This window comes from Strix uralensis, chromosome 1 (genome assembly GCF_047716275.1).
Source record: "Strix uralensis isolate ZFMK-TIS-50842 chromosome 1, bStrUra1, whole genome shotgun sequence".
Taxonomy (NCBI): domain Eukaryota; kingdom Metazoa; phylum Chordata; class Aves; order Strigiformes; family Strigidae; genus Strix; species Strix uralensis.
In genome coordinates this window covers 139,024,816-139,096,904 of record NC_133972.1, presented here as the reverse complement: position 1 = coordinate 139,096,904, position 72,089 = coordinate 139,024,816, and the positions used below count along the sequence as shown (strand labels likewise).

General features: G+C 37.8%; 1 protein-coding gene across 1 annotated transcript; it reads left to right on the top strand.

The window, feature by feature from the left end:
* Positions 1-18,470: 18,470 nt before the first annotated feature.
* TRPA1 (transient receptor potential cation channel subfamily A member 1) lies at positions 18,471-56,553 on the top strand. Its single transcript, XM_074893959.1, has 27 exons — positions 18,471-18,590; positions 21,229-21,391; positions 22,640-22,815; positions 24,582-24,689; positions 25,476-25,584; positions 25,930-26,075; positions 27,551-27,687; positions 30,915-30,963; positions 34,808-34,907; positions 35,816-35,916; positions 37,213-37,382; positions 37,471-37,635; positions 38,988-39,102; positions 40,372-40,538; positions 41,415-41,508; positions 42,155-42,214; positions 43,590-43,688; positions 44,527-44,597; positions 45,153-45,300; positions 48,070-48,159; positions 48,369-48,538; positions 50,194-50,323; positions 50,452-50,634; positions 51,590-51,658; positions 53,651-53,761; positions 54,285-54,382; positions 56,322-56,553. The coding sequence occupies exons 1-27, from the start codon at positions 18,471-18,473 to the stop codon at positions 56,551-56,553; spliced, it is 3,381 nt and encodes a 1,126-aa protein (XP_074750060.1).
* The last annotated feature ends 15,536 nt before the right edge of the window (positions 56,554-72,089 follow it).

The window sequence follows — 72,089 nt, the reverse complement described above, 5'->3', positions numbered from 1 at the left end:
CCTGACAAGATTCATCCCAGAGTCCTGAGAGAATCAGCTGATGTAGTTGCCAAGACATTCTCAATCATATTTGAAAAGTCATGGCAGCCAGGTGAAGTCCCCAGTGACTGGGAAAAGGGAAATATCATGCCCATTTTTAAAAAGGGTAAAAATGAGGATCCTGAGAACTACCCACTAGTCAGCCCTACCTCAGTGCCTGGTAAGATCATGGAACAGATCCTCTAGGAAGACCTGTTGAAACATGAGGAAGACACGGAGGTGATTAGAGACAGCCAACACGGCTTCACCAAAGGCAGATCATGCCTGACTAATCTAGTAGCCTTCTACAGTGGAGTGACTGCATCAGTGGAAAAGTGAAGATCTACGGATGTCATCTACCTAGACATGTGCAAGGTCTTCGATATGGTCTTATAAGGGAGTGTATAAGAAAGACAGAGAGAGACTTTTTACCAAGGTCTGTAGTGACAGGCCAAGGGGCAATAGTTTTAAACTGAAAGAAGGTAGATTTAGATTGGATATAAGGAGGAAATCTTTTACGATGAGGGTGGTGAAACACTGGAACAGGTTACCCAGAGAAGCTGTGCATGCCCCATCATTTAAAGTGTTCAAGGTCACGTTGGACAGGGCTTTAAATAACCTGATGTAGTGAAAGATGTCCCTGCCCATGGCAGAATGGGTTGGACTAGATGATCTTTAAAGGTCCCTTCCAATGCAAACCATTCTATGATTCTACCAATATGTAAAAGGGCACAAAGGGCACAAAGGCTTCTGGAGAAGATTAAAAAGGCAATATATTATGACAATACCACAGGCAAGAACTCTGATCCTATTTCAGCCAATCTATAATCATTTTCACCACCCGAGGATCTCCTTATCATATCTATATTATACCCTTCATTTGCATGACTAGATAATTCTGATACCCACTCTCATGGGCAGAATGGCCTCAATATAGAGCTAGTATCATTCTATTTTCATGCAAACAAACATGTGTGATGTCTTTAAGTGTCCTTTCTGGCCTCAAATTCAGTTATACCAAGGTTTCCTCACCTTTTTGCTGGGCATCACTGCTTGTGGTGGCAGCAACAAGAACCACCAGTGATGGCAGCAGCTGGGCTCCATGACGTGCTGCGTGCCATTTTCAAGTGGCTGGAGTGCTGCTAGTTCTACACATAACCATGATTTGTATTACATTATCTGACAACAGTACATCTCTTGGGCTACAACATGCACAGATTGTTGTTGTGTGCTTAAGTTAGGAGATGGGAACATACAGCAGCTGAATAAGTCTCTCGGGAGATGCCATGGATTTTAATGGATCCCTACAAGTTTCTCATGCAGGCAATTGTAGCTGACTCTTAGGCCAGTACAGCACAGATAAAGAGTGGGGAATGAAAGAAGTAATTGCAGAATCTACTGAAAACAGCTATTTTTGGCAAAACTAGCTCTCCGTCTATTTGATGGACATCACACATGTTTGTACCTCGGATCCTAAGAGCTGCCAACCAAAATCATTCTGTAGCCAGGACTCACAACATACACACTGAAGAAGTACACAGAATGATCAGCAAGCTGGGAACATCAATCACAGGTGAGGGATGTTTAAAACTCCCCTGGGGTTAAATATTTCAGGTCCAGGTGTCTTGGGGATCTTGTGATATGCCAATGTCTTGCACTAGGATTAGCCAGAGAAAACAATGAGAATCTTAAAAGCCTTCATAGCTTGAAGGTGCTGAATGACTTGTGTTTATCACCCTAAGGAGTCTCTGGAAGAGCAGACTGAACTCAGATCCTGTCAATGACAGGCATGTGTCCAAATCAACAGCTCGGTTTTACTATCTCAAGTAGCCTGTTTAAAGTTCTGATGTTTAGAAGAGTTCAGGCTTTAATGTGCTGTCCAGGACATAGTGACATGTGAGCCCGTGGAAAAGTTGTAAACCTGCACAGGACTTTCAGTTTCATAAACCTAAACCAGCCATGGGTATGTAATGCACTGTAGAGAAAATGTACTATGTTTTTAGCTTGAAAACAAAAATAAAACAGTTTTAGATAGACAAAACCCCACAGTTTTAGATAGAAGAAACCATTTTAAATAGTATAAGCCAGTAAAACCTTGCCTATTTCCCCCTGCTATGCCACACACACAATGGGCAAAGCATTACATGTTGATGCTGAGATCCTTAATTAGTCACTTAACTTTTTTATATAAATATATATAATTATATATTTTTGTATATCTTTCTAAACTAGAAACTGAGAATACTGCTATGTCAGAGGACAGTAAAAATCACTAACCTTAAAATACATTTGGCACAACACACAAAGACTCAGACTGGCTCTATTGTCCCTTTGCTCCTACTACCTGTTACATCCTACTGTGACCCGGATTGTAAGGCAGGTGAAGCAAGATCTGTAGGTCTGTTTTGTGCATAGGGCCAGGGAGCCATGTTTGTAACATCTGTATGCTACTCTGAACAAAGAGCAATTGCTTGTTGAATCTCGTTACACTAGAATGGAATAGTGCCTACACCGAAACACATATTGTACTTGCATTTTTTGGTGTCAGGTCTCCCTGGGCTCAAGAATCTACTCGTCAGTAGCCTGACCCAATCAATTCACAACTCATCTTACAATTACCTCATTTTATCTTGATTTTTTTCTGACATAGTGTGTTGCCATCTTCCCTAACATGCAGCAACACATTTGGTGGTGAAATTTCTCAACAGGTCTTTTTGTAGCCACAAGCTTTGGTCAGCTGTTGGGCTACCAAATCATAGCAGTGTTTCAGCTACAGTTTTCTGCTGTTTTCTTCTTACAAAATTAAACTCCCTTCCACCTGGATTGTATATTTCCCTCCTTTTCTTGAGGTTTTCTTCTTCTGCCTTTCTGGAGAACTTTAAGAACAGACTTTTTTATTTTCTTAGAAGATCTTATAATGCAGTTTGGAGCTGAGTACTGTCAGGTATACGCAGCTGTATAACATACTATACATCTCAGCCCCATTTTTTAAAGCAAAACTATGTAGCTAAACATACACTTGTAAATGCATATGTATAATTCTTTTGCTTTGGATGCTAAATCTTGAGTCATTTTAATCTCTGGTCAACACACATATGTCAATCCCTTTTTTGTTATCCAATTATAGTGAATATAGTTCTCATCATATGGTGAGAATTTCAGCCACCAGTTCTGACAGATCCAGCTTTGTTCTCTTCTGAACAAGTAACAGCCACTGAATGCATGTATTGACATCATATTGCACAAACTCAAGAGATTTTAAATGGATTTAAAATTGAAAGACTGAGTCCATTTGCTAGGGCAAATGGTACTGAGAGAGAATTTATTAGATTCACTTGGTAGATGGGCTGCCTGGACCTGTTTTTAAGGAATTCTTTCTAAGTGGTTATTTCACAACAACCAAGGTTTTACTCTTGATACTGGACTGCATAATTGAGGTTATTTTCTTCTGTTACTCTTACTACTTTCTAATTACCTCCCTTTATTTCCCCTTTTTCCTTCAGTTTGTCAAACCCATAAGCATCATCTATAATGACTATGCTGCTTTCACTAATAAAACATTCCACCAAGCTCAGGTTCATCTGCTTTATTGCCCCAAATTTGATAATTGGTTTAGATCCGTTCAATGTAAGTGGCATAAGCAAAGTGATGGCTTTGTGCGATTGCATGTCAGGTTTTCTCTTCTGTCATTAAAGTGAAGAAACAAACTGAACACTTCATCAGCTGTGATCTGCTTCTTATGTTGTTTCCAACAATATATTTTTTAATTTAGACTGAATAGAGAAGTAAACAAAGTCACAGTTTACCATGTTTGCAAGAACTCTATTAATATCCAAGCTAATATTTACAATCCTAACACAATCCATGTAATAAAGTTTCTACCACCATTATAAACACAAAAAAGGGTCCAAATGTAAATATTTAAACCACAGAGATCCTTATCCAGCCTAGGCTAGGGTTTATGGAGGTGGGAGCTGCAGACAGTATTTTAAGTCTTTTAGCCAGCTTCTGACACAGGGAAGGCATGACCTAACTCTGATGGAGAAGTTATACAGCCCATTTTTCCATCATCTGATGTCTCAGTTACCATGAGCCAGTTAAAAGGCTCACAACATATTCAGAATTTCAGTTTGTATATCCAAGACTCTTTTAGACACAGACATCTTACAAATCTTTCTAACACATTCCTATTTTTCAGTAGCTCTCAGTTGTATTTTCATTTTCCATGGCAAGATATTTTTGGCTGGAGTGACTGATTATCTTGGTGTAGTTTTAACAATACTTTTAGGAAAACAATTATTTTTCAAATGGCTTATGACTCTCAGTAAACAGAATGAGTCATATTAACGGATGTGGTATTGCCTGTTACCAGATGTAAGCATACTGCTATCTTGTGACTTCCTATGCAACCTAATTGATTGGCATATGGCTGTCATCCTATTTGTTGCTCTATTTAAGTAATGCAATCACTACGGTGACTCCAAACACACATTTGGTAGTCTAATGCAGTGGGCAAAGCTGACAAATGTTGTAAAAGGGTAAATCATTTCAGCGGGTCTATAAGAATTACGAACCACATTTATGGAGTATTTACTGCTATGGGGATCTTTGAGGTGTCCTAGTAGGAAATAAAGTAAATTGGCCACTGTCATAGATGCAAAAAATACCACAAAAGGTCAATACAGTTGGACTATTTGTAAAAAATGATATATACATACAAATCAATTTGTTTACTGTCAAAGAGGAAGAGACAGTATAGAAGCAGAATTGTTCTTTCCTTCCCCCCTGCCTGCATCCCCCTCCTTCCTGCCTTCTGCCTGCCTCCCTCTCCCTTGGCCTCCCAGCCCTTCTTACCCCCCTTTCTTCCCTGACATAATGTTTGGCTATTTTTCTTCTCATTGTAGAAATATCTGGGATTATACATATAAACTCAGGTTCTCTACGGAATTGTGAAAGACAGAAACTTAACTCCCTACTAGTTTTGTGTCATTGACATGTGATTCCATGGAGTTTCTGATAAAATGAAAAAGATTAATGATAGTTATTTCAGTAAACTATTTTATCTAAAAATCCAGTGTCATTTCAGCGACTGACTACTAGGATGCACTGTAACAGGACCTACTAATTTTTCCAGCAACTAAACAGTGAGTCTTGGCAAAATCTGAGGAGTTTTAATAAATATTTATTAATAATTACTTAATGTTAATACATGCTTTTTTCATTATAAGCATTCCCATAAAATCTGCAGGTTTTGATAATAGCAAATATAATAGCTAATAACATTGAAAATGGCACCTCCTTCTTTGTCTTAAGATAAAGAATAACTGAAGCTTTTCTGACGTTCTGTTTTCACATCATACTTCACCCAGATTAATGCATACATATATTTTGACATACAAGTTTCTGTATGTTCTTACGTCAAATTGAGCACATTTGTAAAGAAGACCAGATAAAATATGTTGATTAATATTTTTAATTCCTGAGTATACAGAATCTGTCTGAGACTCAATATAATATACTCGGGGAAAGCATACGAGCTTGTTAGACTTAAGAGGAAAAGAAATTTGTAATAGCTTATACTGTTTAGCACTGAATATAGGATATTAGGAAAAAACAACTGTTTGTCAAGTATTAAGACAGTTACAAAATTGAGGAATGAGTCCTAGTTACTTTAATCTCTTTAGTTTTGAAATCAAAGGGACACATTTTCCATTGAAAGAATCCCATTATGCCTTTCTGGGTTGGTGAAACTGCAAAAATACAGCAGACATACCTTTTATGTACCCAGTATTTGAGAATCCGGTGCGAGCAAATACTGGCTTGATGCCATCTCTCTTTCCCAGGGCAGTTGCAAAGCATGCTAATGTTCTTGCTGCTGAACCAGTAAGTCAAAGACTGGTACAGCCTGTGTATTACTGGAAAAATTTTGATGTTCTTCTAATATCTGCTGGAAATCACAGTCGAGGAGAAATGAAGGATTTTGAATTTGTTTGAAAGATATCTTCTGGTTTGGTAAGACTAGATGAGGTGATTCACAATGATTTGTATTGAAGTAGTTCTGCCAAAGTCTTAAAATTCTTTAAATTATATACTAATGCCTTAAATATACTGGATAATATACTTCACATTGCCATCCCATTGAAGACAGTCCTATCCATATTTATAAGAATTTTCACTAAGTAAAAATATCTAAGAAGCAAGGGTGTAATGCATTGTTTGCAATGTGACTTTAACTTTTTTATTTTAATTAAATGAAGTGATAATGAAACGATACATGAAAAAAAAAATCTGTCTTTTCATGAAAACCACACATTCATGGAGAATATAGAATAAGCTTGAACTTAATACAGGTCTTCTCTTTAAATATATATTCTACATTATTTTAGCAACATAAATCTTGCTTCTTGCTTTGAAATCTAGTGCAGTATCTCTGTTCCAGAGACCAGAAATGGAGTCATTAGGTAGAGAAAATGTTGAAGTAAAATCAACAAACTATCCAGGGTATATTCAGCTGGATGTATTTGGACAATATTTCTAATTTAAATCTTCTAATTGTGAACTTGCCAAATGGTTTCACCTTTTACAGTGCTGAGTACCTGGTGTGTTTTGACATTATGCATGATCTATGCATATGTTTTCTCATCTTCTGTTTATAATGAATTTCATTAAAGCACAACTTGCCTTCAAGAAAGAAAACACTTGAAGAGTATTTCACTAGTTTCTCAACTATTCTGCTCTCTCCCTTCCTCACAGTACCACCATACGAAGATACACTCTAAAAGCCCCTTCTCCTACCTCTCCATTTATTCCTTTTTTACTTTTTTTTCTTTTAATTAATCTCAGCTCTGGACTCACTAGATGTGATATCTAAAATCTTTGACTTTACCACTGCTAGACCTTCACACTTTCTCCATTCTATGGAAGGTATTTTTACTAAAATATCATTGTATTTATCTTTTCCTTTTATTTTTTCAACTTTCATTCCCTTTGCTTTCTCTGCTGCTTTTGATTCTGTAATACTATCTGACTTTTTTCTCTGCTGTGTTGTCCTTTTCTGCTTATCTCTGTATATACTATTACCAGTTGCCACATGACTTATGGAGCACTGCCCGTTTCCTCCCCAAACTCTCTCTGACTTGTATTACTCCTGCAACGGAATAATAAACTTTTCACAGGTAGTCTTCCTAATCCTTTAGTGTCAGTATTAAAAAATTAATTATTAAAATGAATAAATTATTTAGGTTTGGATCCTTGTGGTATTCAAGCATCTAATTCCCATGCATTTGATATGAGTTTATTTTAAATTTGGTACTCAATGACTTTTAGATACTAAAGAATGTTTTCAATACTTACGTGACAAGGTCTATAAAAGATGCTGCAACATTTATTTCCACACTGTATGCAGCCTAGACCCTCCTCTGGCTGACACAGTTGCATCCTTGAGGTCTTTCTTCATCATGTTATTCTGTCTCTTCCTTGCTTTTTCCTTAAGGGGGGTATCTAAGAGTTAGGGACCTAAATATCCTTGAAGAACAGGTCTTAGTGGTTCTCAGCCTTGCCATGGTTTAACTCACCTGGCAACTAAGCCCCACACAGCCGCTCGCTCACTCCTCTGTGGTGGGATGGGGGAGAGAATCAGAAGAGTAAAAGTGAGAAAATTTGTGGGTTGAGATAAAGACAGTTGAATAGGTAAAGCAAAAGCTGTGCACGCAAGCAAAGCAAAACAAGGAATTCATTCACTACTTCCCCTCGGCAAGCAGGTATTCAGCCATCTCCAGGAAAGCAGGGCTCCATCACACCTAACGGTTACTTGGGAAGACAAACGCCATCATTACGAATGTCCTCCCCTTCCTCCTTCTTCCCCCAGCTTTATTGCTGAGCATGACATTGTATGGTATGGGATATCCCTTTGGTCAGTTGGGGTCAGCTGTTCTGGCTGTGTCCCCTCCCAATTTCTTGTGCACCCCCAGCCAACTGGTTGGTGGGGTTGTGTGAGAAGAAGAAAAGGCCTTGACTCTGTAAGCACTGGTCAGCAGTAATTAAAACATCTCTGTATTATCAACACTGTTTTCAGCACAAATCCAAAACATAGCCTCATACTAGCTTCTATGAAGAAAATTAACTCTATCCCAGCCCTCTGGCACAGCTCTCATGCTTTACTTGTAAATCCCTACCCCCGGAGGGATACAAGAAAAAAAGTGCAATCAAGCCATCAGGAAAAGAGAGAAGGAGACATCTTTGGAACACTGCTAGTCTATGTTTGAGTAGTCAAAAGCATGACTTAACTCTCAGGGCAACAGAAAGGATTACAATGAGTTCATTAGTCCCATTAAATGTTCTGAAATTAGGTCCTAATGTACACCTGGAATTCTTGAAAGTGCTGTTACTTGTGTAGCTGCCAGTTTTAATATTTACAGAAGAAAAACCCTACAAATTGCTATTTGGAAGAAGTCAGAACAAACAGGAACTGATCCCAAGAGGCTTTTTTGGGATTTGGGGGAAGAAGATGAAAGAATAGCTTGGTTTGCCGAGTCTGGCAAAATTAAGGCTACAAAGGGCTACCATTGTCCTCTTCAAAGTAAATCAGAAGGATAGATACCATGGTGAGGAAGGAATTGCTTAAAGCAGAAGACAGTGTTAACCATGAGAAAATGGTCATCCCTAGATCATGAATAAATTTAGTTTGGAAATTACAGAAATGTTCCTAACTCTAAAGGCAGTAAGGTATTGGAGAAGCCTTCTAGCAGGAGAAATAGGGGCAAGAAATGTAACTGGCTTTAAGGTAGACTTTGTCACGAATAACATGGTGTGACAACTCAGGTTATCAGATGACTGAATTTAGTGACTGCAGAAATCCCTTTTTAAAAATGATTCATTTTGAAGTTTCCCCACAGAAAATGTCATGGTGATTTGAACTTCTGATTTTGAGGTTTTTTGACTGAGAACCACTATTCAGTATCCACAAAATTCCAACCATGTTCATATTCATGAATCAGTGCACTGTATTGTCTAGTTACCCACCGTAACAAAAGTCTGTGAACACAACACATTTCATGGTTTAGGCACTGTATGGTGACCCTGCAAAATAACTCAACACCAGTAAGCCCACAAAGACCAATCTTTCTCAGGTTCCATATTTTTAAAAGATAATCATGTTGTAAAGTTTCAACTATCATTTAGGCTATTTTTGTGTGTGCACCTACTTTGTATTTACTGAAACAGAGACTCCATATCCTGTGTGTGCCTGTACTTCGTATTTACTGAGAGACTCCATATCCAAAGACACAGATAAATAGAATTATGTAGTGATGGTAGACAACTTTTATAGGGAGAAATATCTAAGTTGCTTGATTGCTGAGAGGTTAGAAAGCTCTTCTTCATCTGTCTCCTTGAGTCACCAAGCTATCCTGGTCGTGAACAGAGCTACTATGGCTGAGTTACAATGCTTGGTGGGTTTCAGCAGGCTGGGGAAAGATGAACTGCAGAATCAGAAGCTCCATCCTTGTCAAATGTCAATTTAGGAGATTTTATCTAAATTTCTTTACCTAAAAATAGATTTAGATAAAACTTTAACTAAATTAGAATAAGTATTTTATCTAAATATCTTGGTGTTGTCCAGCTTTTACTTGATCAAAACGATAGAAAAGCTATGTGCCTCTCTGAACCACTTTGAAAATAAGTAAGGCTCATAGATTCTAAAGCAAGAAGATTAAATCACACAGAACTTAAATCTGTGATACTACTTTGAGTATGAGAGCTCCTTTCCCCAGATTGCACAATTATGTATTTTAGGATACGTGGTAAGATAATTTGATACGTGCTAGCACAGGGAAACATTGTTCTGTATCAAAATGCTGGCCACAGCAACTGTTCCAGCATCAGAGGACTGTGGAGTCTGACTTTCAGTCTAATGCAGGTGGGGCCAAAGCCATTTGAGAATTAGATCAAATGAACCGAGCAATTTTGTGGCACTTTTTGAAAATAAGGTGCAGAAAACAAAGTATGATTTATCCTTCAAAAAGAAAGCACATGCAACTCTTATGCTGCCCCATATTGCATTAGGTATTGATCACAGTCCACTACTTTTTATATGGCAATTCTAAATTTTGAAACATTTATTAGTAAAGTGAATCTTCATAAGTAGACAGTATTCCTCTTCAGTGATGTTTAGATTTTCCATTAAAAGCAATTAGTTCACTGCAAATAGGTAAACAAGTACCCTCCAGTGACTACCTAACAAAACTGAAACTACTCTAAGATATTGCATTAGAAAAAAAGTTCTGGTACGGACGGTACATTTGCATCCAGAAATGAAAATGGATGGGGTTGGATCAGACATATTAAAAAAAGAAAGCTTTGAGGATCAGTTCATGAGTATGGATGCTCCTCCCACACTGAGCAATGCATACCTACTGCTTTTAAATAAGTGTCTGTGTACACAGAGTGAGCCACCAGATGACATAACTGGTGGCTTCACACGTCACAAGAACTTACTGATATAAGCATCAGATAAGGATTCAAATAGTCATATCCTTGTGTTCTTTATATATGTGTTGCTTCAGAGAGAAATCACCTGCAAACTTCTTGAATGGTAAGCGTAATATAGTTTTCCTGTAGCTCAGATTCTGTCGCTCAAATTTTTGTTGGGCCTGTTTTTCTTTTGTTTTGAGGGAGCTTTCTGTGTTAAAAATAAAAGGTAGAATATTTAGAATTCATACTTAAATGTAAATACGGCATAATTTCAGCTAATTGAAGAACTGTATGATACATATCTTAGTGAATTTTAATAAAATCTACTTTTTCCAAGTAGGAAAATGCAGGTAATATACAAATAATATCACATCCTTTCATGTTCAGTATGACTTTACATTTCTTTGTATTGGCAAAATTTTTTCAGAATCTAGTTTTTCCTTTTGGCCACCAGACATTGTTTATTTTCCCCAGTAGATCCATATACTGGTAGATATTAACACTATTTCTAAGTAATGTTTGTAAAAATGAAATATTTAATTATATTTGTTTACACTAAAATAGAATATTATTACTGAGGGTCTGGTCATAGTTTCATATCTATTAAATATGAGACAGAAAATATATTTCAAACAAATACCCATATCTATTCCATCTAATGAGCATACAGAACTTAATATGAGTCAGTTAAACACAATGTCTGAATGAGTGATATGACTACCACCCTTCAGTGAGGACAGGAATGTCCAGGACTTGGGGAAATCAGGTCAAGAGTCAGCAAGTCTTAAAGACTAGCTAAAATATGCAATAATGTACTTAAAGTAATTTAATTAAGATATTTTGTCTTTTTCTTCTTTCCTGAATTATATTTGTTTAAACTAACTATTTTTAAAAGAAATTATATATTTCCATATTTTATAAATTCAGGTATGAAAGCATCATTTTCACTCAATTATATATGTAACCATTTTCAAGATAATAGTTTCTTTCATTTCAAGAGAAAATATATATATAGTTTAGTTGCACTATATAACATATTTTTTAATAATTCCAGTTTTTATCAAGTCTTTCTTTTCCTAACCTGATAGAAGTATAGTTTAGTATACCAAAAGTTCTGCTTCATGATTTCAGTGCAATGGCATGGGACAATTATTTGAGAAGAAATAAAAGTGATATGGACATCTTTCAAAATAAATTACTGATATTTGAAAGAAATGAAAACCTGAGGTGTAATATGACATAGATAACAGAAACTGCATTCTATTTTGAAAGATTAATATTTTGTTGCAGTTATACCAGTCTGTGATGATCCATAGAAAGCATATATTGAACATTTCCAGTGTTGGCTGCTTCTGTGGTATAGATTCAATTCTTTATTCCCAGTTACTTATACAAGAGGTTCAGGTTAACAACTGGAAAGGTAGGATCCATGTCTCTCATATATTAGAAATGATGGAAGTGCTTTCAGAAAATGCTTGTATATAAGAGAGAGTTAAGTGAATCCTTAGTTCAAAAATTGAAAGTACAGTCAGCAGAAGCCAAGGAGAAGACAGACTTTGGTGGATAATATGTACAGAAAGAAAATAATGTCAGGGAAAGAGAAGAAAGGATTAAGCAGCCTTGAAATATAAATAGAAGAGCCAAGGGAGAAGAACAGGCAAGAGAGGAGATAGTAGGAAACATAGAGATATGGTCATAAAAATAAGTTTAAAATGCCAACATGAAGACAATTGGAAATAATGTGCACTATTGTTTTACTAATGCTTCTTTTCCATGCTTGAGGTTGCCACCCTTCATTTTCTGTGCTTGCAAACTGGTGACAAAGGAAACATCCATGAGATTTTCCATCAGTGGTTCCCCAGAACAACTATGAGCATGAAAAAGTTTGAGCACTCTGGTTTAGCAGTGAGATACACACCACACTCTTTCAGGAAAATATCATCAGTATGTCCCCCATGAAAATGCTGACATGCATTTTTCCACATTTTTACCTGGTTTTATGATTCTAAAGTCTACTTCATTTCTCTGTTTATTTGGGTTCCCTGTCCTGCTCCCCCTCCAAGTTGAGACTTTTCTATTTCATTCTGATTTCAAGCGCTTTCTGGTGCAAATCATCTGTGATATATTAGTTATTTTCTACAAACATGAGTAAGTATGGGTAGATTCACACTCACTTAGTAATTTGTAACATATTTCCATCACTATTCTAATCCCTTAATGATGAAATTTCTTTTGGAAAGCATCTTACTTTATATCTAAAGAAGTATGTCAGATATCCTACACAATAGGGAAACTCCAAGACAGTGAGCTTAAAATTTACTGTGTATTTTTTAATAGGAAATAATGCATGCATGGAAACATTCAACAGAATAATAAATAAAGCAGTTTATAGTTGTAATAAGGAATTATTTCTACTTATTTTGCCTTTCTATTACTGTGTATGGTAAGCTCAATTATATTCCTAAAAAATGTTATGAATTGCTAGGACACATTCTGACAGGTTTTCCTTCAGAGAGTCATTTTTAGGATCTTCCATCTTTACAGATGTTTACCAATTACAGGTCAATATCAATAACCACCAGTGAGACTAGACTATATCTCTGAAGGAACAAAAGTCATCGAAGGCTCTTTTTAGCTTTTCAAAGAAGAGAGAGTAGGAGTTGTGTGATTAAGACATCTTTATAGAGGACTAATTTTGCTGGATAGGATGTCCAGAAGAGAAGAGGTTTTCTAAGTAGGCAGACTAATGAATGAAAAGCACCGTGGTGATGAGAGTGCTGTTCCCTGACAAGCACAGCAGCATATATACTGTGTAGGAGAAATCTGTGGATGCATGTTAAGACAGCAATGGCAATATAAAATACACAATGACGAGGAAAGACCAAGTAGCACAAAGAAATAATGTTTTCTGAATGTATTATTGGTCAGCAAGAAAGTGCCTAAATTAGATTGCAGGTATGATTTAGGCTTCTGAAATCAGGGAGTATATTGCCTAAAAAAACCCCTTGTCTAAAACTTATATGTATAAATATCCTGAGGCACCTGTATCTTCAACCTGATCTGTCCCTGCTCATTGCAGGGGGGTTGGACTGGATGACCTTTAAAGGTCCCTTCCAACCCAAACTATTCTATGATTCCATGTATTTTATTACTAAAGATTCTCCAGTTTTTTAGAGTAGATACAACTAGAGGTGTATCTTCACAATATCCAGAACTGAAATAAACCTGTCCATAATAAGCAGTGTAACACATATATACCATGCCTCAGTCTGATTAGACTTTATGGAGCAGAAAGCTTCTGAAGCCTGATAATTCAGTTTTTCCTAAATTCCATAGTTAGGGGAAGCCCAGGATCAAGGTCCCTGCTTCACAGATGGTTGCTGGGTTAGGTCAGTGGTAGTTGAATGTAAAACCACAAAACCAGTCCTGGAGGCAGGAACAAGAAAGTAATTTTTCCAGTGTGGTAGGGAACCAGACTTCAGCACTTTGACCCTGACAGTCTCTGGCTGTACATTAGTACAGCTTCAGCAGTAGGAGGAGAGAGCATTACCACCAGAAAGCAAGCTGTCATTTGGTGGCCATGATTGCTTTTATTAAGAAGTGGACAGAGTATGTTTTATCTCATTAGTTTGAGGGAGGAGTATGATGCCTGGTGTGTAAGAGGTCCTCCACTTGTTTAAAAGATAGTTTGCAAGAGATGGCTTAGCTCCCAGCTTCACAGGAGGATTACTGTCTGAAATGGGTACCTAAGTCACCCCTCACCTGTACACACTCCACTCGGAAGCATCCAACTCTCACAGGGGCAGGGATTGCATTCACTTTTGCTAGCATACACCTAAACCTTTTCTACATCCAGCTTATATACTTGAAAGCTTTTGTCTAGTTAACTTGAAGCCAATAATTGCTGCAATTAATTGCTAGGCTGTAGCAGACACCTTGGGAAGTATCCTTACCAAGAATGTTCTCATGGAGTGTCACCTCCCTTACTTATTACAGTTGATATTAACCATAAGATCAATTATACTTTCACAGCATAGATGGTATTTTATGGGCCTCTATTTAAATTTCTTCTTGTCCAAAGCATGAAGAGTAGGACTCAAAATTTGTAAGATATTATTTCAGATCTGATTATCATTAGGAAAAAAAAAAGAATCTGCAGCATAGCAGAATGAATTATTGTTTTCTAAATCCTGGGTTTTTTGAATGAAGCATGTAATAAACCTGTCAATAATTTAAATCCTTCTGCTGAACATAGCAGTATGTTCCTTATTACAGCAAAATCTCAAGAAGAAGAAAAGCAGTGAAAAATTCATTAAACACAAGTGTAAAACACGAGTTAAATTCACCTTCATGGTTTAAAAAGACAGTAGAATTTTTCTCCATAGTAAGTACACGCATGTTTCTGAAAGCTTGTAGGAGACAATGCATTCTTGTCTCTTTAGGCAGTAGCTCAGATTAATTTCTGAATAACTATAATCAATATCTGAAGCTAGCATCATGAATTAATTTGGCTTACTGCATTAAGCTGACAATACAAAATCCTAAAAATCATTTTGCACATCATAACTTCTATAACACTGCTGTCAAATAAATAATTTCCAAAGCACAAAACCATACAGTACATCCTTTTCATTGCTAATATTTGCTTGAATTTACAGTTCCTAGGCCTGCAAAATTAACAGAATTGCAGTACTGTATTACTAAGGCTACAGGACTGGAACAGCACATATTTACTGTATATGCAATTTAATTATTAAACAATCATATTTTTAATGAAATGCTTCACTGTGATTACCTTTAGTGAATTTTGCTTGTACTAATGGATCCAGTATTCTACCATTAGCAAGATCATGTTTGAAATAAAATGGTATAAATGTATTTTAATCCACTCTTGGGAAAAACAGCTGTAAGAAATGTTACTCTTTGACTACTTATGTGAATTAGTTCCTTATGTCAAATCATTATGCAGAAATAAAAGCTGTGGTCAGCCCACTTAAAATTCCATTTGATTCCTCCTGGGAACGGAAAACCTTTGTATTATTTTGCATGCTCTGAACATTCTTCTGAACATTTACTAGAAGACTGAAAACTAACAGTAATTTTAAAAGAAGGGGGCAGTATTATCAGATCCAAGAAAATAAGTAAAACAATGGTTGTTCGAGTTCTGTTGTTTCACAGCTGACTGCAATTTAGGGGATTTTATGAAAAATTGGATGATAGATTTACTAATGCTTACTGATGTTTCAGTGATACCTCTATTTCCAGGTAATGATTCTTGCAGAAAATAGCGTTTATTTTCTTTATATGATATCTAGACTGTTATTTGTTGAGATTAATTTCTCATAAAGAGGACTACGGGCAACAGAAAAATCAAGGCCAGACAGGGAGTTCAAAGAGGCCTCACCATGGGAAGGTGAACAATCTCACCAACTGGGGCTGCTCCTAATGGAAGTACCAGGAAAAGGGTTTAGAAATACAGAGAGCTCCTCTGGCGACTTAATCCCAAGTCACATAATTAGAATTTCTGCAGGCACTAATGGCTAGCTTTGTTGAGTATATAGCTTTCTCGCTATAGCATAAATAACCCTGTTTCTTTTGGTCACAATTAGTGATAACATAACAAAAAAAATGTAACTTAATGCACTGCTATTGAACGTATGAAATACCTGTGGCAGAATGTAGGCTGACGAAAACTTTTTTGTCCCATTTTTTAATGTTGCCCAATAATTAATAGGATCAAAGCTCTACACCACAAGCACTTAAAAATCACCCAGTTAGTCTTTGGACTATTTAGTCTTATGATCTTAAGGCTACTTAGTTAAGGTTGTGTAACTTAAGCAACTTACTATAAACAATTCTGGAGTTACAGGCTCTGGGATCAAAACAACACAGTGTTCGTAGAGAGAAGTCTGGCATTACACACACCACTGAAACTCTCTGAAGGAATCGGCAAGCATAGAGGTACAGATGATGCCAGTGATAAGTGGATTTTGGAAAGTTCTTGAACAAGGTCCCTCCTCATAGTCTCTTAACAAAACTAAACTGTCATAGGACAGGCAGGCAGGATTTCCTGAATTTGGTTAATGTTTAAAAAATACGGACCAGGAATACATCTTCAAAAAGCAAGGAAGTTCCTTAGGACCCCTTAAATTCAGTGTTGGGATCAATGGTACAAAGATATTCTGGTGATCTGGAAGGCGCTAATGAATTTTTCATAATGACCAAAAAATGCAGATGATTGCAGGAGATCCCACAAGATTCGATGACACAGTAACGGAATGTCAGGCAAAATTCAATGTTTATAAATGCTACCTGGTTACACAGAGGAAACATAACTCTAACTACCCTGATATGAGTGAGTATAGCATGAGTGCTATTTGTTTTTACTATCACCACTCAGAAAAGGGACTGTGGTGGAGCAGGAAACTTAGCTTAGTGGCACTCAAAAAAAGCAAATACCTTTGTGAGCATTTAGGACAGGAATGAAGAAAAAAATTCAACAAATAATTAGTACTATTGCTCAAATATACCTTGACTTCAGCATGTAGGTCTTGCCATTCCATTTCAAAAGGAACATGGAAAAGATGCAGAGTAGCAGGTCTCTCAGGTCTCTCAATCGCGGCAGATGAGGGTGTTCAGAGATACAAAATGGCATCCCTAAGAAGGAAAACCATATGAACCAAACCCCAAGTAAGCAAAAAGATGGAAGAACTTTGTGAAATTATGAGAACTAACAGGGATAAAAAAAAGCAAAATGGAGAACAACTCTCAATTTCTCAAAATAAAAATACTAGGGAGCACTAAGTGAAGCTGGTGGTAAAAGCATTTTTCACAAACACATGATGGAATTATGGCACTTAGTGCCACAGGATGTTGTGGCACAGACAGTATAAAAAGTGTTCAGAAAGGGCATGAGTGAAGCAATGGAGACTTGCCAGTTGATGGCTATTAAACAGGCTGGACTGGGCGCGACACCTCGTTCCGGCAGTCCTTAAACTGCTGATTGCCATAAACCATGAACACACAGGCAAGGTCATCCTGTATGCCTCCTACTGCTTCTCCTAGGCATCTGCGCCGGCCACTACCTGACCTTTGGTAGGACTGTTCTTATCACATTAAGTAAACTATTAGTTCTCCGAGTTACAAATGTTTCTGTTAAAGACTCAGCAAGAATGACTCAAAGTCGCTTTAGTAACTGATCCTTTGAAACACTTTGTGCTGCTTCTTTCTATATACTCTTTCCTACGCTGCTCCAGATTTGCTGGTAAAACAAATTCTACAAGAGAATTTTATCACTACAAAGTAAACGCTGATAAGTAGAAAACCCAACTTTTTTAAAGTTGTGAGGCAGGTGTAGGCCAGGCCCCTGCCCCTCGGCCCCTCGCCCGGGCAGGACAACTTTTCTCCTCACAGTTTGCACCACGGGTGCTACAAAGAGTCTGACTTCGCTGCTCTTGTTTTGCATTGCATTGATTTATTTTAATTTTTGCACACCGCGCTCTCCGCGCTGCAGTTCTTGCACGTACACATGTGCACATCTCCAGGGACCTCTGTCACTGTCAGGTACGCATTCGGGGAACGAAAAAACAACCCCTCCCCAAACCCAGCGGGGATCGCTTAGCCCTCTCCCGCCGTTAAGGCTGTCAGCGGCGTCTCTGGCCGCCGCGGCTGCCCAGCCGGCTGCGGGGACAACCGCCGACCCGCCAAGCGCCCGCCCAGCACTAGTTGAGGCGGTGGGCCCTGAGGGGACCGGGGTTTCCCGCCTCCGGGGACCGCCCGGGACCTCACTCTCGGCGGGGGGAGCCGTTCACCCTCCCGGGGACAGCGCCCGGAGCGCCCCCGCCCGCTTTCCCCGCCTCCCGCCGCCGCTTCGGCGGGGTGGCCGGGCGCGGCCTCGGCACCGGCCGTCACTCGGTCTCTCGCCTCGCAGGTCTCCGGAGCGGGCGGGGCGGGCGCTGCTCGGAGCCGGGCGGGCGGGCGCCATGAAGCGCTCTCTGCTGCGGCTCTGCCAGTCGCGGGAGAAGGCGGCCGTCTCCAGCTCCTACCAGGGCGTCGTCTGCGAGGCGGATGCCGCCTCCGTCGCCTCGCAGGATGTCTTCAAGGTGCGTGCAGAGGGGGTGGCGGTCCCGAGGGCTGGGCGGTGGATGTGAGTGTGAGGGGACAGCCTCGGGGCAGCCGAGCTGCCTCAGGCACCGAGGTCGGCGTGGGACAATATGGGGGCCAAGACTGGGGCTCATGTGAGGGCTCTGGGGTAAGGAGGGGTGAAGGTGGAGGGTGAGGTGGGGGTCTGGAGGCAGCTGTGTGGGCTTGGCGTTGGTTATGTCCCAGAGACCCTTTCTTCCAGGAGGCCCTTTCCTCTCGCTTTGAGGGGAGCCGTGAGGGAAGAGCAGTGAGGGTGGGATGAAGGCTGGGAGCTGCCCTGGCCATGGGGCTTGAAGGCACAGAAGGCTGTGTGGTGGTGTGTGGCCCAGTCTGGACTGGGCTGAGCGGGAACATGGGAGGGAAGCAGGCAGAGGAGGATGCAGGATGTCAGGGGCTCACACCCGCCTGGAGCATGGCTCCCCAAAATGAACTCCCCCTCTTAGAGGGAGGTCCAGAGGTCATGATGGGAATGAGTAGAGCACTAGCAAAAATGTCCCAAAAGGAAAGTTTAGAAGCACTTGAAACTGTTATGAAGGGAAGAGGAACCAGTGGCACAACCTACAAATGCAAAATTGCTTCCAGGAAGGATATAACCCCTTCCCTTTTCCACAGAGAGTAGGACAAGAAGTGATGTATTTATATTTAAGCTAGGGAGACCTGGACCAAACATTAGGGAAGCCTTTTTTAAGGGTAGGAATAGTTAAGCAAAGGAAGAGGTTACTTACGGCACAGATGACTTGGGTAACTTCAGAGGTTTTTAATAGCAAGCTAGACAAATCTGAAAAAGTATGTGGATGGGTTTAAAGACCTCTTGAGATAATTTCCAGACTTGTTTTCTGTGTGCTAGCTGTAGTCCTGAGCAACTCCTCCTCAGTGTAACACGGCTCATCACTCTGGTGGATGATCTGCCACTACAGAGCTGTTCAGACAAAGTTCAAAGGAGCTGCTGCTGTTTAACGTAGTTTGCTGTTTTGAACCAACTGAAATACTGAGAATACCTAACTAATACCTGCCTTTCCTATTTTGTTAATGAAACACTGCAGTATTGGCTGAAAAATCTTATTTTTGTTGACAGAAATTATCATCATGCCACATTTTGTCTTACATTCACAAAAAAATCCAATGTAAAGAGTGGCAAAATGTGGTCTAAATCAATAGAAAGATTTGAAATTCATTACAGTTAAAATTGTGTTAGAATATTAGAAGGAATAGATGATACTGGGCTCTATAACAAGTTTTTCTTAAATAGCTTTTTGATGCGTATAAAATGTATAGATATTTATGTATGTAATTGACCTCTTATTTTTATGACAGTTGAGTCATCTTAAATACCCTTTCCACAATAACATTACCTGCTTTCTATTAGCTTTTTCTAATTGCGCTTTTGAAGCAGATGCTACCCCTGTAGTTGGCCCCAGTCTTCTAAATCTTTAATCCCATTTATGACATTATTCACATGAGTAACTTCACTGAGGTCAATGGGACTGTTAAGCTGAAGGAAGTTAAACATGTGCTTAAGCATTTGAATAGGCTGCCCAGTAATGTATATTTGCTTAATGACAGCAAAAATTGTTGAGTCTTTGTGGCTGAGGGGATCCTGGAGAGCAAAGTTTTCCTTTTCTTTTGCAGCTGAGAGGGAACAGTGATTTTAGGGGATTTCCTTTTTACACTTTTCTTGCTTATACATCTTTGGGAAAGTTTGCATTACTTTTGATATCCATTTTTCTCCTCTTTTTTTTTTTCTTCCAATTTTGTTGAAGTGGTTTTCTTTTTTATTCCCTCTCAGGTTTTTTAATAACTCGTTTTTAAATTCCTGCCCATTCTACTGCAATAATTTTTTTCTATTGCTTTTATTCATATACAAGTATGGTTTTTGAAACACTCTAACAAAAATATTTGAAGAGAGTCATACAGTAAGAATCAGCAGGGTTTTCCTGATGGGGTTTGGTTGCAAAGCACAGTACCAGGGGGGTATCAAGATGTCAGTGGGCAGAGCTGTCAGAGGGGATTTTATTGTGTTATGCTTTGAAGATGCTGGGTTGTTTCAGACTGAGGTAGTAGCCCATGGGATGCTCCTAGGATACTGCTGAAATTGAAGAATTTATTGGTCGCTCTGACATAACATGACAGAAACTCAACAGCTGAACTTGAAAGCTCAGGACATAATACCAGTCTCTGTAGAAAGATCTAGAAGAGGAGTTTATCAAGTTTATTAATTTTTCCTCTCTGTTGAATTCATTTGACGTGGCCACAGCTGGAGAGAGTATAAAACAGTAAGTGATGAATTTGCTTGTTTGAGGTTTTCCAGTGGAGGGAGGATCTTGAGCTCACCACAGAAGACAAAATATTGTATTCAAGATAATTTCAATATTTGTTAATTTTGCACTGTTTTGCACCCGGGTCTGATTTTGCAATCGATTAAATCAGTCTGAGTTTCACTATTGACTCAATCTGATCAGGATTTGTGTACTTCTGTGTGAAACTAAACACTTGGGAGAGAATTACTGAGTGGTAACATGCCCACAGTAACGTTGTAGGATTCTTAACATTTTGCCTATTCAGAGAATGAGAAAATGAGAATATTTGTGTCCAAAATAGGTGATTTCAGATGGAAGTGCCTGTAGGCTACGGAGCTTCATTAAGAAGAATCGTTCTGGGCTTACCAAAGTGGATGAATTAAATGCCACCCCACTGCATCATGCTGCAGAAGGAGGTCAAATAGAATTAATGCAGTTGATCATAGACGATTCTTCCTGTGAAGGTAACACACATTTTATGAACTATTCTATTTAACAGAATGGAAAAGTTCAATAATCAAAGTGTTTGTTACCCAGCTGAAGCAGAAGTGTGTTATCTACATTTATAGATTTTAATATAGTTCAAACTGTCTGCCACAGTTTGCAGTGTCTCGGATGTGGTTTAGGGCGCCCTTATTATGTTAGGACCAGTGAGTCAATATATGTTATTTTGTTTGGGACTCAGATTTACAGTCTTCAGATATGAAAAAGAAAACTACAGTGAAGTACAGTAGGCGTGACTTTTTATCTTTCTTATTTATGTGTCTTTTGTTACATTTATAATACTGGAAATGTAAAAGAGAATTAATTTGGTTTCTTGTCATTCGAGTTGTGATCACAACTTGTTTACTTAATAATGGGGAAGAATAAACATTTGATGAGATAGGTCATCTAAAGAAATTTGGGGAAGGAGTGGTAAGTAGGAGAACATGGGGCCTTGAATGATGGAAAAACACTCTGTGTAAAAGGTGTTGTTTAGTAGCTATTAATAACTGTTGTGAGCTACATAGGACTCCACTGACAGACTGTGGGCTATTGAGCAAACATACAGTGGCCCTGAAAGCTCCTTTTTTCACCTAATGATGACCAATCTAATTTTAGATTTTTGTGGCTGAAATATATTCTTTTTATTTTCAGTGTATAGTTTTTGTCATAATTTTTTTAGAATATTTGTTGAAGTTTATTTGTGATTTTAAAGCTCAAAATATATGTGTAGAACAGCCCAGTTTTCTAACTGGCATGAACTGATTTTCTTCTTGTTTTTAAGTGAATCAGAATCAGTCTTTAATCTTCTTACAGTTTGCAAGCACTTTTTATTATCTCTTATTTTAGTTATTCACACTCACTTGTTCCGTGCAGGTTCTAAAGCAATAGCTGCAAAGTCAAATAAGATAGGAAAGAGAAGAGACAAGGAAAGAGGGAAATCAAGTAACTCTTGGGGGGAGAAAAAGGGTATGTAATAATGGGCAAGAAATAGACAGGTGTTTCACCCCTTCCATCTCTAACCCATACAGTGTATTCAGCAAAATAATCAGTTTAACACAGTGCATTGTGTGACATGCAATCTTTCCCTTTTGCTCTTCAAAGAAAAACAGTAGCACAGACCTAAATCTCTATTGAAGACCTTTTTTTTTTTTTTTTTTTCAAATGCAGAACATTTCATAGTTTTGCTTTGGTTTTGGTTTTGTTTTGTTTTCTCTCTTTTGACCTAGTATTAAATGTGATGGATTCTTCTGGAAATACCCCACTGCACTGGGCCACAAAGAAAAACCAGGTTGAAAGTGTTAGTTTGCTTCTCAGCAGAGGAGCCAATCCAAACATTCTCAACTCCAATATGATGGCACCTTTGCATATGGCTGTGCAGTCCCTGCATAATGAAATTGTTAAGGTAAGTCTAAAGTCCACATAAATATATAGACTTGATAAGTAACTCAACAGCAGCTGCGTGCAGAACACCAAGACCTTGTTTATATCTGCTGTATCTCCTCATACACTTTGTTTAGCGAGCAGGATGTGTAACATAGGATGCTTATAGAAGTGTTTGTGTCTTCTTAGCACAGTAAATAAAAATTAACTTAATGTTTTATATAAATACTTATATTTGTGCTATGGTAGTGGTTGCTATGTTTCATGGGGAATTCATGTAAATTTTCCAAACACAAGGGATTTTCTTTAAAAAGTTCTTTTTCACACTAAAGTTTCATGTAGGCATGTGTTATTTTAAATGTTTATGTTCTAATATTTTTTTTTACAATTGTATAGGGAGTCATAGAAGTATCAACGTTTCTTGAAACTAGTGTATTTTTTTTATGAAAACCAAATTAAAATTAGTCAGCTAACAGTTCTTAAACCCAACATTTTAGTAATCATTTGAATAATAGCAGAACTAAAGCTGCAATTAAAAATCACAAAAATTTATTATGAAGAAATTACTAAGGAGTCCATTTTGAACCTTGTAAAACAGCAACAGCATTGAGATTTTAAGCAGCATAATTTTTCATCATTTGTCCAAGTGCAATGAGAATGTTTTAACTCCCTATGTGGCATTTGGATAGAATTTTAGAATTTGTAAATTTCTTGAATTTGCTTCATGAATACAACCTTAACACCACATCACTTGCTTTTCCCTTTAAAGTTGTCTCTTTTTCTAGTTCATCCAAAGAGAAAGAGAAACATATTCCTGTATTCAAGGCTTAAAATCCTTTAGAGATTTTCAGTGCTAAAATATTTGACTGTCCTCACATCTTTTACAAAATACATATTTATTATTAATTAAGAAGAATAAAATCTGAAATACAGTGACTTTTTTAAAATGGGCTTTGTATCACGTTCTGGGTTTGGGTTATTTTACAGCCCTGCTCTTGATTAAATGTGTGCTCTCATTTTTTCCCCACCCTGTTGTTTACTCAAGCTAATTTTCCTTTGGTTTCTATTGTCAAATTGCCTGAGAGTGTTTAAAATGTGCCAGTTCCTCCAGTACAGAAAAATTCATTGGAATTGCTGAAAGACAATTGAATAAACATGTGGTGCAGTCCGGTCATTATCATTTCCAGATCCTTTGCTTCTTAAAAAATGCTGGAAGCAGTCATAGAGGTAATTGGTGATAATGATAGCTCAGTGTTAGCTGCTAGCATAAAGACTGAAGCAGGAATTCAAGATGGAAGGGTCCCTGTTTTCATCAAGTCCTGTCTCCCTTGATCTTACGTAACTGTCCAATAGATACCAAATTGAGCAGGATCTGCAACATTGACACTTTCTAGGGAATATGGAATATTACAAGACATTATACCAAACTTCAGCTGAAAATACCTATTTGCAATTTGCTAAAGACTTTCTCCCACTATTGGGGAAATTGTTAAACAAAACTTTAAGATTCTAGCAAAACTTTAAGATTCTGTGCAGCTATGTGCAGTGTTTATCCTAGTAACCCAGCAATTTTACTTTGCTTTGCCTGTTCTCACCTGCATTTTTCACCTGCATATTTTGACATTCTCATGCGTTTTGTCCCTCCTCTGCCTATGCGTTGTGGGGTGCTGACATGCAAAAAGAACAAGTCACAGGAGTGCTGTGGGTGGTAAACAACAAAAGTAATGGAATAGGCCTTTGTTGTTGTATTTGGCTTATGGTTGACTGAATGTTTTCTTAAACATTTAGATTTTAGTCCAGCACAGCAGTACAGATGTTAATTTGGAAGGTGAAGCAGGGAACACACCTATAATTGTAGCATGTTACAAGGATAATCCTGAAGCACTGACACTCCTGGTAGGTATAACTACCTGTCATCTTTGGATGTGATTTTTTTTACCTTGATGCAGTGTTATTCTGTTCCTGTGTTCTGTCTTTGTTCAGTGGAGGAATGTTAATCATGGACCTAATATTCAAGTTCCTTTGCACAGGTTACTAAGAAACTTTAATCTTTTAAGAGCATATATAAGTATATCTGAGTGGCAAACAGAAAAAACTTAAACTAATTTTGGAGGTCATCAGAACACAAAATGAAGCATATTTATGTACAGATGTATGGATATAACATGCAAAAGATGTTTGTATATAAACTTCACAATGCATATATGTGGTGGTTTAGCCCCCCCCCCGGGGTCTGAGACCACGCGGCCGCTACCCCTCCCCCACAAAGGGAGTGAAATACAAAGCCCCAAGACTGAAATAAGGAAAGGTTTAATACAACAGTGCAATAGCAACACAACAAACAACAACAATAACAATAACAGTAATAGTGATAGCAATGAACAGAGCAAAATAGCTACCAAATACAGCAGTTTGAAGCACGATGTACAAAACCACGAGTGCACCTCGCTCTGCGCCAGGAAAATATGACCTGCCAGGATGTGACGTCCGCATGGTATCTGAATAACCCGGCTAGAGCTTCCCCCCCCACTGCTGGGGAAACTTAACCCTATCCTGGTTAAACCAGGACAATATACAACATTTAAAAAGGAGAGAGCTACCCAGGAGACTATCTGTAATACTATGTTCATTAGTCAGAATTTTCTGTATGTCATTAAGCTATATCCAGATATTGTTTTTCAGATTGAAAATGGAGGGAAAATATGTAAACCAAACAAAACGGGATGTATGCCTATCCATGCAGCTGCATTTTCAGGTGCAAAAACGTGTATGGAAATTCTTTTAAAAAAAGGTAAATACATTGTTCCCAAGCAGCTATTTATAGTAGTGTTACCAATTTACTGTTTTAATTCTCAAAGAACAGTGCAAACAAGAACTTACAACTGTGATTGAACTTACAAGAAGCTAATTCAGTTATTCGTTTGGGCAGTTCAGGCTAGTAACTTTTTTTGGACTGCAGCAGCAGCTTAGCTGCTTTCCTAAGTGTGTGCCCATCCATTGTGTAATGATAGATGTGAAAGGTTTGTATTCTGAGGGGAGGAATATTGTTCCACAGTTAATATACTTGTTTTGAAAGCCTTTATCTTCTGTTATCTCATTCTCGCTTAAAAAAATTCCATTTATTTTCATCTCTCAGGTGAAGAATTGGGTCACTCTGCTAAAACCCACATCAATTTTACCAATAATGGAAAGTGCAGTCCACTTCATTTGGCAGTTCAAAGTGGGGACCTCGAAATGATTAAAATGTGCATTGAATTTGGAGCCCAAATTGATCTAAAACAGGTAAAACTTGGAGTGGAGTGAAATATAATTTTGATAAAACCTAGGTATTTCTAAATCTCTCAGTGGTATGGAAAAAACGATGAGCAGATAATCATTGGTCATTGTCTCTTCCAATGCAAAACGTAGCAAACAGCAAATGAAAACAAGTCTTTAGTTCAAATCAGGCAAAATGTCGGGTTTCTTTACACAAGTTGCATAGGATGTTATGGCTATGAAAAATTTGCATGGATTCAAAATTCATTTGGGCATAGCCATGGAAGAAAAATCAGTCTCCAACTACTGAATACACCAACATCCCCTCTGGCTCAGGAAGTCCTTGAGTCGTAAACAGGTGGAGTCTGGAAGAGCACTCTGGAAAAGTACCACTGTGGTACAGCCGCCTTCTCAAACTCTTTAGTATGCAACTGCTATCACCCCTTCCCAGAAATGGGATCTTCAGTCTGATCCTTTCTCATCATTCTTGTTTATCTGCAGCCTTGCCCTGACCTGTACAGTATCTTCTTCGTAAGCAAGCACAAATTCATTGTACTGCTGCTGCTACTGTGATACTGTTGGTGTAAGGGCCTGTGCCCAGCTTCATGATGAATAAACATTTCTGAAAGTACCTATCATTAATCAAATTGTTTGCAAGGCTGAAATCAACTCATGAGAGCAAAGATAAACATGGTTTAGCCTTCTTTTATTGATTTGCTTCTTTGAACACAGTTTTTGAATGAGATGATTTATGCCGCTGATTTTGTGATGGGTAAGACTGTTTTGAGATTGCTTATGGCATTGTGGAAAAGCCCATTCCAATGCATTCACTCAAATGTTCCTGTTCTAAAAAGGAGAAAGTCATAACACTCAGGCATGTATAAAAGCTATTTTATCCCATCTAGCTAAATGAAATAATATTTTGGCAAATATTGTCCTAATCACTTATTTATTGCTTAATGATTTTATGACTGTCTAGCTTATAATAGTTTAATAACATATTAGACCAAGTTATTTTTAATCTGCAGAAAATCTTATTTAAGAATGACTTCTAAGGAAGATTCCATTTAAGGAAGTCAAAAACATTTTAAAATAATGCATTTTCCATATTATATAGGCACATTTGTTTGCTTATTCATTTGTACTGGTCTACTTATGGTTTTCTGTAGTTTTCCTTTGCTTCATCTCTTGTACTGAAGGGTGCTCTGTGTGTCTGTTTATTAATTCAACTACAATAGGTTGTTAAAAGTGTAATTATCATAGGAACTTGGCATAGAATAATAAGAAGCTTTGTAGTAGTCCTTTAAAACTAGCTCTTTAGTCTTCTGGTCTTAAGATCTCTTCAGAGTTCCACTGCTTTAGTTAAAGACTAAAGTTTCATTAGAAATTGAGGCAGTTAGGAATTGCGAATCCTGGGCTAGATTGCTAGTATGTTTAATAGGTTGGAGGTTAGGTTGTTGGAGTTGAAATATTTAAATGTTGTTTTATTTTCCCATTTACAGAATGAAAAATGCACAGCGCTTCATTTTGCTGCCACTCAAGGAGCAACTGAGATTGTAAAGTTAATGATGTCATCCTATGCTGGTGAGGAATCCATTATTGATGCTGTAGATGGGAATAAGGAAACATTGCTTCACAGGTAGGAGACTGCTCAGCTGAGCTCACTATACCTTGTGAGCCGTGACATTCTTAGTTATTCTCAGCATCCAATTATACTTTATATAGTATACTTTGAAACACCCTGCCACATGGGTTGGAACTTCTGCATGGGATGGGGGATGGTTTTAGTACAATATGAAAGAGTCAGTAATTTGGTCAGAATGTTAAAGATTTTGGTGCTTATATCAAAATCAAACCAGTTCCAGTTACCTTGGAGCCATGTCAAGGAATGGGCACTAACAGTTTGTATTGAAAATTTACTCCAGTAAAGTAGTAGGTGAACAAGCTTATGGAATTGTTAACAGCTTCTGAGGTTGTAGAACAAATTCCCTCATCTAATGAGGTTATGTTCTCCAGAAAATGAATGAAAAATAATATAAAGAGTTTAAAAAAATGGGTTTTTCCCCCCCAAAATTATCTTGTACCTGATCAGCTACAAATAGATGTTGGTGCACTTCCCTGTGACTATGTTACAGATGGTGTTTGTGTATGTAGTAATTCACTAGACTTCTAGTCTTTCACAGTCCATTTGAAACCAGAGCACTAGATTGTGGAGAAGTTTCCTCAGTCTTCTGTAGCAGAAAGATGCTTAGATAAATGTGCTAGCTTTAACTCTGTGGAAGATTGTATATTTCCCCATCTATACATTTTTGCAAGAAAGATACGTCTCACTGCATTTAAATGTAATAATTTCACAGTTTATTCTGCAAGGAATTTTACAGTATGTAATAATTGGTAGAAGGTCAGAGGCAGTGGAGATGATTGTTCTTTGGACATGGTATAAAGTGGAGTAATTCAAAGATAATTGAAGAAATTAAAAGGGGAGTGTGTTGTAAAGTTAAAATAAGGTTTGGGTAGGCTTGGAAAGGCTGCTGCGATAGAATATGATTGAAGACAAAGTGATGACAATGCCAAAGGAAACTGTGCAGGCACCACATATGACTTAATAGATAACTGTCTGTCATTCTGCCAGGGCTCGGTTTTGGGGCCACTCCTGTTTAACATCTTTATCGATGATCTAGACAAGGGGATCGAGTGCACCCTCAGTAAGTTTGCAGACGACACCAAGTTGGGTGGGAGTGTTGATCTGCTCGAGGGTAGGGAGGCTCTGCAGAGAGACCTGGACAGGCTGGAGCGATGGGCTAAGGCCAACTGTAGGAGTTTCAATAAGGCCAAATGCCGGGTGCTGCACTTCGGCCACAACAACCCCCAGCAGCGCTACAGGCTTGGGGAGGAGTGGCTGGAGAGCTGCCAGTCAGAGAGGGACCTGGGGGTGTTGATTGACAGCCGGCTGAACATGAGCCAGCAGTGTGCCCAGGTGGCCAAGAAGGCCAATGGCATCCTGGCTTGTATCAGAAATAGCGTGGCCAGCAGGGACAGGGAAGGGATCTTGCCCCTGTACTCGGCACTGGTGAGGCCGCACCTCGATTACTGTGTTCAGTTTTGGGCCCCTCACTACAAAAAGGACATTGAATTACTCGAGCGTGTCCAAAGAAGGGCAACAAAGCTGGTGAAGGGTCTGGAGCACATGTCGTACGAGGAGCGGCTGAGGGAACTGGGGGTGTTTAGTCTGGAGAAGAGGAGTCTGAGTGGAGACCTCATCGCCTTCTACAACTACCTGAAAGGAGGTTTCAGAGAACGGGGGATGAGTCTCTTTAACCAAGTAACAAGCGATAGGACAAGAGGGAATGGCCTCAAGTTGCAGCAGGGAAGGTTTAGACTGGATATTAGGAAGTATTTCTTTACAGAACGGGTTGTTAGGCGTTGGAATGGGCTGCCCAGGGAGGTGGTGGAGTCCCCATCCCTGTAGGTGTTTAAGAGTAGAGTCGACATAGCGCTGAGGGATATGGTGTAGTTGGGAACTGTCAGTGTTAGGTTAATGGTTGGACTGGATGATCTTCAAGGTCTTTTCCAACCTAGACGATTCTGTGATTCTGTGATATCTGTGAAAATGATTGTCCTTGGAAAAAGAATGACACTCTTTCACTCCCCGTGTCTGTGAAACAGGAAAAAAATACTCTCAAGAATCATCACAAAGGTAGAAAGTCACCCAAATCTCTCAGAATATAAACAAACTGAATAGGAACTTTAACTTGTTGAGAAGTGAGGGAACAGTGAAGCATAGGCAGAACTTGATCCTTTCACATTCCTACTGTCACATTTCCATCTAAATATTTTATAAAATTACTTTGCTTTCTCTTCAGTCACCTTGGAATTTATTTTGAGTGTGTGTGAAGCATTTGGTATTTATACCTGGCTGGAGGGGTCTACTATAGATAATGGAGGCATCTCTACTTATTTGGAACCATGACGTGATTTTTAAAATACGTCTTTTGAGTAATCAGGTCAAACTATAGTTCACCCAGTTTTATTACCTCTTATAATGCTAAGGGAACTGTTATTTTTGAGATACAGTACAACCTTGGAACTGCCCTTCTGTGTTGCTCTTGAGTCAAAATATTTAACAGAAGTCTGACTTCTGAAAACATTTAGACTTTGTGTATTAACTGTGCTATACTTTCTGCTTTGACCATTTTTTCCTATAATATATAATTCAATGTCTTATTGTAGAATAAAACCTGAGAATTTTTCATGTGTATAGACAGCTTTGAAATATTTTTAGTAAATTAATAAATGTCACCATAACTTATATCTGTATCTTATATTCTTTCATATTTTATCAAGTAGACTTGCCTGCCACAGTCAGAATACATGCTTAGCCATTGCCATTTTAACCCCGCTCTAGCATTATTGCACAAAATATATAGCAAGTTATTTTTGAAGATCGGATCAATGAAATGGATTTCAGGCTCTAGGTCTGCCTGGAACAAACTGAGTCTCAAGTTTATGGAATTCTATATTGATCTTGCATGGTACAATGGAAGATCACATATGAAATGACTGGTTCTGTTAAAAATCAGTGGTAAAATGCCTGTTGACCTGCCAGTGAGGTCTTTGTTTCCCACAGTGAGTTTTCAGTGTATGAATTGAAGTGAACTTAGTTTAAAAACAGAACTCCATGACAAAAATTGAAACATTTTATTAAAATGAATTATGTAATAAAGGTATCTCTCTGTCTCTTCATTTTAAAATGTATTTATTTTTGAATATTAGAAAAATGCAGCAAATGGAGAAAAATGCTACCCTTTGGCTTGAAACTTCATTGTCCTTTCTAATGTTGCTGTATTTTTGCATTTTTCCCCACAGGACAGCATTGTTTGATCATTATGAACTGGCAGAGTATTTGATTTCAATGGTAAATATTTAATCAAGCAACATGTTTATAGAGATTATTGCTATCTATTACTACAGGTCTGCATAGAGATATTCATAAAGGAGAATGTGTTCTCAGATATAGGTTATTTAGAGAGAGAGAGATATTTCATAATGCATACTTGACAGTTACAGTACAATGGTAGTTATGGGTCCATAGTAGCATCTCACAATTACAGAGGATGAGAATTTGCGGTTTTATTTCCATTTTATTTACTCAGAAATGTTTCATAAACATCTTTTACCAAATATGAAAAACTGGTTTAGTCATCCTCACTTTTAGGATATGAAATATGAAATAAATGCTAAACATGCATTGAATTTAATCTGATTTTTCCAGAAAGGAATCCTTTCTTTAAAATATGTACATATGATTGTTCTGGGATCACATAGCCATATACTGAAGTTTGTGCATGATCTAGAAATATTTTTTACTCTGTGTAGTTTCGTTATATTTCTTCATGGAATACTTACGAAAGAGAAGAAATGTAACTGGGGATGCTACTGACTGTGGTCCAAATGTCCATTTATACCAATTAAACTAAGGTTTATATAATCATTATGTGCCCCACTCTGCTGAGGAAATTTTCAGAAGTCATCAGACTTTTTCATTTTATGTATGTTTAGGATTTTTACTTAATTTCATAACAATTATATTAAGAAAAACTCTCTTCTGCATACAGTTTTCCTTTCCCAGAAACTCTGTTATAGGGATTTGATTTAGTCAGAACTAGATGTTGTGCTTATTTTTATTTCAAATGTGAAATGGTGAGGTTTGACCGCTTAAACTTGACTGAAAAATCAACCTATACAGAAGTTACTACCTGAGAAATAAAGACACAAGTTTTTGTATGTGGAGACTTGTGTGCACAAACTGTTAGAGGGAATATCTTTAACACTACATTTGCTAAGAACAAACTTTTATTCCTTGAGTGCCATTTTGATTATTTTGGCCTCTTCCATAGAATCTATGCTGAGGTTTTGTTTGGCTCTGGTACAAACTATGTCAGTTTTGAAGCTTTAGGACTCTTCATTTGCCCTGTCTGAGAATGGATCAAAATATGCCAGTGGGGTTAGTGAGATGCAGCACATACATTCCACTACAACCACATGTACAACCCATGCTGCCTGCTCTGCTGGACTCCTGCCAAGATCACTAGGTATTGCCTATGCTGTGGTATACTCAAGGATGAAAAAGAAAAGGTGGAGCAATGTTACTGCTCAGAAGGAATAGCAAATTCCAGTTCAGAATGGCTTTCTGGCTTTAATAAAGAAAACATTTATTTATTTTATATATTAAATATCTACATTTCATGCACATTAACTTACAATGATTACTTCCTTTATCTTATTTTTGGTACGTTTTCTGTCTGAAAATAAAATCCGTTGTAAACAGATACAGTGTTACATCTAGCTCTCCTAGATACAAAAGGTAAGGTTATCCATGCTAAGCAGAATTGTCCAGGCACACTATGTATGCTATTTGCATTTAAATTACACCTTTTTTTTGTAAGTTGTAGGTCAGTGTGCTACACAAAAACCAGAGAATCAAACTCTACAGGTACTTCTTGCAGGGCTTTTCATTATTTGCATTTGGTCTCAACAAAACATGACAATGAGTATATGCTCTTGTTTTGGTGAGATGTACAGCTATGCTTTGCCGTAACTGAAGGCGAACCAAAGCCTTTAAAAAAGAGAAAAGACAGAAACCTAGATCAATATTCCCAACTTCCAAACATTACAAAACTTTTTAGCTTTAAAGAAATACTACTTACAAACTAGTTTGCAAATTAAGTATTTTAAGCACAATGACTTTAACAATAATGTCAAAGTGGCCGTTGTCACATTTGACAATTAGGTGCACAGTATCTGGTTTGTGCCTGCAAATGGCTTGATTGTATTTGCAAGTGATGTACAGAACTATAAAGAAGAATAAAGACATGAAAATCAGAAAGTTCTCACGATATAGCTAGTATCTTCACAATTTCCCTAAATCTTTTTAGGGTTGTTTGGTTCTTTTTTTTTTTTTTTTGTGTATACTGGACAGTTTGGCATTGAGGTGTCTGGTGCTTCCTGCGATTACTTCATTTATTGTATTGAAATGTGCTTATTCAAACTAAATAAGCAGTAATTTTACACATTTTCTTGCTTCTTTTTTTTTTTGAACTTCCTTTTTCCCCTTTTGCTTCTTTTATCTTCACTAAAAGAAAAATGAAAGATTAAATCAGTATAAATGCTAATTGATACCTCCAAAATTTGCATAATATTTATATTAATAACTGTTTAATTCATATACATTAATATATAAATGCAAAAGTAAAAGGAGTTCAGAAACTAAATTTACAAACTTTTAATTCAGCTGTATCGTAAATGTGGCAAATATATGTGGCAATATATAAGTTACTCCTTACTGTGATACATAATGATGAATGCTGCTGAATTCATTTTGCTGAAGGCTGAACAGTGATGTTAGCTGGAGGGAAGGTGCTTAAAGATTTCGTTACTAACTGGAAATTGCTGCCCTGTATTAACTGAAATGAATGAGCCACTTGGGTAAAAAAGGTCTCTGTTTCTTTGCTGAATAAGAACATTTTTAAGAGGTTGTCTGACCTTGTAGAAAGGTAACTGGGGAAAGGGTCCTGCATGTGTTACTCTCAAACATTTCATCAACATACATTGGAAGCTTCTTGTTCTCTGTGGTAATCATTGTACATTTATTAAATGTTTCTTATTACTACATTACAGGTTTTACCATCCTAGAAAGTAAATATTGCTCATGATTATGATTAATTCTCTCTCAAATTAGGACTGAACTCAAAGATGATTCAAGTTAATGGAAAAACTCTCATTGATTTTTTTTTCCAATGATCTTTGGATATTATCTGAAATAAAATAGATTTTTTTGTGTGCTTTGTTCAACTTATTTGGTTTGACTTGCAACTCAATATCTAGAAAAATTTTATCTAAAACATCATAAAATATACATACATCTCATTGGTTCATTTACTTGTATCTTCGTACTCCCTTGTTGGTGGGGTTTTTTTTAGATAGATATGTTTATGCTTATAATATTTTGCTAATCATAGTGATACTGTGACCATAGTGACCATACTGTCCTGGCAATATGCATCTTGTGCAAAAACAAACAAAACAGCAAAACTGGGCTTTTGCCAGAATACCTCATTCCAGTCCTTGTGCTTCCCTCTAGGAGAAAGTTCATATCAAAAACCTTGAGTTTGGAGAATAAAAATGTGTCCGCTGTTGATACAGCTACTTTGGAGTCAAAATTAACTTGGCTCATATAGCTAATGATGAATAGAAAATGAAGATAGATCAAGCTGTACAGATCGAACTATACTGATCTCTGGATTGATTACTACTTTAACAGTATTCATATAGCATAGAGGTTCAGAAGGGTCTTGTTCTGGTAATTATTTGGTAGGTAAGACCACATCATTCAAAAGGGCTGCAATTTTTGTATTTTTTCCAGAGCTTCAATCCCAGTATTTTCAAGTTAAAATTATATATTTTGAGTATTTAAATGCATGAAAAGATACTCCAACAAAAGATTATGAGTTGTGAGTTCAGTATACCTAGAAGTAGGCCACTATTATTTAGGTATCTAGATTTACGTATACAGATGACTGGGCTGTGGCTTATAGTTTGAAAACATAGTAGTTTTACATAGACATGTAATGTGTTTGTTGAATTTACTTATCTGAAGTTACTAAGAATGCCTCTAATTCTTCTATGCTTATAAAGGGCAGCACCATTAAAAAATGTCATTTATTCATTATTCATGATAAACTTGAAATTCTTTATTGCAGGGGGCTAATATTGATAGTGTTGACATAGAAGGTCGATCCCCGCTTCTGTTGGCCACTTCCTGTGCATCATGGAAAATTGTGAATTTACTGCTCTCAAAAGGTAAAAAGGAATAGGCACATATCATATACTTCCTTTGAGCAGGGTCCATACATGTTAAAACTCTGTATCTAACTTTCCTCTCAATTTCAATTCAGTACTTCAGCATACAATCCAGGAGCAGCTGAGCTAAACAGCTGCACAGTGCTAGTATCCCCTGAGAGAAAGGAAGAATGAGCGTGATGATTTCACCCTTTTTAATACAGAGTGAACAGGCTGTAGAAATGTGTATGCAATGTGGCATGCTTCTCAAGGTAGAGGTGGCACTGGCACTCCCATCCCTGCATTCCTTAGCAGTTCACAAAGAAAACAGAACTGTGGAACAAATACACCACTTATACAGAGTCAAGCTTTGTACCAGCAATCAGTCTTTGAATGTTAAAGCCCATATTTCAAGCATTACCTGTGATTTTATACAATCACAGTCACCTGGAAAATGTTTGAGCTCTGTTTTTCAATTGCTTTACTTTTGGTGCAGCTAATTATTGTTACATATTTTGTTTTGTTAATAGTAATATATCAGATTTTTTTAATGAGCCCTGTAATAAGTTTTGAAGCTGTAACAAGATTACAGCTTTAAAAGATTAAAAGAGGTGATCACCTGCATCTTTAAATTATCTCTTGATTTGTGGGTGCTTAGTATCTGCATATAAGGGCCCCACATAAATCTTAGTGCTGCAATGAAATAGAAAATGCATTCACATGTGAGATAACAATGAAATCTGAGTGTCAGTAGGGGGGTTTTTTGAGTAAAATGATATGTTAAACTGTTGACTTGAAATAATATTTGTTATTTTATAGATTTATAAACATATTTGTTCAACATTTGTTCCTTTGTCTTAAACACCATCAATTAGTGCCAGGGGCCAGCAGTTTTGAAGTTGCTGGTATTTATTTCCGTATTTATCTAGGAGCAAATGTATCATTAAAAGATCATCTTGGTCGGAATTTCTTGCATTTGACGGTATTGCAGCCCGGAGGATTACAGCATCTGAATGAGCAATTTCTGCAGGTACAGTAAGCATCAATTTATGTCTTTCTGTTGCCCTTACTAGAAAATGTAAAGGAAAAGAGCAACTACTGTTTTATTTTGAATGTTTGTAAAAGTTTGTGGTACTTTTTAAGTTGCCCAGTGTCATGGAAAATAGTTCGAAGAGGTACATATCTCTCATGAAACCATTTCAAAGCCAATAATACAGTTTTCTTATTGCCAGGCAAAGGAATAACATAATCCCATAAATTATTTTGCTGTTGGGGGATTGAATAGCTGAAGAGGTAGGCAATAAAATATAGAACTTTTCACTTCTATTTTCCCAGCTTGCATGCAGTAAAGCTAGGGGACATGCTCATATTCAGTCAAGCTCTAGGACTTAAATAGCTTACAGCATATTCTGCAGGAGTTTTCTGTGGACTGGACTGAAATGAAGTCTTAGATTTAGTTTTAAAAAGGATTTCAAACATGGATTTGTATTTCGCTATGCTGAGGCAAAGCACTCATATTGCTAGAGCCCAAGCTTTCTTGAAAGAGTTAAATTTGCTAGCCTCCAGAGCTCCAAAAACAACCTTTTAAATGTGAATCAAGTATAACTGATCTTACAACATCTGATGAAATCTGTAAGCAAGTTTGATTAGTAATGCAGAATGGATTTAACCTTCTTTTTCAGCAGATGTAGAGAATCAGTTTTAAACCAGAGTGATAATTCTCAGTTGTCTGAATTGACTTTCTAATTATTGATCATACTAGTAATTTGGCCAAAGGAGGGGGGCTGACTCTGGGAGGAGATTTTTAGTTGCTTTAAGAAAGGCTATACATAGGCTAGTACTAGACAAGGTATGGAGGAAAAACAGGGAAATGCAGATGAGAAAGAGAAATGGGGGAAATAAAATTACTCTGTAAACCAGTGAACTGATGGATTTTGAGAGCCAGAAGTTTTGCTACTGAATGCAGACTATAGACTATCCTTACGTTCTGTACAAGCCTTCTGCTGACAGCAGTGAGTCTTATGGTTGAACGGCAACAAAGAAGAATCTCCTGTATTATACTTGTACTGTGGATGGATTGCAGTAAGGGTGCAGAATGGCAAACTGCCGTGTTCTTCGAAGAGTAGTTTGAAAAAATGGTGACCCACAAATCAGCAGACATTAGGTGCTCATTGTTGCTAAATTTACTTTTCCTAAAGTTTGTTTCTTATTTTTAGATACTGCTTTAAAGTATTAATGCTATTGTTGCAAGCTGTTAGAAGCTGTGGAGCGTTAGTGATATAAATGTAATTCTGTGCTTTTGGGGGTTTTTTTTGGGGGGTAACAGATGGAACATATTAAAAATCTTGTAGTGGATGAAGATAATGAAGGATGCACTCCATTGCATTATGCATGCAGACAAGGTGTGGCCCTCTCTGTAAATAATTTACTCAGCCTCAACGTTTCCATCTACTCTAAGAGCAGGGACAAGAAGTCACCATTACACTTTGCTGCCAGGTTAGTAGTGCAGTCTAGGCAATGGAATCAATGCCATTTTTTCCATCTGTATCTTTTTGACATTAATTTCTCTGTTTATCTTTCAAAGCTATGGGCGCATCAATACATGTCAACGACTTATAAGAGATATGAAAGACACAAGACTTTTGAATGAAGGTGATAAGAAAGGAATGACTCCCCTTCATTTGGCAGCCCAGAATGGTCATGAGAAGGTAGTTCAGTTTCTTCTGAAGAGAGGGGCCCTTTTCCTCTGGTGAGTATACAGATTTCCATTCATGAAGACAAAAAGGAACTATCACCCTACATTTTATGTCCATCTGCTGGGAAGTTAAAACAATATGAATATAAATACAATATATTAAAATATTTAATATATTAATATATATAAATATACGATATAAGAGCATGTTTATAAGATATTTGTAAAACTTAAGCTGATTGTGCCTTTCTTCAGCCTGATACATAGAATCATGGCTAGCTGTAACGCAAGGCTTCTGATACTGGGGAAACTGAGGTTTCTCTAAATCCAACTGAGAGAAGAATATTGAACCTTTTGATGGAAAAAATATTGGTTTGGAAATGTAATCACGTCAGCTTCACTTACAGGCTTGAGTAGGGGTTCTTGGGGCTGGTGGTTCACAGGCAACTTGCCTTGTACACTAAGTCCTGATTTCAGGTCAAAGATCCTCAGATCATTGGCAGCTCCACAAAAGCTTCCAGGCTCACACCTGTAAAGCCAGGAGCCAAAGCAACCAAAAGTTTAGAGTCCTGTTTCCAAGGTACAGTTTAGAGCTTTAACTTTCAGGTCCTGTGCTTCCAAGTCCACTGCAGCCACACCTTGGAGCTAGGGGCCCAAGCGTTCTGAGGAGATCCTTTAGCAAACAGGCCTGTCATATGTTCATTATTTGTGACTGTGGAGGACCCACTAAATGGACTACTGTCAGACCCTTTATTTCAAGTGTCCTTAGCTGGACTACTACACCTAGCAAGGATAGAGATGATACTATACATATATATATATAAGTAAATATATGTATGTATGTATATCTATGTGTACACATGTATTGTGTATGTATTTAGGCTTAATTTAGACTTAAATCTGGCATTTTTTAAAGAAATGACCTGGTAGGTTCTATGTGATAAAAGACTTGATGAGTTTTGTTATACTAAGATGAAGTAATATTAATAGGCATAGATTTGTGTGCTTATAAGATTTCATATATTCACTGTCTTTAAATGCAAAATTCTGTAATATGGCCATGAGCTATACCACATCTGTTGCCAAGTATTAGTAACAGAATATTGCAAGCATTTGTGTCATTTTCAAGTGACATATAAGAAAGTGGCTGCAATCCAGATATGTACAGAAATAGAGGGAGAGAAGAAAAGAGAGAGGGAGACCCAAGTACTGTTACTGAGTTTAACCTCTTACTTCCAAATGATACATTGATAATCACATAATAATTGACAGAAGGCATGGACATCTCTGCAGTAGTCATGCCAAAGAAAAGAGGTTTGAGTCAAAGGAGGAGGCATTTATATTTGCTTTAAATTTATAAAAAGTTTACTATTCATAATTACTAATTTTATACTGCTACATGTAAGTGATTATAAAGGCTGGACGGCCCTGCACCATGCTGCCTTTGGAGGATACACTCGCACAATGCAGATCATTTTGGATACTAATGTGAAGTGTACTGACAGAGTGGATGAAGAAGGGGTATGTGTTCACACAGCATTATTTGTTTCTTGTCTGCTGTTACTTCTAGACCAAACATCGATGTATGCTATTAGTAGTTTTCCACTGGGTATTACATGTGTAATATTTAATTTCCTGTGGTAGATTTAAATTCGTTATATATCGCTACTGGTACAGTTTATTGCTTAGATTAATATATGATTGCTGAAATTGTTATCCAGTTCTTATAAGTGGGAGACAAAAAAAATGCGGATAACCTAATAAAAACCATAAAATACTGAGTATGTTTGACATGTCCCTCTTGCCCCCTTTATAGTGCAAGAGTATTTTAACAATGTAGTACAAACATTGGTAATTTCAATTTAAGGAGTTTATACAGATTTTAAAAAATCTAATATCAACTATAACTCATTAACATATTGTTTGGAATCCATCTGCTCTGCACAGCGACGTCCAACAGATACAGCTCCTATCTTGCTCTGAATTTTGGACAAATGCAGTATCTGTTGGGTCAAGACAATCCATTTCCTGGATTGGAGACCTCTTATATGAACTTGCCTAACATTTCCCCATCAGAAAACATAGGGTGGTCATTTTAAAGAACTATTCAGTTTCCAACACAGAAGGTGTTGCTAATTTCTCTGAGAACTGGTGTTGAAAACATTTAGAATTATTAGATTAGGAACAAATCTTGCCTAGAAATTAATGAGAAGCCAATGCTTAGTTCTTAATTTCCCTCAGAAAAATCTGGGTGAATTGGGAAGTCTTTCAAAAGTCAGTTTCAGTATGACTTGATTCCTAAACCACTCATTGCCTTACTTTTATGAAAATATCAAAGAAAATAATGTTCCTCTTATAAAACTGTGCCTGCAGATTTTCTTGCAGATTTGTTTGTATGAGCACATCTGGATAACTGATGCTTCTCTTCCTGATTATCAAATGCAGGTGTTCTGTATCTGTAGCTACCATCATTTTTACCTATTTGTGACTTGCAGTTTATTAGTTACAAAATTAAAAGATACTAATGACTTGGTTTTTTTTACCTATAGCTGAGTTTCCTCTTCAGATTTAGCACTATGGTAGCTGTAGACATAAAATAGAGAACTTGTCTGTAATCTCTATCAGAATCTCTGTGACAATATTCTACTTTTTAATGTTGCTAGTAAAAGTATTCAGGACCTGCAGCTGAGAATAGCATGTGGCTCCTCAGTGTGGGAAAGGACTGAAATATGTACTTTTTTTTTTCAAACGATTCTCATGGATGCATTGCTGTACTACTTTTCTGCACAGAACACAGCTTTGCACCTGGCTGCAAGAGAAGGACATGCAAAAGCAGTAAGATTACTTCTTGACTATGGTGCGAAAATTCTGTTCAACAAAGCAGTAGCTTCTTTTTTCCATGAAGCAATACACAATAGGAGAAAAGATGTAGTGTCTGCTGTTATTTTGCACAAAAGGTAAGGTACACAGAAAATTCTTTTTGAATTTCTTTTCCATCGTGTTTTGGTTTGGTTTTTAACTGAGATTAATTTCTGAAGTAAATAAGACTGAGTACATACTTTAAAATTCTAGAGATTGTATTGTGTTCTAGTGAGAGCAAATAAAAAACGGCGTAATTGTGATGGGCATCAGATATGTGGCATGTTGTTTTTCATATTAGACTGAGTATTCAGATTCTGTTAAAAAAAACCAATGTAGAAGCCATTACAAAGAAATAAGTAACCCTTCCCATGTCTTCCCTCTTCTTACATACATAATTTTGGCCTTTCACATAATGCATTAATACCTACAGAATTTTAATCAAAATATGAGTACAACTGGTACCATTCAAGAGATTTAATTAAAAATTGTTATTTTAAATGTTGCAAGTATTTAAAAATGTGGCATCTCAACTGCAGTTTAGAATATTTTATATTACAATATAGCGAAGTCCCACCTCAGGAATAAAAGTGTTGCACTGTTACCTAACGATCACATCTCTTGGTAAGATTTGCAGGAACACTGCCAGTATTTTACTGTATTTATTATTACTTACCTAATCTTGTAACCCAAGATTCTGCCTTTAGTTCAAGTATTCATATTTTTTAGGTCTTAGCGTAGTTGAAACATTTCTGTTTAATTGATAACAGAATTAAACATGAATCATTCCTAGAAAAGCATCTAGAATGTTAATCAATTACTCCCCAAACAGCTGATTTTCCAGTTAATGATATGTAAACTTGTTACATACTGTGATTTGCAAGATAATATGTTAAATAACACTCAAGTATTATAAAAGTAGTTAACTTAGAAGCAACTAATTCACTCTCCCTTATCTTAACTCATTTTTGCAGATGGGAAGAAGCTGTTATAACATTCTCTCACTATTCTAGTGCCAATAAGTGCCCTTTGCTGGAAATGGTTGAGTATCTTCCTGATTCATTTAAAGTAAGTTTTCTGCACATATTAAAGAAATGACCGCACAAAAAAAACTTAGTTGCGTTGCATCATTTGCCATTGTTTCTCTAATGCTGTCCTCACTAATACGTATTGTTATAAAATAGAAATAATATAATTCACAAATTGATTTGATTGTATTTTAGTGATAGTTTCAGTCTGACAAGCTTATTTTCTTTAGTATTACAAAAAGTTCTTAGCTTCCTGAGGTCAATGGAGTTCCAAGAGTATAAAAATAGTATAAAAAAGGAGTATAAAAGTAGTGAAAGTCAGAAGAGGATTGGGTTCAAAACCACTTGAGATATTTTCACTTTCTGAGCTAACTGTTAAATGAAGCTACAGAAATGCTTTTTATTAAAATAGCAAATGACTAGGTATATATATATTCATAAAGACTTCACATTTTATACTTGTAAACTAGCATGTAGCCTTGTAAACCACGTAGTTTTATTATTTAACTCCTACGTGTAAACTGGATTTTTATGTCTTCAAAACATACACCATAAAATCTGACTGAATCATCACTACTGTTAGATGACTGCTGTATTAGAAGGTCATTTTCTTCAGGTACAAACATATTCTTTCTGATGAACGTTATCTATATGACCTTAATTCACTTTTCTGTTCATCTGCAAAGCTGGTTTTGGACAACTGCATAATTGAGTCTTCAGAAGAAAAGACAAGTCGAGACTTCTATGTAAGTGCATGAAAAAATTTATGAAGACAGTACATTTTACGGTCTTATGATGGAATATGTCACAATATGCCTGGCTATATGTTAGCAGTGGTATATTATTTCTATAATAATTAAGTTAGAAAACAATCAGCTTGGCTTTTAGCAACTAATACTGGACTAAATTCTAATACTCTTAAATATTTTCTATAGTTGCAATTATAGTTCTATAGTTAGTAAATGGAAATCAGCCAATATTTGAACTTGATTTATGAATAATTCAGTGGTTATTCACCAAAAGTCTATACTTTTAATATATATTTGGCAAAAAACTCCTCAGTATTAAGATGACTTTCAAAAACCACTTCGTCAGATAACGGCAATGTTCAACTGTTAGTCTCTTTTTTTTATCTCAGCAAAGCCACTGATTTAAATCACTTTATTGCCTCAGTGATACTGCAACAAACACATTTTTGGCTTGAAAGTTTGGAAAGTACACAATATGTATACTTTAATGTATATGTCAAGTTCATATGGATAAGATATACTTGTAGACAAATACCAGATCTTAACAGAAAACACAGGTGACTGATCTTATTTTATCCTTTGAGCTGTAAACGTCTTTGAAGTTGAGTTTCTGTAATCTTCATGCTTATGCATTTTAACAAGTATAACGTTAAACTTGAGCAATCTATAGACTTGATCTTTGCTGTGTTAATTCTTGCAATCAAGCTGGGTATCAGAGGTCATGGATATTTCAAAATAACAGTGAATGAAGATATGATACCTATTTACGCACATCAAAGGCATGCCTATCATAAAGTAGTACAATCAATAATTCAAGGTCCAACATGTTTCTTTTTTTGTAAATTCTTGTCCAAAATCTTAAACAGTAGATTGCTTTCACAATGCTAAGGTGGCATGAATGTTCTACAGTTATACTACCTCTGAAACCATATTGAAAATGACCTTACAAATTGTTACATTGGATTCTGTTAATGATGTAGACATAAAACTTGCAAATTTTCTTTATATAGTGTTAGCAAAGCCATATAACTTTTAAATACAAGCTTTTCTTCAAAGTCAATGTTAAACCAAATTACAGTTATGAGAATGACCTTTTAAAACTGTATTATTTTAAGATTAAATGTGTACTTTCTAGTTTACAATTCAAAATGGCTGTTTGTTTAATCATTTTACAGTCACAGATGTATATCTTGATGGCATGTGTTCACTGGCAGAGTAACTAACAGTCAGTATACGTCAGTGTTCTAACTGCTTTGACACAATAAGCCTTTTTTTTCTCTAAAGGATAACCTTTTTTAAATTAAGCATGTTATCTCAGTTTTAGATTATCAGTTTCATCACATTTAAATGCTGGTGTATGTTTATTATTCAGATTGAATATAACTTCAGATATCTTCAGTGTCCCCTGACACTTAACAAGAAACTAAAGGATGGTGAAGACATTTTCTATGAACCACTTACCACTTTAAATGTAAGTTCTTTATTTTATATTTGACATCATTCCATGCTGTCTTGCTTTAGATAAAATCAAGGGGTTTGAATTTTTCATAATAATATTTTTTCTCCAAAGCCCATAACTCTGTATATTTAAAGTATATTGCAATGAAGTATGGGCCAAAGTTCTTCTACTCTAAGTAATAAATAACATTTCTTCTAGGTTTAGATAAAAATTCTTTGTTTATTTAAACAACTGAATGTTTCAAGAGAACATGCAGTACCTGCAGGTAGTACATCAAAGAAAATCATACTGCAGTCATTGTAGTGACCATGCACTGGAATGTAAGGCATTGAAAAAACACCTGTTTTTTTCATATGCTAATTGCAAAACACTTTCTGTGCCTAAAACAAATTTTGCTCTTCTTTCACATTGCCAGTCTGTTCTCTCATTCTTTGTCATAAAATGTTTACAGAACAAACATTCTGACTTAATTCTGTTACTTTTTGGGCTTCCTATTGGCAGGTAGACTTGGTATACTACTAATAAATATTTTCTTATTAAATCAAACTAGAAAAACTTGGTCATCTTACAGATATAGTTGGTAATAAATAGTCTGTGCATTTTTTTTAAAGTTTGAGATAGACTAAGAGAGCAGCAGGAGAGAAGCTGGATGCCTCAGTAGGCAGAGAAGGCAAGATAGTAATAGCTTTGAACCAGAGTGCATAAACAAAGGAACTTTACAATATCTCACAGACATTTTACTTTTCATTAGACTAATATTTAAGTAAAGAAGGTGGCCTAGCCAGTTTTGCAAGCACTTTACTTATCTAGATGAGATAAGTTTGATCCTTCTACTTTTTTTTTTTTGTAGGCCATGGTACGCCACAATCGCATGGAGCTACTCAGTCATCCTGTGTGTAAAGAATATTTGCTTATGAAATGGTAGGTGTATTTTAATGTACATAAAATATAATATTGCATGTCAGCATGAAGGCTATTGTGCCTGAGAGTTGTTTACTAAGATGTACATATTTTTAGTGTTGACTGAAGCAAATGTCTTTTCCATATAACCTCTCATAAGCATATTTAGAATATGCTGCTGATGATCACAGAATCACAGAATCAACTAGGTTGGAAAGGACCTTGAAGATCATCTAGTCCAACCATTAACCTAACACTGCCAGTTCCCATTATCATATAAAATGTAGCTTAGCATTTAGTAATGATCCTTTGATATTTACAGCAAAGACAACCACTGTCTTTGTTTCTGCTTTATTGAAAAAATATATAACAGGATTGCCAAGTTAAAAAGAACCAGTATTTCAGAATGGCCAATAAACTTTTGTCCACATAAAACTCAATGAGCATATTCATCATGAAAAGACATTTTAAGAAATGTTTATTTCCTCCTCTTGAAAACATTGGTGGCTGTTAAATTTGAATGCATGCTCTTCTAAATTTGTAAAGTGTTGTAACTTTAACATTCTCACTTTCAAGGATGGCCTATGGGTTTCGAGCACATCTAATGAATTTAGGCATATATTCTCTCGGTCTCATCCCACTGACTCTTCTGGTCACTCACATACAGCCAGGAAGACCTTTGAATGGAACAGAGATCTATGAAGCAAGACCATTAGAATATGAGGTACCGGGTTTTCTTACTAGTTAACAATACGCTTAGGATTTTTGTAGCAGAAAGGTGTGACATTTTTAAATAATTTCTAGAATTATTTATGATTTAGCAACTCTAGGGAATAGAATTGAAGGGTATACTTTTAACCAGCAGCAACTTCTGCAGATAATTTTCAGTTCTCATTTTTTATTTTTAACCTTTTCTGAAAATTTTACATCTGGTACATGGTTACTTCAGTTTCTTCCCTGAAGTGAATATTTCTTTAACATTGAAAAAAAGGATTAACATGTATTTACTTATGAAAAGACAGAAAACAGTGGATTCTTTAGCTTCCTATGTTCTTTTAATTTTCAACCAAAATAACTGGATATTGCATATTTAAGATTTGACACAGAAAGAGTAGTCAATAACAAAGTGCTTTTGGGTATTCAAATATTCTTTCTTTGCCCATATTATGTATAACTTTCCCTTGCAGGCCCACTGTTTCTTCACTAGGCTCATAAACTATGAAACTAAGAACAATTTTTGCCAGTCTGCATATAGGTACCTCATGTACAACAGTAGCGAAGAATGTAACAGCAGAATTCAGTCATATACATGGACGGCAAACTCTGTGAAAGGTTTTTAAGTGTATTGGTTGTTTCCTATAATCCCTATTTATAAACTTAAATGAAAAAATAGAAAAAATTGTGTTGTGCCAAAATGTGAATGATACATCCCCATTTTGGAGTTACAATGTCTCGAAATGAAAAACTTGATTAGGTAGCAAATCACATTGTAGTGACTTTTGAATATTTGTCTCTCAGTCACAACTGTGATAGGTGTGGGGTTACTCTAGTAATTTATGAATATTGATCTCATTCATGATGTGCATTGGATGGAAATGATGCTTTTAGTTGGGGCCATAAAGAAAGCAAGCAGGGATGAACCGTCTCAGGATAAACCTGTCCTCTGTACATACTTTGGGGTTGTTAAGAGACAGAGCTCAAACTTTTTTTCAGAAGCTGGAACTGGAATAATTAGGACACCATAGTGAACCAAAGAAGTTAGACTTGCCAAGCCCACCGCTACAGGAGAATGAGGCTTTAGAAAAGAAAGACAGTGGTGTGAGTGGTTGATGCCCTTTTTTAAGTGTTTCCTTCCTGCAGTTAAAACTAAGCAATATTCTGTCTTTTAAGAAGGTTGTATTGTCCCTAGGCTGAACATTGTACTAGACTTCCAATGAAGGAACGGCATGTTCTGCTGTTTACTGAACCTGTGAGTACAACTCATACACAGTGTTACACTCCTGTGTCCATGTGAAGGGCAGGAGAGTCACAGAGCACAGTCTCCACGACATGAAGTCATATATTCTGAGAAGAGATGCCTGTGTCGTTAGCCCTGAAACACTAACGTACTGGTGTTAATGGAGACAAGAATTTGTTGTGGCAAACTTTTTAAATGATCCATTTCAAATACGAGATTTTATCACTAAACCCAGGGATTTTTGCAATAGAAAAGAGGCAAGAAAATATTTTACAGCTCTTTTGGGAGAAAAAAGACATAAAACTGAAATACGAAATCAAACAGGGTATACTAGTAGAAATATGAAATAAAATAAACTCAAGGGATATAAAAGGTTCATGAGCATATCCTGATGTATGAAAAAATCTGGAGAATCACATTCCCAGCCCAGCCCAGTATGTGCGAGATTCTCAAAGATTCAGAAGCCAGAAGAACTGGCAGAACTGGAAGAGTTCCTGCTCCACTAACTCACTCATCTTCCTGGTGAAAGACGAGAATGACAGGAGCTGCATATGGTAGACAGGGGAATAACTCAGACTGACCCAGGTCCTTGAATCACCAGAGACTGGGTGGAAGAAGCATAGGTGGAAGAGGGAGTCCTGTCCTTCAGTGAGGAAGGATGCCAGCTGGTGGAGAAGCAGTGCACTGAACAGGAGCTGTGAAGGTGATGCCTGAGACACTAGAGCAACAGCAGTGTGCATGAAATGTCATGCACTGGACGAGACAGTGTCCTAATGGCCCAGGACTGGAATGGAGTGGGGAATGCCAGCTCTGTAGGGAGCACAGGGTTACAGAGCATGGTGCTGTGCTCTTCACCCAGGTTAAAGAGGGACATCGCAACAGGGCAGATGCTGATGTTTGTATAGCTGCACCACTGAAAAGTGAATGTTATGAATTTGTGGTCTGCTGTGAGTTAACGAACCCCTCAGGTGGGGAATTAGCTCTACAAGTTATTTATTAAAGATGAGTTTCACTGTTCTTTTCTATGCCAGTAGAAAGCTTTTTACCACAAAGTTGTCTTTGCCTATACTTGTAAAGGGAGACATCAGAGGGAGCAGCCACATGAGGGTGCCAGGACTTCCAATTTGTCAAAGGACTTCTATTGCCATTCTGGATACTGCAATATGATAGTGAAGTTATGGACAACAGAATTTGTCTTTATGTTCATCCAGTGACAAAACATACTGAAAATGTGGCATGGATACTGCAGTTTGAGTTCCCAAACTCAAATAGTAGTAATATGGAAACTGCACAGCAACTATTTATCATGGGAATGCTCAAACTTTCATACTTGATTTGAATTACTTAAACAAAATATACATGACATGGATTTAACAATAAATATTAGTAAACCAGAATTTAGATAGTAATGTTTATATGAAGCAAGCTAACAGAGTTTCTTAACTCGGCAATATAATGTCGATGTAGTAGGTAGAGCTGAAATAAATGTTCATTTAATAATTCCTAATTTGTTTTGTGCTCTGATTTTTGTTTCAGAACTCATACTTCACAAGGGTGTGTATGTGTTTAGTTTTAATTATGAGTTTACTGGGAATCTGCAAAGAAATATTTCAGCTGATTCAGCAGGTAAATACGTAGAGGAATAATATTAATCAGACAGTGTGCTTGCATAGCAGTTTGTGTGATATTGAAATAAATCTGATTTTTCTCTAATTAAAGGGAAATACCAATTTATACAAGATTGAAAGTGAGAAGAGGATTTAAATAGTGTATTGAGTTCAGTCCTTTAATGATGCATGACTTGTAAATATGTATCTGTCTCTCTTAAATCCTAGAAACTGAAATATTTGTTGGATTACTCCAATCTACTGGACTGGACAATTTATACTACAAGCATAATTTTTGTGTCTTCTTTATTTATTAATACACCAGCTCATTTGCAGTGGGAATGTGGAGCAATTGCTGTATATTTGTCTTGGATGAACTTCTTGCTTTACCTTCAACGGTAAAAGTTATTTCCATGCTTTGCAATAAAACAATTTTAATATTTTCAGATATTTTACATATTCTAAACCATGACTGATCAAGTGTGATAGCCCTATTTATTTTTTTTAAGCTATACAAGTTTCAACATTAGGACCATAGGAGTTTTTTAACCTAATGAACTGTAAAGTAGTTTTCAGTGTTTTTCGTGTAGAGAATCACAGCATGTGTTATGGCAACTAAAGAAATAGCAAAAATTATTTTAATGTTAAGTAACCAAAGCAACTGCATATGTCTTTTTAAAAATGTGTTTCATTAAACTGTATAGACTTTCACTTTAAAAGAATAAAGCTATGAATTACAAGAGGCAAAAGGAAGTCTGTTTTTGTAAGTAATACCTGGGAGAAGGTAAATTCTTTTATCATTTTACAGATTAAATGGCACACACCACTTTTCTACACCATAGTGTCCTGTAAAAGAACTATAATGGACAAAATAATTATTTCTTAATGCTGTCACTGGTACAATAGTATCCCAGAGTCATGGACTGCAGAAGGGCTGGGTGGAGGGAAAATTAGTGTGGGTGTAGTGCTTAAAACTATTAAATTAAACATGTTTGTGCCTGAGCATTACTGCCTTGCACAAAGATGAGTTGTGGATGATCAGCAAAAAAGTGGTAGTTTGGAGCTGTTCAGAAAATAAGGATGACAGCATGTGCTACCGCTGCATATATTCTCTTCTGATTCTTATTGTATACATGCACTAACCCCCCCCATGAGGTCTGACAGACAGACAAACAGGGCATTTGCTGATTAATTTCAGGATCATCTTACTGTAGTTGGGATGTTCAAGGACAAGGTTTGTAAACAGAGTTAAGGTCATAGAGAGGGTGTCTTTATGGTACTGCCTTTGCCGGCAAACCTTGTCCTACGTGTGTCTGACCTCAGATGACTCTCCTCCACTGTGTGCTGTGGGCAAAATGGGGCTTGTCATCTTGTCCCTGAATCTGGCAGAGGACATAATTTCCCAAGTTCAGGTTTGGCGGAAAAAGTAACAATCTGCTTTATGACAACTCATGTTCAGAGATCTAGTTTTTGTGTAAGCCAAGAATGGGAGAGGCTTGCGAGATGACAGACAGTTGTTGGAAGTACAGGTGTCTTAAAATTATGCTACTCCTCTTCCTAAGCAGTGTGTTCCTTTTGTTTGCTTGCTTTTCATACTTTGTAGAGCAATAAAAAGCAAAATCTTTTTAAATCAGACATGTGGCTGTTAGATGGATCATGGTGCCAGTTGTCCTTTGTTCTGGTTGCTAATTTGCTTCAAAAAGCAGCAAAAAATTGGATAATTTCCTAATGTTGTTCCAAGTGCAACAGTTCTACAATATTGTACTGTCTGTGGCTATAAAAGTTGTCCCAGAAAAATAATATCTTGAAGAAGTACTGCTCTGATGCATTAAAATATAAGATTATGTACTTTAGGCTTGCTGTAAATAAGACCACTGGCATTCTTTTGGATGTGAAAGTATAACACATTCATACCATCTCAGAATATCTCAGAGAGGCAAAATGTCTCTTTTCACACATGAAAATCAGGATTACTTACTGCTTTATGTAAATAACTGTAAGGGACTCTAACCAGTATTTAATGTAGCATATCTTTTGTTTATTTACTGCCTAGATTTGAAAACTATGGCATCTATGTTGTGATGTTCTGGGAAATTTTGAGGACTTTGATTCGGATTGCTGTTGTTTTCTTCTTCCTGATATTGGCCTTTGGACTTAGTTTCTTTGTCCTTTTGGGTTCACAGGTTAGTTGAATGTCATAGTTAATTTTTTTCATTATAAATATTATTTTTAGTAAAGAATCTCAAGAGGATATTTATAAATTTCATCAGTTCAGGTTTTTTCTTGATTTTGGGATTTCTTCTTTTTGCAGCAAACGTATAGCACACCTCTGCTTTCTGTAATGAAGACATTTGCAATGATGCTGGGAGACATTAATTACCATGATGCGTTCCTTGATCCATTACTAAGCAGTGAATTGCCATATCCATTCCTGAGTTACACAGTTCTCATTATATTTACCTTGCTTATTCCAATCCTTCTTATGAACTTGCTAGTAAGTAAACTACTTATTAATATACAAAAGTGGTTAGGCACAGGTTTATATACAATTTTAGCATATAGAATTAGCTTTAGTGCTGATTCGTGGCATTCATTCACGATATAAGAAATTGTTATCTTCAGTAATATATTAAAAAGTTACCTTTCCCTGGACTAATTTACCCTCCAGCTTACCGTTCTGAGTATTTTCCCAGAGTTAACTCTTTCAGGGTTATCTTGTTTATCTTTAGGTCATAATTGTGATGGAATTTGAATTGGAGCTACAATGTATTATTATGAGGTCTTGATAAAGGAAATTGGGGAACAATGATTTTAAGAAGTACTTTGATAAATGTGTGCTTCCTAGAGTAGACATAGTCTTAGTTGTTCAACCCCTTGCTGTATCATAACCTAGTGCTAACAATATCTTTTTTTTAAAAAGCCAAAACCCAGATCTACATTACACACAAAACAGCAGTCAGCAGTAGTGTTAAAACTAACTAATGAGCCTGACCTGGACAAAAAGAGTCAGAAAACCTGGTAATGCTGAGAAAGGGGGAAAATATGTAGTACATCTTCAGCCACATCAGGGGTGTTTTTAGGAAATTGGGTTTTTATATGAGCTGAGCAACAAAAATAAAATAATTCAGGTTTTTTAAGTTATTTATTGCTGCCATGGTCCTATTCAATCAAGAGGTCAACAAGTGTTTTATCATAACTGCAGTAATGAAGAATCAAAAAGAAGGGATGTTATTCTTGAAAAATCTTTGAAGTAGCTCTTTAGTGCCTTACTGGTAGACTAATAGTTGGCATTAAAAAAGCTTAATACATTTCTTGATATGGGTTTTCCAAATATGCACAAAAGGGCTATGTTTCCAAATTCAAGTGAAGCAAAATAAGTTTAACTTTAGAGTAATTTTGAAATCACAGACTATGAAAAAATAGAATGAAATCTTTTTTGGTAATTTTAGATTGGTTTGGCTGTTGGGGACATAGCTGAAGTACAAAAATATGCTGCACTCAAAAGGATTGCAATGCAGGTAAGTAGCATACAATAGAAGCACCAACTATAATAGATATCATTGTTAGAACACCACTTAGATAATAAGCTGATTTGTCATCAACATCCCTAACTAACATCATAGCATCTGTGTAAAGAGGCTTGGTAAACATGGGCATCCTATTCTGAATCTCATTTTCAGTCATGTTAGTCATTGTCAAGGAAATGAATAAGCAAATGTATTTTTAAGGAACTTTTGAACAGTCAGTTTAATGAATTCTGAGTTATTCCAACAACAGAATCTCAAAATGAGTAAATGGAATGTTTGAAATTGGAGAGTTGCCTTTTAAGGAGAGTTGATGCAGTGGAAAGAAGGTTAAGGTACACAGAAATCAAAAGGACGCCAAATTCATTACAGTATACTGAAGGCTCATGCTGGTCTGTGTACTGAGGAGATACTGTGCAATACCAGGTATGACTAAGGAACTTAACATCACATTTATAAATGGTTTTAGTTACCTTAAGATGTATAAGGACATCTAACAATTTCTGTTGAAATCAGAAGAGTTTAGTAACCTACATGCTTTTGAAAACTATGTGCACCGTAGATAAAGGACTACATTTGTGAAAGCTACTTTGAAAATAGCTTTTTCAAAATAGCTTTCGCAAATGTAATCCTTACAGCTTACATATTGGGACTACGGCAACAGCACAACTTCATAAAATTTTCATTTTAGGAAATGATAAATTTGGCATACAGTTTTCAAAAGCTTTGTTTTTCCCTGTGAACAGTATATCAAGCTTGACTCTCACAAGTGGAAATACACAAAGTATACACCTGTCAAATAAAGAGTAAAGATTACTTCTCACTAGCATGTTCTTAGAAACTCTCTCTGTCCACGTGATTCCTTGAAGTTCTGCTCAAAGTCTGTATTGTGAGAGGAACTGACCATTCATAAAATTGATGCAGGGAGTGGCTTTGCCTGTGTTCCCTGCTGGCTCTGTTTTTTATCAGAAGTGTCAGAGCCTACCTAGTGGCTGAGCATGAAGAAGAGAGGTGTGCACAGACATAATACCCAAGAACAGCTCAGAAATAATTACTGGTAGTCATGTAACTTTAAATTGTGTGCTGTACTTGCTTAGTTCAAGCATATTTGAAGAATTCTCTTTTAGAGTAACATTTCCTCCCAAGAGATCTTTGCTTTGCTAGAGATACAAATGACTAAAGCAGAGCTATAAGGGCAGTTCTTGTAGCAGTTAATGCTTTTCACCTGTTTAGGTGTTTCTTTGCCAACAGAACGCTCAGGAAGGATGTTGTCTTGCAGCTTCAGACAGTACTATGAAATCTTTATTAAGCGTGTAACCTTCTGTATATTTGGCAGGATTATGGTTGTCTGCAGTAAGCTTATTCTGTACATCCTGTTCTTTTAGATACTTATGCTCAGTATTTCTGCAGCAATTTGAGAATGACCAGAAAGGTACCATCAGCTCAAAAGGCACTTGTATATAACAGACTTGCTTCTACTCAAGGGAAGATTTTTCTCACAGGCATTCCACTTAATCTATACTGACTCTGTCATAACCTAGTAAAAGGATATAGCATAATTAAAGAGAGAAAGATCACTCTCTCTCCCATTATTATTTGGTCTTAAAACCCATAGCTATGATAGGTATTCTGTCTTGAACACTTCTGCCCTGCAATTCTATACTGCAACCCACAGTGCATGCAGGAGCTCTTCAAGCCATTACACAAGAGCTAACTCAGTTTTGGAACCACTTTAGTTATAAGAGTGCACATCTATGAGGAATAATTAATTCTGCTAAGATACCCAATACTGCTATGACTAAATGGTTTTAGTGTCTGGACTGGACTGTTCAAATATTATACCACTGTTTGCAGCGTAGATATCCTCTGAGACTTGACATCTAGTAATAGTGATTTCAATATAATGACATGATGATTATTTTCATATGATAATGTGTCTTTATCTTAAGAGAATATATCTTATTCTAAATGCAAAACTACATTTAGGTTAATCTTCACACCAACTTAGAGAAGAAGCTACCATTTTGGTTCTTAAGTCGGGTGGACCAGGAATCAATCACTGTATATCCCAACAGGCCAAGATACTGTGGATTTATGGTAAGATGGTGAATCTTAGACTAAAGAATTCTTACTAAAATGTGATATGATTGACTTACTTTGTACACAGATTGCTAGGAACATTCCAGTAATCTGACTCAATCATTGACTGACATCAGTGGAATTGTGATTAGATCTTGACTGTTTTCAGTGAAATGATAAATCAGTTTGAGTGCAGCCTAACTTATTCAGATATAATTAGTGTTTGAATTCTCAGTGATCTGTGACTTTATTAAGTGAGACAAGCTATAAAAGTTATTCAGACATAAAACAGAATTACTCCCCTTTGGCATTTCTTCTTTTATTTGTTTACTTTTCATTTCAGCTGTTGTTGGTAGACTGAATTTTCTGATTAAATAAATTTTGCAAACCAAATGTTTCATATACAAAAAATAACTTCATAACAGAAACTCTTTTCAACTTTAACACTGTGTGGAGACTGTTACCATTCACTTATTTGGGATTTTTAAACTATTGTCAGACTATAATACCTGATTTCAGTTTGGTTCCATGTTTTGTTTAGAGCGTGTTCCAGTATTGCTTTGGGTGTGAGGACTCTACCACAGATGCACAGAGCACTGATACAACATTAGAACTGGAAGTTCTGAAGCAGAAATACAGGTATTCATTGTGTTATTTTACTGCTGTAAAAATAAGTAGAACCAACATTACAAATGTACTCCTATTTTAAAAAGTGTTCTAAAGCTCCATACTGTAACTAAAAAGTAAAATTCAATGCATCTAGTGTCCTTAAGTAACCTTCTTCACTGTAGTAACTTAGTATTTTATATTCTGTAGTGTATTTACCTTCAAAATACTTGTGTGGTAGAGAAATATTTTTATCCCATGGCAGAGAAAGAAGGCAGGCTTGTTTGCTCATTAAAGTAAACTGAAGTAATGGGGAAAATGCATTTTCATTTCAGAATTAGAGGTTTGTGTATGGAGGTTTTCAGGGGTTATTTTAAATTCACAATTGATGTAGTTCCAGTTGGTCTGCAAATATACACAATCTGTAACTGACTTTCCACTGGTCCGATGGTAAATCTGCTTCAGATTGTTTCCCCAAAAATGGACTGGTGTCCTGGTTCTCATTTGAACAAATCATCTGTTTTCCAAAGCCTTGGAAGGAATTCTCTGTAGATACTTTTCTTATTCATCTTACTAATATATCCATAAGAATGATTTCAGAAAAGCCTTTTGTAAATGTACACCTAGGAAAATCTATCCTTTCTCACTGTCTCACCCCTCCCTGCTCTTTTTCCTATTTTGTATTTCTCCTTTTTTTTTTTTTAACCTACTAAATTTTTGTCTCCCTGCATAGATTCTGATTAAGTATTTTTTTGCTTGAAGGACTCAGCAAGAGTTGAAGGGGTGAGAATACACCCTACAGATGTAGCCAAACCATGGAATTTAACAAATCTTTCTTCAAATCCATACTACATCAATATATTAGGAACCAGCATAGAACATACTCTTTGGTTTCTTTTCCCCTACAGAGAAGGAAGAAAACTGTCATGTTATAAAATTATAAAATTATTTGGAATAGAATAACTTGTGGTCATTTCACTGCAGAAAGTTATATTTGCTGCTTTGAAAATATTGGCTGAAAACTTTGTTTTACTATGTTGCCAGTATGTTTTTATTGTCAGAGTTCAAAACAAAGTTCAGTTTCTACTGAAGCTAGTGGCAATCATTGCCGAGTGTATATGTTTCTCTTCTTTGATTTGGATCGGGATTTTTTTTTGCTTTGTATTAACGTTAGGTAATTGCCACACTATTTTAATTCTTGTGGTTTTCACATATTTTGACATGTATTTACTTTTTTGGAAAAAAAAAAGAAAAAAGGGGAACTAAGGGAACTACATCTAAAGAAGCCCCAAACTGTTCTTCACAGAGAACCTTTTCAGTCACAATGTATATTTCACACTGTAATTTTGTGGGTAGTCATTCTGAAAAGTAGATTTTCAAAAAGCCTGTTTGGTAGTTTTATGATGATAGTTTCCAAGCACATTTCCCATTTCTTTCATTGTTTCTTAAAAGATAACAGACATTGTGTTCTGTACGTGTGATGCTACCTGATGTTAACTATTTGTATCAACTGCACTGTGGATAGCACTTTAAAAGAGACCAGTAAGTGCCTAATCAGGATCTGTCATATGCTGTTAAAATAGTTGTGAAGTTCACTAAATGTTTGTGGATGCTTAAATGTCATTGCAAATCTCACCCTTTTTTCTTGCCAGACTACTTCAGTCAGTAGGAAAAACTTTTGATAGAACTGTTCAGAATCTTATTTTGAGAGTGAAGTTGCTCTTACCTTAAGTATATAGTAAGTTACTTTTCTCAAGAACCAGGAATTTGATCTTTAATCCTATTTCCTGAAACCTGGAAAAGTACCACAGCTTGAAAAATTATATGTACTCCAGATAATATTCTTTGTTAGCAGAAGGGTGAAGTTGAGGACTGTCAGGTCTTTTGCATCTGTAATTTCAATGACTAAAATGTCCTTTGAAACAAAATGACAAAGCCTGCTCTATGCATATTTTTTTGTTTGTTTTTTTAGGCTCAAAGATATATCAACACTGTTGGAAAAGCAACATGACCTCATCAAATTGATTATCCAAAAAATGGAGATAGTGTCAGAGGCTGAGGATGAAGACAGCAATGATTTATTTCAGCACAAGTTTAGGAAAAGGCAGTTAGAGCACAAGAATAGTAAATGGGATACAGTGTTAAAAGCTGTTAAAACAAATGTGCCTAACCCAAGCACAGAAAAAAACAATAGCTTCTTCTAGACATGGCTATGATATCATGTTGTATTATCATTTTGTTTTACTTTAGGGTCACTTCTCTTAGTGTCTGTGCATAATGTTAATGTGATACGTCATGTATTCAAGTATAAAAAAAGGCCAGATCCGAAAAAAGGATGCAGGTGCTCGAAACAGTATTTAAGGAGACTGAAGCTGTCTACATCCGAAACTGTGATCCTAAAAGTGGCTGGCTAATCAGGAAAGTGCCTAACTCACCAGATGCCAGCCGTGCTGTCCTGACAGTTTCTAAGGCTTCTGCCTAGATCTGTTCCTGGATTTGGCCCTAATATTCTTAGGTCTGTACTTAATTACACTATTTTCTGTTACGAATATTTTTAGAATTTCCGAATTTTTAGAAATTCAAACTCTAATCGTTTAGTATTCAGATGTTTTGAGAGAGCCAATGGGCTTTATGTAGCTTAAAGAAAGAGTAAGAAACTAACCTGACAGATTGTGTTGGAGATTTTGCTGAGTAAGGACTGCAGGATCAGGCCTGAAAGGTAAGAAATAAAAAGATGACAAAAATGTAATGTAAGGGAAGGACTTTTTTCTTTTGTAGATAACAAGATGCGATTCTCCGAGGGATCATTTGTACTAGCATGCATATAGCAGCGATAGAATGACATGTTAAATATTAGTCATTTACAACTTGCTGTCCTTATACTGCTAATGTGATTCTGGCCTTCCTGATAACCTAAAACTGACCTTGTTACTTTAATCTGCGCTTTGGTTTTATTATTTATTTACTGGGTATTCAGTGCATTATGTAATATACAGTAATATATCAAATGTGGAAATAAATATGAAATAAGCTGTGTTTAAGTACCTGAGTATATTTGTTTCAAAACAGTCCTAATAAACTAGTTATGAATATATGTGGTTGTAATGCTTTGTGGTCTGCTTTTGAATTCACACATTTTCTTTAAGAACTTAATATGTGTTAATTCTTCATGTAACGAGCAATTATGATTCCTGTTTATTTAAAAAGTAGCCGCCAGAAGGTAATTCACAAGGTACAGAACTTGTCCAGTCTTCAGAAAACACAGGCAGATGCAGTGTAAATTGATGAGAATTGTGCCTTAAAATTGCCATGGATGACATGCTGTTCAGTAGGGAAGATCTTTCTCACCCAACTGCTTTATGCCAGCTTTGAGACTTTAAAGTGTTGCCTGGTAAAAAAGAGAAAGGAGGAGGTTATTGCTGGTTTTGCCTATTCTACTACACTTACTAAGGTGAACAGTTGCTTAATATCAAATGGCAGATGGCACCTGTAGAGATTCAGGAAGCCTTTGGAATCTGTTTCTCTTCACTACCACGATCTATTGATACCTTTGAATCCTGTGGTATAAATCCATACCAGTTGTAACTGAAGATGTTTGCTCTTAAAACTGGAGTTCTGTTCTGGGTTTGCCTCCCACGATCTGTGTAGGCATTTTGCGTTTAAGTGTGACTGTAACAGTTTAGATAAGTAATACTTTGACGCAGAAAATAAGCACATGGCTACTGCATTCCGACAGCAAACTGGGGGCATGGCTGTAGGCATCGCTGTGTGACTGTGTCCACAGATGTGCTCCCACCTGCCCCAGGGCCCCCATCCTTAAGTCTGCCTCTGGATCACATTCCAGCTGTGCTGTTGAGATCTGGTGTGTACCATCACCCTCACATATCCAGGTGGAAAGAAATGCATTGTGTAGGTAGGGGAGGGTAACAGTACCTCCATTTTTCTCTTGACAGCACAGAGGTGAGGAAAGTGTGCTGCAAAGCAGCCACCTCTGCCCCGCAGGCTGCAGGAGGAGCAGCCGGGGGTTCTGCTTCAGGGCCAAGTCTGGTGCGTCACAGTGAAACAGGGACAGAACCAGTAAGCAGAGTCAGAATCAAGAAAGTAAAATTGAAGGTAGCTGTAGTCATTGAAATCGCCCTGTGGCCTCTAACCTCGGATCTGTTCCCGAGAATAAACCATTCTGAGCTGCTGTGCATCTGCAGCTCCCTCTGTCAGTGGAAACAGGGATGTCCAGGTTCTCAGGATAAGGCCAAACTTGAAAAAAACGTAGATTTTTTTTTTTTTTAATTCTTAGAGCCAGAAAAGTAGTTTTAAATTCCTGACAATCTGTACCATTGACACTAGATGGCACTGAGTGATAACATTTTTTAATAAGTATATTGGGCCTTAATGCACTTTAAGTGAAGAGGAACAGCAGTACAGTTACTACAGAAGCAAAGTAGTCAGCATTCATAGTTTTAAAGTTTGAAAGAAAAAACAGTGGATAGAAAAACAGTTAAACCACCTGTATGTTAATTAATATGCAAAGAAAACCCAATTCTGGTCAACAAGTTTTATATGGAAAGACAGATAAAAGGTATTTTATAATTGCCTAATACAACAACATTGAATTAGTTATTTCACTTTCTATGGAAATCACCAGACTAAGGTTACTTAATTGCCGTGTGATAGAAATATCTAATAGAGTCTAAGTACAAGAAGTATGGAGCTTAAGGAACTTAATACAAGTAGTATCAACTGGAATACAAAGCACAGTTAAGTTTGAAAAGAATTGTGTAGACTGGGGTGAAGATGCTGGGCCATTTCAGCAATCTCTAGAAGGAGTCCTGCTGGCTATGTCCGCGTGTGTTAACTAGAATGTCATCACGTGAATTTTTAAATTCACACATAGGAATTAACATGGATAAATTCAACAAATTGATTCTTTGGCCATGAATATAGTATCTGCAATCTGTGATGGGTGTGTATCTGTATCCAGTCTTCATCACCCCCTTCCCTTTAAACTGTATGGAAATACCACCTGCTCTTTATTCAGGGTACGGACAGTTCTGCAGGCATACATGGTCATCATTTCTCTCTCTCAGGACTGTATATCAAATATTTCTGATAACAAGGCTAAATATTCCAGCTCATTTCCTGCTGTTCAGCAGCTCTGGCAACACTTTCTCCTCAAAGCAAAGAGCAGCATGGGTCAGGCAATGGCACCGTCTCCTTCCACCAAAACCAGGGTGTCCCCAAGATTCTTGCTGGGAGGGATGAATTGTGCCTTGCTGTGTCACACACAGGAAGGTCACAATTTCAAACAAGAAATGCCATTGTTGTATGATTTGGCAGTCTGAAACAAGTTGGTAACCCTCTGCTGAAACCAAATGTCCAGAGACCTGACTTTCTAGTCAATGCATCAGACTCTTGCTGAGAAGGACTGACTAGCAAAAGACTTCGCCCAAGTGAATTAAAATCAGCTAGAGCAATAAAATGCATCCTTATGAGAAAACCTGAAGCGCCTGAATTTGAAGTGGACTAGAGTGAGACGATTTTGGGGCTGGAAAACCTGGTAGGTAGGAAATAACTTACTTCAAGCTGTCTAGTGTGCATAATTGTGTCGTTTATATGATCTTACGCTGATGGAACAAAGACAGAGCCACTCTATAAGTAAGCCGCCATTGTTTTTTTTACTCACATTTTGTCTCCAAAGAAATAGCCTCTCATTCTCCTTACTCTGTTGTATAATACCATTTTCTTATCTGTCACATACTGAAGATGTGACTTTGTAAAGCGTTTCGCACCAAAATGTCATCCCTTCACATCTATTGACTGTACCTGCTATGTGAAAAATCAGATTATAGAGAATGGGTAGAGGAGAACCCCCCTGCTGAAATCAGCCAGGAAGGATTTGAAACCCTTGGGGGATACAAGTATTGAGGAAGAAGACAAATCTGTGTGAACAAGGTGGTGATCCTCCTAACTGCTTAGGTTCTTGTTTTGTCAAATGCCCATAAGCAGAGTGTGTAATGAGAGAAAGAAAAGGAGGTGAGAAAACATCCATAGTCTGTATTGGAGGACTCAAGAGAAGAAACCAGAGCCAGATTTTCCTTTAGGTTAATGCCCTTCTACCCCACACTGTCAGTGTGAGGAATCACTTAGGCTGCAACATAGTATGCATCAGTTGTAAGATAACTTTACGTTGTCCCATAGAAGGGGTCTCACTGTGAGCAGAAATTAGGTCCGTGTCATCAGTAATAAAGGGACAGAGTATAGGAGTGTAGCAAACCTCACCCTGGAGTTAATGGACAGCAGGCGAGTTCTTTGAGCTTCCTTTTTGAAATGATTGAGAAGCTGTAAAGGATGCCACAGTATATTAGGAAATCTCTGATACCAAAAGTAAGAGTAATGCTTAAAGGCAGTGTGGTGGTTTAGCCCCTGCCGGGGTCTGAGACCACGAGGCCGCTGCCCCTCCCCCACAAAGGGAGTGAAATACAAAGCCCCAAGACTGAAATAAGGAAAGGTTTAATACAACAGTGCAATAGCAACACAACAAACAACAACAATAACAATAACAGTAATAGTGATAGCAATGAACAGAGCAAAATAGCTACCAAATACAGCAGTGAGAAGCACGATGTACAAAACCACGAGTCCCGCCAGGAAAAATGTGACCTGCCAGGATGTGACATCCGCATGGTATCTGAATAACCTGGCTAGAGCTCCCCCCCCACTGCTGGGGAAACTTAACCCTATCCTGGTTAAACCAGGACAGGCAGCATTTTCTGAGGAGTAAAAAGATACTGGGTGGTGCCAAGGTGTAAATCAGCACTGGCACGTGAAGTGCAAGAGAGCTCCATGTGAGCCTGTGCATGGGTTGGTCCATGTACAGGCCACTCAAGCATATCTGAACCTGTTAGGGAAAGATGTTTTATAGAAGTGCAGCAAGACAACATCACGGTAACCACAAGAGAGGTGCTTCAGACACTTGAACAAGTAACCCAGACAGGGAGAAATCTTAGCGATGGTAAGTCTTGGTTTAGAAGTCAAGATGGGAAGTAATGCAAGTGATGAGAAGCAATGCATTTTATGTCATTTCGTGATTGAGAATCACAGCTTAGAAAGCAGAGCAAAGTTTAAAGCTATTCATTTCAGAAGTGAGTAATAGTATTGTTAATATTTGTTTATCCAGAAAGGTGACTGCAGTCTAAAATCAATCAGCAGCAGGAAACTGGGGATTGAGAAAAACAGAAAGTTCAAAGAGACCAGTAACTTGGAGAAAAATGAGGGGAGATAAACTGGAAGTAACACTGACATTAGTGTTAAACTAAACTAAAACTTAAACTAAAAAGGACCAAAAGCCCAAGACACCACTGGCCCAGTCTGAATACAGCGGTGGTGCTCACAGGAATGTCAAATTTCATGAGAGATCAAGGACAGGGAGAGTTAAGATCATTTAAACTTTTAAAACCAAGAAAGTGTGCTTCTCAGCTCAGTCCTGATGATAATCCCTGGAGTTGGCAATGTCCATGGGAATGATTCAGCAAGGCAGCATGGAATCGATGCAGTGATGGATAGCCATAATGGACTTCAGAGTCATTTCTCATCACTTGAGCTGACTCACTTCCTGCAGATTCGAATTTTAACGTTTATTGGCATATTTTCCTAGTCTGTGGGATAATTACAGTTGCATTAAATGGCTGAAAGTAATCAGGGTTAAAAGTTACCACTGGCACTGTTATTGTGTTGTAAGGAAAGGAACGTGTGTATTTCAAAGGATTTGGACTGCCTCATTTCAGTTTGAAGGTTGTGCCCACAGCTTGCATGCATGAAGAATTGAAGTATGGTGGCTTCACCCTAAGACACATGGGATGTGTATCATTTAAAGAAGAAAAAGATATGTGAGAATGCTGTTCTTTCATCCTGCTATTGGCCCAAAGCTGTTTTGGTTACCATCATGGTCACCTCTACCAAAAGCAGAGCAGTAATAAACTACACCCATTACTCTCCAGCACGGGAACTTGTAATACACTTACTAATTGTTGATATGAAATTTAACTTTTAGTGTAGGAAGAGAAATGTACTGAGGTTTGCCTGTGGCCTCGACAGTCTGCAAGAGCATTTTATGTACCCTAAGGCCTCACTTTTTTATTGTCAAGTTAAGGACTATGCTAGTGTTTTTGTCTGTTTTCTGGCCAGGAGGTGGCTTTGCCTGGCCTTGCCCACAGGACATTAGCATTTCTAAAATGCTCTTGGACAAAATGGATACCTAAAAGCAAATTTGTCCTCAGAGTGATACTGCTCTAGTATCAGCAGAGACACCACCTTGGCTTGACAGAGTTGCCCAAGGGTTGGATCCTTGCTCTAACACTGCGCAAGCATACAGCTTTTAAGAAGTTGCCTCTCTCTTTCATGCAGATGGAAAGCAAACTTGCTCGCTCTCTGGAGGAAACAGAGGCTACTTCTTTGAGCTAAACAAAAACGTAGGTTACTGTATGCATGCATTTATATCTGACCATCTGACTGTAATAATACACCACACACTTCTTATAATGAAATAGTCATTATCTTTGGTCACATATATACATATTACATATAATATATATTTTATTTAGTATATGTATCATATATACAATATATGGTTACAAATATTATATATTTTATATATATATATAAAAATAGATGGCAGGTATTTCATACTTGTGAGAGTGGCAATCAGTACGGGGTCATGGTGTGGCCCCCCATCTCCAGGTAGAGGTGGTCAGTGGGCAGAAGGGCATCTCTCTCCTGAGCTGTGTGGGACAGGCTGAAGTCTGGCACCCAAAGGGCCCACCTGGGAGATGCCTCCTCTTGTTGGAATTTAGCCAGGTTGTTGTCAATGTGCAGCAAAAGGAAAGGCAACAGCTTGAATCTCAGATGACCCTAGTAAGTCTGATGCTCTGAGTATGCTTACCTCATTTTGTTTTGAGAAGACCTAGGATTAGTGTTTCAAATCCATATCTGGTCTTAGTTTGGGCACTGACTCCCTTAAGAAAGCTAGCTGATAGTCCTGTAAAATGTGTACTGCTTTATGAACAAGTTTCACACACAAAGGAAAACCTGGGGAGTTCTGCATTACTTCAGCCTTTAACTTCAACCCAACAAACTTTGATAATTAATAGAGCTGGACTGATTTCATTTCATTACGATTTGTTCCCTTGCTACTTACAGTAAGACTTGATTTCTGATCATGTGAAAAAACCTCCCTTATTTCATATTTCTTCATTAATATATAAAACTAGCCGAAGGATTTCGGTACTCTTCATTCCTTCATCTGACTCAAATAAATAATATTTTGCTTTGAAAAGGTCTCTGTTATTCTGTAACATAAGCAAATAAGTACTGAAGGGTGTAAAAATACATGCTACAATTACATCAGATGAAACAGCGACAGATGACCACAATCAGAAGTCTGCACCTTCAGCCTCCTGCCCACCAGACAGGCGGGGTCTTGTGGAAGGACTGAGGGTGATCCAAAAGTCAGGATGCTACAACCAAGGAAAACCAGCTGGGGAAGTGAAAGAAAGTGTTTTCCACAGAAACTTGTTACAGAAAGATCAGGCAGAAATATGCGTTGCTAAACTCTATGAAAGGATCTTAGAAAGTGAAGGTGACTTCTGGCATACACCTCTGCTGCCTCCAAGCCACAGCATGAGCTGTGGCCTGAAGTTGGGAAGCCTCCCATGACCTGGTGGTTCCCAGTGTCTATTCCTCCCTTATACCAAACCCACTTGTCACTTTCCCATATGCCTTCACAGCAGCTGAGGTGGATCTATGATGTCTTCTTTGCCTGAGATCAGTTGTATGAATGATGGATGTCACCACAGGGAGAGGTCAGGCACAGGGTGGCACAGAGGGTGCCACCCCTCAGCACCTTTTCCTGGCCAGGGCACAGCTGAGGCTTCCCCTGAGGGGTACAAGCTGGGTTTCTCCAGAAAGCACAAACAAGAGAACATGCACTGTTAAAATAACTTTTCTTAACTGTATAATCTATAGACATGGACAAGGAGGCTAAGAAAGATCAGTGTGTAGTAGTGAGTGCAAGATGAGAAGGAGGAGGTGCACATATAAAGCATATCTGACCCAACTTCAGGGCTGTAGGCAATTATGGCCGAACTTACTTAGAAGGGGAGACAAAGCGAAAGGTACTATAGAGAAGCTAGCTTAGAGGGCACTTGTGATCTCTGGGTTTGGGACAGCAAAGTTATCAATGCTATAAAGCTTCTTAAGTTTGATTGGTGAAAGAAAAGTCAAGAGGTGCTGGGGGAATTAGGGACGGAGCCAACAGTCCACAACAAGGACTGTGAGTCACCAGGGAGCTTTGTTTGTTTTCCAGCAGAGTCATAAAAGCATCGTCCACTTATCTAAATAAATACAGCAATGCACAAATTATTCCTGAAGAACCTATAAAACATGTATTAATGACTCTAGAGATAAACAATAGAATCCTAACTCCAGCATGCATATTTTCTGATGTAAAAGCCTGCTTTTTAATGCCTACAATCCTATTTTACAAAATAGCCCTTAAATAAAGACCAAATGATTGGTAAAGAGCTTACTCTTGAATTATGAAATCAAGTAATAATACATTTCGAGGCCTGTGGATTTCTTTTCTCTTAGGCTATAGAAATAGTTAAAACATCTACAGAGAGAGAAATAAGAGAGGCTGAAGAAAATAAAAATAAACATCACTTAAGCTTGGATATTTGGTTTATTTTATAGTGTATCTAAATAGTTAGGGTCATGAAAGGTGAAATGTTTCAGTGAGACTAAAGCAAAAATAAAGCAGGTTTGGTCATTCTTAGATTCGGCACCCACAATCCTTTTGTGTCATCCCAACTCTTGGTCTGCCCTAATGTACGCATTTAAGCAGTGCCGCATTAGACAACAGCAGATGAAAAGGGAGGGGAATGAATACTCCTGGTTACTCTGGCCCCAGTGATAAATCCACTACTGATTTCTGTGAGATCTCAGTTTCTCTCAGGTGATCATTCCTTCAGGAATCTCACATGCTGGTAGTAATTCTTGTTCAGTCACACTGAATGTCACACCACTGCGATGGGACTCGAGCCCTCACACAGCCCAGGCAACCTGCTTTGAGCACTGTCCCACGATCTCCAGGTCCAGCTGTTCACCTGCACCCCCACAGAGTGAGATGTATTGTTGTGCTGTTGTTTTACTCAAATAATGTAACCTTAGGGTATTTTATTTCAGATACTCCATTTTTTAGTTATTAGGGGTGTATTTTGCAGTGATTCTTCCCTACTTTCCTGCCACATTTACCCTTAAAATTGCCTAGGAGCTTAGAAAATGCTTGAAGTGCCTACTGACTGCAGGTGACAATCTTGGTCCCTGCTTGGGGACATGCAGGGGTGGTTGCAGCTTAGTTCAGGTATGGCATTCCCAGCCTGATAAAACTTTGGAAATGCCTGAGAGGTTTGTGCAAACCTTCCAGCAAATTGTGTCAGATTTCGCATGTGTGGGATGTCTGAACACATCCAGAGGAAAACCGCCAGCAATATTTTTCCCACTGCTACACAATTCCCCACCAAGCACATTCAGAGATGAAGGAGCAGCAAACCTGTACTTCTTTCAAAACATGAGTGGAGTGTATGGTCCCTTGTTGTTCAAAATACAGCAAGTTTCTGTTTTCTGCCAGGACCTCCATGCTAGCACAGCACTTGTTTCTTGGTTTCTATCAGCAAGATCATTTTCCCAGGGAAGCAAGATATGAGACATCCTAGTGGATGTTGTGGCAGTATTAGTGTTGTCATTAGTGGCAACCATCTTATGTTAACACCCTGCTATCCATAATTTAAGTTGGTTGGGCTCCTTCTGGGAGTGGCTGGGAAATTTTCTCATTTTTTTGTCCGTGGTGAAAATTTCACAAGCTATCCCCAGGGCACCTGTAGTGGCACGTGGTCATTGCCGGTCTCCCATAGCACCTCCCTGGTGCACAGCAGCAGCGAGCAGGTCATCCAGCATGAGCAGAAGACACCAGCTCTATTGGCAGGGTGTGCTCAGCAGAGCAGCAGTCAGGAAAACCAAACAGGTGCTACAGCATGGGTTATATATTTGAGGACAAAAATAACCTCTAAAAGCAGTGTTGGCCCAAGTGGCTGCCCTAATCTGTGAGGAAACTTCTAACCTGCTGCAGAAACTGAACTTTTACCAACTGTTTGGCTTTTGCTGGTTCAGTGGCCTGTGCTCTTCCTGCAATACACCCTTGGGATATTTATATGGAGAAGAATATGTATTACCGTGGTATTGTTATCAAAATAAGAAGATTTTTCAAGATCACCTTCCACACCAGAAACCAGTAAGGCAAAGCAGTGACTGGCAAGAAACGTGTGGCAGGTGGCACAAGTTCTGTAATGTGTGTGGTCTTTTCCAAATCAAAGCCATCTGGTGTTTCCTGAGAAGCTTTCAGAGTTGCAGAGCCTTGTGGGTGCCCTTTCTGTAATGTCGCGTGTTGACACCTGGCAGCATTTGTAGCACAACTTGCAGCCATGGGAGTGGAGGGATGGTGTAGCTGCCCTCAAATCTACCAGTGATTCTTCATATCCCCGCCCCCCCCCCCCCCCCCCCCCCATATTTTGCTGTTAAGCTAATTAATAACTGCATAGAAGCGACAGAATTATAGCAACCATGGCAGCAAGTCCCACAGATCATTGAAAGCAAAGGAAAGATCCATTTTTACTTCAGAGAGCTTGAAGTCAGCTTCCAGGTGTGGCTCAGTGTAGGCAGCAACTTGAAGACAATTCAGGCATAGTCAATACGATGGGTAGTCCAAAGGAAAGCAAGTGCTGATCAAGGACGAAAGAACAGAAAACAGTAGCTTGTTCTTCATAACTCCTAAATAAACTCACTTGTCAGTGCAGGCTAAGACTTGCCTTAATTCCTTTCTCTGCTATTCTGACACTGGCCAAGGCTCCAGGCTGCCAAAAGGAGGAATCTCATCTCTGCATGGGGCAGTGACACCCAACACAGAGCCTCACTGTGCTCGCAGGGAGCTTCAGGCAGAAGTTAAGGCAGACTCCAGGGAAGCCAATTTACCCTTCCTGTGGGCGGGCATAGCAGGGCAGGGTAAGCAGCACGCTGATTGTGGTCGCTAAGTTAGTGGCTGGTCTGTCAGCCCTCCTCCCACCCCTGCTGCCTCAGCCCCTAACATGGACCCCTGGAGGGTCTTTTCTAGCTGTAGAAACACACCATTAATAAATTGCCCTCTCTTTTGTAAATTTATCCTAACCACAGATTTGGCTGCTGAAGTGGTGCCCGACCAGGCAAAACCTAAGCTGTCCATGCGCCACTTCCCCACCCACACTGTTTTCATGTGGCAATCTCCAGGGGTAAGTAAAATCAGCTTGCATATTTCCCTATCACCATGGTTCACACCCATGGCTATTTTTTTAGTTCCTAACAGTGACAGTCTTTTTGTTTACTATTTTGCTTCTTTTCCCATTTAAAAAAAAAAGAAAAAGAAGAAAGAAGTTTTCTCTCTTTATATAAGGATTTCACCAAACACAGTAAAAGACCCCCCTACTACACCCATGTAAAACAATACCAATGACTCTGGGATGCTCTTCTCCCCATCTCAATATTTAGTAGAAACGTAAAATAGATGTCTGGTAGAGAAGACAGTAGGAATAGACTCTTACTTTCTAGGGCAAAAAATAAAAATCTGAGTTTAAATTAATCAGGATACATGTATCGTCTGCTTAATTATAACGAGTGACAATTTAGCAGTCTGAAAGGCATTTTTAGATAGCAATCACCATTCTTAGGGGTTTTTTCTTTTAAAAAAATCATGTTTAGAAAAAAACAGCTTTACATTCCTTTAGCACCCACAAAGCTGAGAGCGCTTTGTTGACACTACTTCATTTCATCTTCATGAGGCCACTGTTTTTAATTGCTTGACAGAAGCAAGGAAATGTCAGCACATGTGCTGATTGGATTATTTTAAATTTTTTTTTACAGAAAGATTTTTTTCACCAGAAAACACTGATTCATCAAAATATAAATCACTCATAAGAAAATCAGCACTTAAAAAAAAATTGATAAATTGTGAAAACATCCTATTTCTTTATTTGTTTGAGGTCAGAAGGGGATAACTGTTAGGTTTAATCGATTTTCATTTTGAAATTGGTGGTTTTTGTAAAAAGAGAAGATAAGATAAATACTGAAAATATATCATAATGATTGAAATTAGGTATTAGAACAAAATATAACAGAGTTTTACCTAGGTTTTAACCATCAGTTTCATGGGTTTTATTTGGGATTGAGAGTTTTAATTTATTGTCTTGATCTGTCTTGTGAAATACATTTTTAAAACCTGCAATGTGTCACAGAGAGGTATATCATGCCCACCCAGCTCTAGCTACAGACCTATCTGGGTGCTCCCAAGCTGTCCATGGGCATGGGTGACCGAGTCTCAGACTCCTGGAGCTGAATATACCAACATCACCATTGAGGCCCATGGGGCAGAGCTGTGCTTGCCTCTCTGGACAGCCTGGGAAAGGTGGAGTTGCTCAGTTTATACTCTCCTGCTCAAAAAACGAGTGAAGATCCAAAGATAGGGCACAAGTCCAGCTCTCTGTAGAGCTGTCTTAAGCCTTTGCTCCTCCAGCCAATGTTTTAGTATGATTGTATCAGGGAAACCAGATAGAGAAAACTCTGTTTTGTTCTTTCTGCCAGCTCTCAGTTAACCTCTGAGCCCTTTGGATTAGCAATATAGTGAAGATGTGTGTCTTGTACATTGTTTGCTGACTTCCAAGTTGCTCTGTAATGCTCCTTTCTGGGAAAGTGAGCAGTGAGGACTGACTTTAGGGGAATCACAGTTTGATGGATGTGGGAGGTTTTAATGTTTAGAAAGAAGTGTTCCAATTTTCTTCTGATTACTTTTTTGTACACATGCCCAGAGATGTGGCTATGACTTAGAGCTAATTAATAAATACATTTGAGGCTTTGGGTGTTTTTAAGGCAAATTTAACCCCTTCAATCATCCACTACAGAGGCTGAAGCCCCAAGAGGCTCGCTAGTCTCACACCTTTTTGTAGCAAAGGCAACATGGAGGAGATATGAGCTTTCCCTTTTCGTTACCAGCTCCAAGCCCTGTCCCTGACATTAATGTCAGATTCAGAGGAGAGTGCCAGCATTAGCAAATCTGCTGTCAGGAGCCCATTGGTGGCTCTGCCTTGCATGTCTTCCTTGCTTCCCTCCAGGGCTTCCACAGCTGCCCACTGAGCGATGCTCACTTGCTGCTGGACGTCGGCCCTGCTCTCCCCTCTCCCCCCGCCCTGCACGCAACCGTCCCGAGGTGTGACACCCTGCCCTCTTCTGCCTTCATCAGAGACCCCAGGGAGCTATTAAAACACTGTTATAAATCATAGTTATTAGCCAAGTGACTCATCTTACAGCACTGAGAAGGAATCTCTGATCTCCTGAGTGCTTGGTGTCTCGCACAGAGAGCGCTGGGGTGTTGATGAGCCTTTATGGTATCCTTATCTTGCATTTCCAACAGCAAAACCTGACCTGTGTTTTACTTGTGCTGTTTATATATCTAATCAAAGTGGGTCAGGAAACGTGGAAGACAGCACCAGGGCTGCCTGAGAAACATAATATTTGTCAGAGAGCATTAACTCAGCCTCTCTCTTTCAGGGAATGATAGATGAAGTGTGCCTGAAACTCTGTTTAGATTATGTGAAGTAATGCACTGGTGGTTACATTCATCCTAAGCAAATCATTTTCACTCACTTGAGCTGCCTTACAAAATTTTCCAATAACACTTTAGGCAGCCTAAAACAAAATGAAGTCTTCACGGGTTGCTCACGTGGGAGTTCCTCTCAGAGCCTGCTAGCACACAGATGAACAGGTTCAGAGGGCTCTGTACCTAAAATAGAGGTGGGCCCCAGGCCAAAGCCTGGATCAGCATCGGAACCAAAGTTTGGGAGGTGCCAGGGCTGGTGCCCATGTCCTCTGTGCAGTATTTAAACTGGCTCAAGCAACTGAGAGCCTGACACCAAAGACAACACAACAACCCTGTATGAAACGGTAGAGTCAACGTCATAGAGGCTCTGAGAAGCTTCTGTGTCCCTGCGGTCACCCAAGAAAGGGCAGCTGCCCATTCTCCGCTGGCAGCAGCAGAGAAAAGCACCTCTGCTCCCACTGGAAGCTACTCAGTCGCTCGGCTAGCATCATCCCCAGGCAATGGTCAGTGTGGGGGCATCTCCTGGACCACTCAATTCAAAGACCATGAGGGCTGTGGCCCTGCCAGTCCCCCAGCTCTGCTAGCGCTTGGGAATGAGCAGCAAGCCAACATGCTGAGCCTTTTCTTCCCCAGGTGAGCGCAGCTCAGTAATAGCACAAGGAGCCCATGCCAGGCCATGTGCCAGCAAATGGGCTCTGGACCAACCCGAGCCAGCGTCAAGACCCGTTCCTGCTGCTCCACAAAGTGTAAGTGAAAGGGTTGCTCTAACAGAGAAGACTTCAACTTCAGCGTATCTCTACTGAAGCCCAGGGAACCTTGCTAGATATAATTATGGTTTGCTCAATTTAATAATTACACAGGGATATATTTCATCTATACTCAGTGCCAATTCTAAGCTGAAGTGAACATATTTGTTTAAGTTTAATATTTTTTAGGGAGGAGTGCTGTAATTTTCAGGGGAGGAATGCAATTAGATGAAGTCTAACAATGTTTCTGCTAGCCAGCATATTTTTAAAGAATTTTACCTTTATCTTTTTTTAAAAGGAGCCTTTGTTGACATCAGTTCCTGATTTCACACATGGTGTGGCCCCAGCAATTAGGAGTTCTGTGGATTAAGTAAAAAGTCCTGTTTAAAGCTTCTCAGAAAATACTTTGAACAAGAGGGGGAAACCACTTAAGTCAGCTGCTTCTGTGCATGTCTTTTTGTGCTATGAAATATGACTTCAAAGAAACCCCTTCTGTTTCCATTTCAAGGTCTTTTTGTAAGGCAAGGAAGATAGGCAACCGGCACTGGAATGCTGCCTCTGGGAGATTTATTGGAAGTCTTGAAGGGCTCAGTAGACTGGCAAGGTAATTTTTGTATCCTACTGCACTCAAGACTGATTTAATTTTGTGTCAGTTCTGGAACTGCAACCAGAATATGAGCTGTGAGTTTATAAATTGCTCCTCTGAGTGCCTGACCTTGCAAGGGAGCGGAATCTAGAAGGAGTTAGAAGATAAAGAGATCTTGCACAGCCGATCAGACGCACTTCAGTGGGTTAGTGGACCTCTCGTTTGTTCCTCGTTTCACCCTCAACCCCTCTGACTTTGATCTCTTTGCCAGTCTCCATGCCACAAGGGTGCCACTGTTCATCAGGGTACGTCTGAAATTTGGATTGGATTTTTCTGAACAGAGGACACAGCTACTGCAATAACCTATGTATATAACAATTATTATTAGGAATATCTTTTTATTTTGTTACTATAATGTATATAAATCTTGAACTGAAGTGGAATTTCAAAAATATTTAAGGGCAGCAAATTTCATTCAAATAGCAGGAAAAATATGTTAATTGGTTGATTAGATTTGGGAATATTCTCTGAAGGAGAATGCCAGAAGTTCTATCATATGAGTCACTTAAAAATATATTAGACAAAGCTCTTGGGAATGCATTTCTAAAAGCAGTTTTATTTTGGCAAAAATTAAAGAGAAAATGAGCTAATATCACTGTAGGATTTTTTGTTGTTCAGTTC

Bases quoted from the DNA above. Each gene is read 5' to 3' on its own strand.
- TRPA1 (XM_074893959.1), top strand. From the start codon at position 18,471: ATGAAGCGCTCTCTGCTGCGGCTCTGCCAGTCGCGGGAGAAGGCGGCC. The intron at 18,591-21,228 runs GTGCGTGCAGAG...TGTCCAAAATAG, and splicing joins CCTCGCAGGATGTCTTCAAG to GTGATTTCAGATGGAAGTGC. The intron at 50,324-50,451 runs GTTAGTTGAATG...TTCTTTTTGCAG, and splicing joins TTGTCCTTTTGGGTTCACAG to CAAACGTATAGCACACCTCT.